General features: G+C 44.1%; 2 protein-coding genes across 2 annotated transcripts in view; both read right to left on the bottom strand.

The window, feature by feature from the left end:
* LOC139025831 (phosphatidylinositol transfer protein beta isoform-like) overlaps positions 1–6674 on the bottom strand; it is a 16584-nt gene extending 9910 nt beyond the window's left edge. Inside the window, exons 1-2 of the mRNA XM_070441042.1 lie at positions 6563–6674; positions 2088–2118 (exon numbers count right to left, since the gene is read on the bottom strand). Of these exons, the coding sequence (XP_070297143.1) occupies positions 2088–2118; positions 6563–6582 (51 nt within the window). The 5' untranslated portion in view covers positions 6583–6674. The remainder of the gene's footprint in view (positions 1–2087; positions 2119–6562) is intronic.
* A 725-nt stretch (positions 6675–7399) lies between these two features.
* On the bottom strand, positions 7400–58252 carry LOC139027614 (tetratricopeptide repeat protein 28-like). Its single transcript, XM_070443255.1, is given in 44 exon segments — positions 7400–9646; positions 9766–10375; positions 10515–10622; positions 10816–10945; positions 11064–11087; positions 11740–11816; positions 11944–12103; positions 12253–12330; positions 12428–12552; positions 12663–12910; positions 13022–13353; positions 13448–13642; positions 13825–14004; positions 14134–14287; positions 14462–14581; positions 15149–15302; positions 15392–15637; positions 15876–16005; positions 16237–16346; positions 16489–16615; positions 17108–17233; positions 17338–17418; positions 17942–18161; positions 20632–20719; positions 20722–20748; positions 20751–20843; positions 20846–20947; positions 20950–20979; positions 20982–21115; positions 21216–21289; positions 21291–21367; positions 21515–21693; positions 21836–22007; positions 22106–22259; positions 22566–22762; positions 45991–46087; positions 48399–48505; positions 48508–48586; positions 50422–50643; positions 51533–51663; positions 52089–52197; positions 52301–52464; positions 57332–57495; positions 58197–58252. Coding segments are annotated over 44 exon segments (7461 nt in total). The 3' UTR covers positions 7400–8376.
* Positions 58253–67990: the final 9738 nt, after the last annotated feature.

The raw sequence follows: 67990 nt of genomic DNA, 5'->3' as shown, positions 1-67990 counted from the left end.
CTGGTTCCTCTCTAGGTTTCTTCCTAGGTTTTGGCCTTTCTAGGGAGTTTTTCCTAGCCACACTTCTACACCTGCATTGCTTGCTGTTTGGGGTTTTAGGCTGGGTTTCTGTCAGCACTTTGATATATCAGCTGATGTAAGAAGGGCTATATAAATTTGATATGTTGGATTTTCCTTTATTTTGGCAGTTACCTTTGGGTCACTGACAAACACAGGGATGGAATTTGAGCTAGCTAAATATGTTGGGCACTGCACTGTAAACAGTGTGCACAATGGCACTTATTTATGATKGTTTTACAGCTTMCTGATGAAGTTGTAGACGTGTTCCCAGCAGTCAGTCCGTACTTCAGCATGTTTCCAAAGCACCAAACAGCTACGTTGTAACGTTGGGTCAGCTAAAAGCAAAGTGCAGCAGCAGACTCGAAGAGCAGGCTGTTCGCGGGCGTCGCTTGCCTTTCTCTGCCATGTTTCCAAATTTTTTTAACGACGATGTGCGAGAAGCTTTAATATACGTGTGGCAAAAAAATTAAAAAGATGCATATCTCCCTACTAACGTTACAAGCATTGTTGCGTCTAGGTTATTCATTTTTTGTTATTGCCTTTATGAAGAATCGGAGTTATGAGTGGTAGTTTTGGTGAAACAGCAACTGTGATAAAAAATTGTGTGAAGATGTTTTTCCCCTTTCTGTCAGGGATATTTCTTTAACGTTAACTCCCAATTTCGTTTAAACCCTAGTTTGGTTTTAATATTAATCCTGCTGCTCAGTCACTTTTAGCCCTGCCCAGGACCCTCCAGGCAAAAACCGCCAAGCCACCCCCTAACCACATTGGTAAAAGTTTCAGGAACGGAGACGGGGTCTCTACTCATGTGAGAGTTGAATAGAGAATGGACAAGGTGCAAGTTCTGAATTTGGATGTGCTCAGCAATTTTTAATCTGTTTTTGCGCGCACTGACAGTCAACTCATTATCCATGTCAGCTAACAATTTGCATTGTTATAATTAAGTTCAGCCCAGCTATTATGGCAGAAAACCGCAAAGGATCCGCAGGCATGTGCCCAGGGCCCTGACCTCCAGAGTGCCCCCATTGATTTGTTAGTCATTCTCACTCAAGATATCATGAACATAGGAAAATGTGTAGAAATGCCGACATTTAGGGTAAAACTCTTTTAACAATATTCTCTGCGCCGCAATGCAAAACTTTTTAGAATTGTAAGAAATTCACTTGTACATTTCTCTTCGGCGTCAAGGGTAGGCACTAATGTTTTGCTCGCTTAAYGCCCCCAAAAGGCTAGAGCCYGCCCTGCCCCTATGTGCATATCTACCCCTACTACCACTGTATCCCTGCACATTGATATGATACTGACCTTGTATAAAATAAAATAATCAGATGAGAAGTAAAACAAGAGAATGTACATCTGACCTAGTATAAATTCTGTGCTCTTTAAGATCCTATTCTGGATTTTGACCTTTAATATTAAACACTGCATTGTTGAGGAAGAGCTTGTAAGTCAGCATTTCACCGTACTGTTTCACACCCGATGCATCCTGTGCATGCAACAGATAAACCTATCGTCACAAACAAATCAAAGTTAATCAAGGCATTATCAATGCCAACACCAATTATGACCTGCTTTCATACATGTAGACTTGCATGCATGAAAGCAGGAAACTAGCACATGTAGACTTGCTTGCATGATAGCAGGAAACTAGCACATGTAGACTTGCATGCATGATAGCAGGAAACTAGCACATGTAGACTTGCATGCATTAAAGGCAGGAAACTAGCACATGTAGACTGCATGCATGAAAGCAGAAACTAGCACATGTAGACTTGCATGCATGAAAGCAGGAAACTAAGCACATGTAGAACTTGCATGCATGAAAGCAGGAAACAGCACATGTAGACGCATGCTGAAAGCAGGAAACTAGCACATGTAGACTTGCATAGCTATGAAAGCAGGAAACTAGCACATGTGACTGCATGCATGAAAAGCAGGAAACTAGCAATGCTAGACTTGTAATGCTGAAAGCAGGAAACTAGCATAACAAATTGTGTTTGTGTGGGCTATGACATGGTGGCACTCACCTCTTGCACAGAGATCGGTAGGATCACACGGCTGTTAGAGAGAAATAAATAAAGACAAACATAAGAAAACAAAGACTTCCTACCAGTGTTTTGATTTATTAGGACGCCCATTAGCCGARGACAGCTAGTCTTARTGGGGTCCAACACATAACGAACGAGGCATCACTGACAAAATACTTTACAATTTACATACATTTGAAACATTAACATGRAGTGTGTGTTACACATAGTGTCACACGAAGAGACAAAAAGGGGCCCTTGCAGTAAACCAAACCATATCCATGCCTCAGCCTGTCTTGGCAGAGTTCAACCAGAGCCAGGAGTAAACTCCAGTAACCCCACATCATTCAGACCGCTGAGCTGAACATTTTCTAATAGGAAAGAACTCCATTTATTTTTAAACGGACGATTTGAACATTTCATTTGGATACTCATTCAGCTTGTTCTGGGAGGATGAAGAGATGCGTCTGCCCTACACAGTACTTTCCAGTGAATGTCCACCAGKGCTGTTGSCAGAGAATTTCATGTTCATTTCTCTACCAAATGCCGCCTCCAACGTCGTTTGAGAGAATTTGGCAGTACGTCCAACCGGCCTCACAACCGTAGACCACACACGTGTATGGCATTGTGTGGGCGAGCAGTTTGCTGATGTCAACGTTGTGAACAGAGTGCCCCATGGTGGCGGTGGGGTTATGGCACGGCCAGGCATAAGCTACAGACAACGAACACAATTCCATTTTATTGATGGCAATTTGAATGCACAGAGATACCGTGATGAGATCCTGAGGCCCCCCTTTTGTGCCATTCATCACTGCCATCACCACATGTTTCAGCATGAAAATGCACGGCCCCATCTCGCAAGGATCTGTACACAATTCCTGGAAGCTGAACATGTCCCAGTTCTGGCCTGRATACTCACCAGACATGTCACCCATTGAGCAAGTTTGGGATGCTCTGGATCGACGTGTACGACAAAGTGTTCCAATTCCCACCAATATCCAGCAACTTTACACAGCCATTGAAGAGGAGTGGGACAACATTCCACAWTCAATAGCCTGATCAATTCTATGAGAAGGAGATGTGTCACCTTGCATGAGGCAAATGGTGGTCACACCAGATACTGACTGGTTCTGATCCACAACCCTACCTTTTTTTAAAGGTATCTGTGACCAAGAGATGCATATCTGTATTCCCAGTCATGTGAAATCCATAGGTTAGGGTCTAATGAATMTATTTCATTTGACAGATTTCCTTATGAACTGTAACTCAGTCAAATCTTTGAAATTGTTGCGTTTATATTTTTGTTCAGTATATGTAGGAATGATTTCTCARGAAACCTAGACCAATAAAMACCKGGATTTGGGGGATTTTAACTAAATGTAATCCATAGAACAGTCCTTTGGAGAAAGGATAGTTGACATACTGTATATTTGACATATTAAATGACATTTTGGCCTTTYCTCAGGCCTCCTTTAAGACTRCATAACMTCTCATCTGTAGATGCTACAAAGCTAAAATTGGTGTCATGAAGCTTTACCRYCTTTCTCTGTAATATGAGTATCATATCAAAATACATTAATTTATGAAWATTGGAAAGTATAAACACGAATATAGAAAACTATTTGGCAAATTTTTTCTACAGTCAAACGTCAACTTGAATGGGAATGTCTATGATCTATTTAAATACGTTTCCTATGGCAGATTGACAGTTTTAAATTAAAACAATGYACATTCTCAACCACTCAAGTCAACATTTTCTGATGTGTGGACCTTCAACCATCTTTGTAATACCATTTGAAAGTTGAAATTTCAATTGTATTCACATTTTAGTTAAATTTATCAGCCAAAACATGACACCCACCCTGTATTCAAGAGCATGCTGTGTCTCAACTGATGGTGGGCACAACAGACACCTCTGAAGATGTAGCTTAGACCCTATTTTACATCATACACAGTGTACAAAACATTAGGAACACCTGCTCTTTCCATGACAAGGTGAAAGCTATGATCTCTTATTTATGTCACTTGTTAAATCCACTTTAAAATCAGTGCAGATGAAGGAGAGGAGACAGGTTAAAAAAGGATTTAAGCCTTGAGACAATGTTGTCTGTTACCTAAAGAAATGCTATAAAAAAAAATGGACATGGATTGTGTATGTGTGCCATTCAGAGGGTGAATGGGCAAGACAAAATTATTTAAGTGCCTTTGAAAGGGGTATGGAAGTAAAGGTGGCAGGTGCACCGTTTGTGTCAAGAACTGCAATGCTGCTGGGTTAATGCTCAACAGTTTCCCGTATGTATCAAGAATGGTCCACCAAAGGACATAAAGCCAACTTGACACAACTGTGGGAAGCATTAGAGTCAACATGGAGCAGCATGCCTGTGGAATGCTTTCGACACCTTGTAGAGCCCATGCCCCCGACAAACAGGAGGCTGTTCTGAGGGCAAAAGGGTTGGGGTGCAACTCAATATTAGGAAGGTGTTTTAAATGTTTTGTACAGGAAGTGTATATGAACATATACTATTTTATATATAAAATAGTTTGACAACTCTGTAAGCTTTCAAATTATATCAAACTCAACCGTTTATCTTTTRCAGTGACAAAGACATGGATGTCTCATGGTAGGGTATGCAAAATGGGTTAACTTTGAGCAGCTTCATCTCCTGAATGTTTTGGCATTCATGTCCAAAAAGTCACTTTCTGACCACTTCTACCATAGGCAAACACGTATGGAAGGTTTAGTTCAAATCAAAAGGGGTGCAGTCAGAAAGTGATTGAAATCATATGGAAATAATTCAAATCACTATCATTTAATCTTTCCAAAACGAAACAGAATCCAAGGAGTGGCTCCAAAAAGCACAATTATGTCCTCAGTTCAGAAGGTTATTTGAAGTTAGTCGATTCAGCACATTTGCACTCTCCAGGATAAGAGGAGACATGTTTCGTTTACTCTGATAGTGTGCTGTACYCAAAACCTGCTGTGTCCACTGCATGGTCTGCAAATACAACATACAGGTTCTACATATTAGAGCAATTACAAGCCCTAGCTATGGTAACTGACTTCCCCCAGACAACATAAAACATGATACAGGAAAGCACAGAGCTGTCCGTGGGAAGACCTTTGGAAAAGGCAAACAGATTTATTGATCTTTCAGTCATGTCCCAAGTAGTGTCATTCCTGGATCACCTGAGGAATATCTGGTGAGCTGACTGTTCAGTCACCACCCATAGACCTTATAGGGAATAGGCACCGCTTTAGTTTTCTTGACAACTGATAGGGGATATGTCCTGACACCCTGAGCAAAACTACAGCACACACACAACTTGAGCCTGGGTCTGTTGGGGGAATTAATACATTTAAATCTAGACAGCCCTAAACCAAATCTGGATGAAACACTAGGACAGTCACTGCACACTTGGCCAGCATGTCAGGAATGACTTGGCCAACTAGAGATGCACATTTTACATTTTTTAAACAGCATTGAGCAATACTGTCAGTGCATTACTGCGCTTGCTTGGTGGTGATGTGACTCGCACTATATCAAGCAACCAAGACAACGGAGGAGGATAATTTATTGGCATTTGATTATAATGGCTTGATGATGCAGCCAAACACATAAGTGTGAGTGAACTGAAGGCTGGTAGCGAGCTATATTTGGTTGCCATGAAAACCGCTGCAGCTGAAGAGACAAGCAAACATTTAGCGCTTAACAAAATCGTCAAGGAAACCCGAGCGTGCACCCTGCAAGTAAAGTCAGGCTGAGGTAAAAGCATCTACACTGTCGGCCGGTTGCATGTTACGCCAGGAAAGAGTAGACGGATAGACTGAACACAACACCACAGATACTGTCTTTGACAACACGGTCTAAAAATAACGGGCTAGGTAGTTGCTGGCTAGGTAATTGTAATTAGCTTAAGTGTCATTTAGCCACCCAAGCTGATAGTTAGCTTGCATGCTAGCTAGTGAACGATTTACTTGGAAAAGTGAACTAACGTTAGACAGCAAACTAACTAGCATAGTAACGTTATTGTGTGCCGACTCGCACATTAACTGTCATTTGAGTTGTATGTTATTTTGCATTTCGTAGAAACATTTCACTGACGGTCTTATTTAACAGAGCCCCCCTGAGATGGAACATTGATAATCTGTCACTCGCGAGACCGAAGCTTATGGCACCATGTTGGCTAGTTAGCATATAACGTTAGGTTAGCTAGTTAACTTTACAGGTGTAGACACATAGATACCCCGTTAGTTACTTCGTTTCCTCCATWCAGATTCATTCAAAGGTAACGTTAGCTAGCTATCGATGTTGTCTAGGCCTAAGCACCGGTATCATGAAGACACATCCTGATCCACCCAAACGCTCACAATATCATCTCAACTGCCACAAATACACAAACACTTATTTCAAATTACAGCCACATTGACTCAACAAATTGCCGAACATAATTATATGTTAAATACTTCAACTCACTATTCCTTGATAAGCACCATCTTCTCCTCCCGGGCTGCGGCTGCGCAAGGTTCTCGACGTCACCAGAAATTATCAACAACAAATTGTTTCCGCCCACGGGAGTCGCCGATTGGTCAGAACTTGCATACCTTGTAAACGGGGATGGGGAATAGTCAGTGCTATCTAGATTCCTTGCGACTTCCTACCCCGAACTCGGTCAAGCTTTGATAATTTGAAGCATCTGTATATTGTTAGGGCAAAAAACTAAACGTGCTCCGAGTTTGGAAAAGGCTGCCCTAACCCTTACCATTTATTTTAAATGTCAACTGCAATGGTTGTARGGACGTCCCAAGGATCCCGATTAGCACAGACCGATGGAGAAGGAACGATTAATACATTTTGGTATTTGTGATCAATAATATGTCATATGTGTTGTGTGACATATATCTCTGATTCGAACCATAAAAATGTCAAGGTTTCCAGAGGTTTCTCTGGGCAAGAACTATCCCAAATAGCAGTACAGGTAGACAGTACGTTTCTAAACCAATGTCACTTATCTCAATATTATTGGTAATAAAATCATTACATTTCCATAACCAAAACATGTATATGGGTTTTGCTCTAAAGAACCTGGATATCACCAGCCYAGTCCTCACTTTCAACAAGCATCATCACAGGCACACCTAATTCCATCTCTTACCGCTATGGCAAGCTTGATCAAATTCTTATTTTATAGTCTATAAAGTTGATCACACTATAAATATCGTGGCTGAGGATTCAGTTTTGTTCACGAAGACAGGAGCAAAGTCCAGGCCGGAGCAAAGTCCAGCCCTGTTAATAACCATTAAAATGAGACGAGAGCAAAACATTTTTATTGAAAAGAATTTACTGAGAAAAAACTGAGATGCATCTGGAAAAAGTGTTTTCAAAAGACATTAAATGTTTCAATAGTAAGAGAGTTCATGCTTTCAGACTGACACTCCATTTACATAGGTCTTCTCACATGTATTTTCAGCAATTTAATAAAAATATGATATATTTTTATTTGTGTGCTGTTTTGCTTTTTAATATATAATACATGTAATACTGATGACAAAACACTGGATTTAATTTACAAAATAAAATAACAATATAACAGTTACAATCCTTTATAATAACAGTTAATAATTAGATTCAAATAAATCATAAATTTTATTGTTTTAGATAGAAAGTAAAAACACAATTTTTGTATTTTCAGTCATCGTAACAGTCTCCGAGCCTGAGACAGAGTCTGCCTGTATTAAGGTGTCTTTACAGTGTAGGAGGAGGCATGGGGACTACATGCTCTGCTGTCAGTGAGGAACCATAGGCACCATAACCCAGGGTTATTATTACAGGGTCCTATCTGACCCTCTGTCCTTCAGTGACTGCACTCTTCTCCTCTATGATCTAGCACTGATCTGTCCTCCCCACTAGGGGGCAGTCAGTCACTGCAAAGTGCAAATTCCAACTTCAGTTTTGATGGTTCCCAGTGGACCTTCTTGCTAATGTAATGTTCAGTCCCTTTCATAGCTCGCATCCCAGCTAGTAAAACCCACCAGAAGAGCCTTAGAGTCAGGAGCAGATATCTAACCATATCTAACCATGAAGAGTCTCTAACCCACGGCTCTCCAACCCTGTTCCTGGAGAGCTACCGTCCTGTAGGTTTTCGCTCCAACCCTAATCTAGCGCACCTGATTCTAATAATTAGCTGGTTGATGAGCTGAATTGGGTTAGTTACAACTGGGGTTGCATTAAAAGCCTACAGGAGGGTAGCTCTCCAGGAACAGGGTTGGTGAGCCCTGCTCTATCCCCTCTCAGCATTTAGAGGAGGGGAAGAACTTCCCAGGCGAGGGGAACTTGAAGCCATTCCCAGAGGGCAGTCTGACAGGGTGTGGCGGTGCTCCAGGACTACCTCCCCTGGAGGAGTCAGTAGCAGTCTGAGGAGGAGGCGCCACTGGTGGTTTTGAACCCAGCATTCGATGTCCGTTAAGCAGGTTGGTGGGGCTCTGTGGCCCTTCAGCGTCCTGGTTCTTGTTGGTGGACCCATGTCTTGGAGAGAGGTGGAGAAGCCCCAGGACATCTTTCTGGACCGTGCTCATCTTCTTCCCCCCATCTCGGAGCACTCTGCCTGGGCCGGGAACCTCCTGCCTCTGGGTGGCATTGGACCAGAAGGTTTTCAGGTTGTGGATGGCCTGGACCCTCTCGTCCACCAGGCCTGCCTGTTTCAACCGGCGCAGGCCAGGGGTTTCAGCCGGGCTGGAGCGGGACGCGGTAGAGCCTGTAGAGGAGTAGGAGAGGGCTGGGGAGGGGGCCAGGGAGAGGGCTGGGGAGGCGGCCAGGGAGAGGGCTGGGGAGGCGGCCAGGGACAGGAGGCTGCTGGCTGGAGAAGGGTGGCCTGAGCTGGGGGAGATGGAGATGCTATTGGGGGAGTGTGAGATGTGGGGGGTGTAAGGGGAGCTGGGATATTTAAGTCTGAGCTGCGCATGGATGTGGGGGTCTGGGGTTCTGGAGGGTGAGGGGTGGGGGTGAGAGAAAGAGAGGGAGGAAGACAGGGAGGATAGGGCCGGGCTGTTGTAGCCGGAGCTGATCTTCTGTAAGGACGAGCAACGAGAGGGGGGTTTGGGCCTGGTGGAGAGGAGAGGGGTGGAGATGGGTGAGAGAGTGGCAGGGAGGGGTAAGAGAGGGCTGGAGAGGGAGAGAGGTGAAGCCCGGGCCTGTAGGCTGGCTCTACTACTGGGTCTGCTGAAAGCGCTGGTCTCAGACGAACGGAAGCCCAAACCACCTCCAGTGGGGGTCAGGGGGGCTGAGGTGGAGGAGGGTGTATATTCTTGTCCTCTTAGCCCCTTCTCCCCTCCCCCATTGCCTGCCCTTCCTGTCCTCCCCCTCTGGAGGCTCTCCAAAGCCTGCATGTGGCTTTGGGTCTCTTCCAGGATCCTGGTGGCCAGCTCCTGGGGGTCCAGAGGGGTGAGGGGTGGCTTGTCTTCCTGGGACTTGACGGTGCTGTCTGTCTCTGTACTGGACTGGTCAGACTCAGAGAGGACCGCCTCTGTACTGACCACCTGACCTTCAGACAAGCTCTGAGAGCTGGGGAGGAGAGTAGGGGGAGAGATGATTAACTTGATGTGACAAGTTGGTGAAGTTGCGAACAGTTAAAGCAAACAAGTGTCTTTTTAGCCTAGTAAGAAAAAAAAGCAACAACTTACCCCTGGGACTTAACGTGTGTGTTAGGGCTGGAGGGTATGGCCAGGGGCGGCGGGGGGACTTTGAGCGGTGAGGTGGGAGTGCTGACACTCCCCTTGGGGGAGATCGAGACGGGATACCCCCTCCCTGCCGCGCCTCCCCCCCCTGCTCCTCTAACGTGTCTGTGTCCCCCAGGGAGGGGTAAGGTGTCACACTCCTTTCCCCCTCCTCCCAGAGGCTCACTGCTGATGATAGAGAATCCTTCATACTTTTCCTCCCCCTCTGTCCCACCGCCTACTCCTCTGTGATTTGTTAATCTGTTTCTCGACACACCTCCTGTGTGTCGGTGAGAGACTCCTCCGCGGTGCCGCTCCAGTTCCTGCTGCCGCGAACGCTGGCTGATGCCGTCACTTCCTGCGGGTTCGGGGCGGGACAGGAAGCTGAGAGAGGAGGCGAGGGAGCTGAGGCTGTAGAGGGAGATGGCGTCGCATGAGAGACTGTCTGGGCCTCCAAGTGGTGGCGAGAAGGGAGGCTGGGGGAGGTTAAGGGGGAGGGAGGCACACTGGGAGGAGGAGAGAGACTCTAGAGATGAAGAGCTGTCTAGGCTGAGGCGTCTGGGGAGCTCTGTGGAGTCTGCAAGGGAGAGAGGAGAAGATGGAGAGGTGAGACAGGGGTAAGATGAAATGGTGAAGCACACTGTAACTATAGGAAGTCTGGATGCCTAGATACTGTAACAATGTAGAATTTAGAGAGAGGACTCGGAGACTCTTACCAAACAGTGCCAGTAGAGATTGCAGAGCAAAGTGCATTGTTCGTCTGCAAGCCTGTTTACCAGTCTTCAATAGCACCTCCTCCTGTCCTGCCTCACACAGGTCAAAACCTGGAGGGAAACAGAGAAGGGAAAAGAATGACACACACAGCTAACGCTTTAGCTCAATGGGCTAACACAGTCTTGTGACATGCAGGAGACCTGGGTTCAAAGTTGACACACCCACACTGGCTCTCAAAAGATGAGATTGGCCGCCACTGCTATTATACAAGCATATCTACCGCTGAGTGCGGTGAATACTCACCCAGCGCAGCCAGGAACTCATGACAACCAGGAAGTCTCCACAGCTGGACACTAATGGACACCTGGATCGGAGCCAATGAGAACTCCTGCTCCTTGTCACATGTCTGTTGCTGAACCAATACCTGGTGGAGCTGGAGACAGGGAGAGGTAGTTTATTAGGTTATCGTAGTTTAGGTTACTTCTGGCTTGTCCTACTTTTTTGCCTCAGTATGCGTTTCTCATGCCAGAAAGATACAACACACAACTTACCATTCCCACCATATTTTTAACAGCCTTCAAGTGGTGGGTAAGAGGAAGAGCGAAAGAGATAGAGGACTTAAATTGTTAGGAGCAGACCATTAGAAAGTAACAGATCTTATCAACGAAGACCACGCAGGGACTACCACTATTAATAAGCCCTAAAATCCCAGAGGTTATGATGATATTGATATTGACCCCATGCAAACATTACCAGGCCCATCACATGCATATTCAAATCATATTTCTGGGGGAGCCACTTTTGTGAAACAACCAAACTGGGCAAGCTGCCAATCGCCATAGCCTACCCATGGGAGGACGGGGGTTGGGCGGGTCCCAAAGTCAAATTTATTCATACATGATATCAAGTTGATTCATTTACATGCTATTTAAAATGCTATTAACATGGATTATCAAGCTATTTGATTCTAGATTTTAGGACAATTGGGGTTATCATAAACTCACGTGTCAAAATAATTTGATGAATCTTTTTAATCTGGCCTTATCTTTGTAATAGCACAAAGATATGTCAAATCAGGTAATGACACATTTTTATGTTTTGGGGTGATTGAAACGCATCAGAAAGTTCAGGAAAACATCAGGGATGATCATCAAACAATCTTTGTGTATGACCTTCGGAAATAGAGAGTGTCAATTAATCAGTGTGTCTGTGTGCATTGAGGCCTACCTTGTTGATTAGCTGTTCTCCAGTCTCAGCAGCAATGACCAGTTTACAGAGGGCCTGGAATGCTGAATGAGGCAGACCTGGATGACAGAGAGGATTGATTGATTGATAGTTTTCCATGTAGGGGGACTGGAGTATAGTGCTGTGCTGGCAGTCTGATTGGTTTATTATTTGGTTGAATGATTGACTAATTCACTGATAGGTTACCTAGTAGTGACTGCAGAGTGGTGCTGCAGAGCTGAAGCCGGTCTCCAGGGTCGGCCATAGGGAAGAAGACAGCAGCGGGGAGACCACTGCCGGTACCGGGACAGTCTAACCGGAACCCCACGGCTGACAGCAGGGCCTGCCATCCCGGTACGCCACCAACCTGGTGGATTCATAGAAAACAGATATATTCATTACGATAACACAGAATAACTAAGTAATGAGAAACATCAAAGACCTTACACTGAAGTAAAGAGCACACACACACACACACACACACGCACGTATGCGAACACACACACACATACACACCTTGTTCTCCACACTCTGCTGCAAGGTGTACATAGCATTACTCTGACCACTCTGTATACGCTGGAGAGACTTCTCAACCTGAGGGATGGAGGGTAAATCACATTATTAGGCAAGGTTCTTTGAAGTCTCTTGAATGGACATAGGCGAGATGGCAAACATTGTGCATGTTTATTACCAGGTGCAAAAGTACTCTCAGGGAGTCTCTAGCCCTCTCAGGGTATTGGAGGATCTCTGCCAGAGCCTGGCCAATCAGAGACGAGGGGCTGTTCAGCTTCACATCACAGCCAATCAGCATGAAGCCTGTGAGAAAACAGGAAGAGGAGTGAGAAGAGGAGTGAATAATGTGTGATGTGTGTGTGTGTGTGTGTGTGTGTGCGTGCGTGCGTGCGTGCGTGCGTGTGTGCACTAACCCGCCCAGTTAGAAGGGTGTGAGAAGTGTGTGCTGCTCTGTAGAGTCTTCATGGCCTCAGTGAGAGCTGCACTGGCCTTGGTTCCATTCAGCAGCGCCGTGTAGAAGGTGTGTGTGAACACCTTGGAGGCTGCCATGGGAACGGGCCACAGTGACACACACACACACTGCACCCCCGCTGCAAGGAAGGCACGGGTCAGCCCCACCACCCCGTCAGCTGTCACCCTGCTAACACACTCCTGGTATGACCTGAGTGAGGAGAAGAGAGATAACAAGTTTATAAACGTAGAGACATACGGCATAAAAAATATAAAAACTGCTTGGTTGATAATTAGGTATTTGTGTGTGTGTGTGGCTCACCCCAGCACCACCAGTTTGATAGGCAGTCTCAGGTCCAGTATGTCTGCCGCAGTGAGCAGAAACTCCTGAAGTGGTGGACTGTCGCACACACTCTCTGCGTCACACACACTTCCTCCGTCTTCGCTCCCGTCCTCCCGTTGCTCAGTCCTTGCTCCCACATCCCCAGTCTCGCTTGAAAGCAATCCCCCACACGGTGCACTCTCCTTGGGCCGTGTTCCCGAGTCCATCCCTGGATCCTGGCTGGGGGAGAGAACCAGGGCCGCCAGCTTCCAGGAGACATGAGTAGCAAAGTGAACACACTCTGCCTGGCCCATGGCTGCTAGCACACGGTCCTAGAGAAGAGAAGAGAGAAGTGAGGAGAATGTTGCCTGTTTGTGCGTCTCAATAAATCACAGGAGTAGAACACACATGCTTTATTCTCAGTACCTTGGTGGCCTGTGTTCCAGTGAGGGGCTGGCAGCCCAGCAGTTCCCCCAGGCGGAGGGCCTCGTCGTGGGCAGATGGCAGCGGACCCCACAGCCAACGCTCCATCACCCTGGAGGGCAGGCGTGGAGCCCCTACTACTGCAGTCATGGAACCCCCACCGTTGTAGAGGAAGGGAGCCCCGCGACGAGGGTAGGACTGGAGGTGGGGAGGTGACGCAGATTTAAATGATTGATCGGTCAATGACACAATCAATGACACAGCTATTATTATGACAGCATGCTTATCAGTATATTGAATTGTACAGGTTGTGCTGTTGTCTTGTATAGTGTGTGTGTGCCCGTGAGGACATTTGAGTGTGCGCTGTACTATACACCCACCTTAGCTACAGGCCCCAGGCTCCCTAAAGATGGGACAGCTAGAAGGTTGAACCTCTCATACAGGTACTCATTAGACGAGCTACCTTTGAGCAGAGCGAAGGGAACCAGGTACAGCTCTCCCTCTAACACCAACACCAACTGTCTGTGTCTGCCCACTGCACCACTACTGGGCATCAGCACCTAGCGAGGGATGGAGGGCGAGAGAGAGCGAGGATGAAAGAATGAGTATAGACAGATAGAAGATGTAATTCGATCTACGTCAAATGATAAAGCGTGTGTTACGGTAAACACACACACACACACTCTTACCCCCTCCATAGGTGCAATGAGCAGGTGGTGAAGTGCTCGTAGGGGGGGTTTGGCGAGGGGGCTGGGTGGGGGTCTATAGGGTAGAGAGGGGGAGGAGGTCTCGTTCACTGYAGACACTGTAGAACTGACCAGACCGGAAGAACTCCTACTATTCCTGTAGAAATAAGCAAAAAGAGGCTTGTTTAACAACTGGCGCTGTCTACAACAAGTAGATATTGCATAGGAACATACGACATGACACTCTCTCCATATGAAACATCAGACTTTATTTGAATGGATTTGAAATATGGTGACGTTTTGAGTCTTCCGGCAGAAGACACCCACCCACCTGTTGAAGAGGTTGTTTCTGGAAACCATGCGTAGGTAGCCTGTAGGGTCGCTGGCTGAGCTCAGCCGTTCCTCAAACTGCTGTTCCAACAGATCACCCGCTTCGCTCTCTGTCTCACCGCTGTTACACGCACGCACGGACGAACGTGAGCGCGCACGCACACGCACACACACACACACACACACACACACAGTAAGGTGCTGTTGGCTAGGGCAGCAGTACTGCAGTGGTTGTCAGTGAGAACAATTTGTGAGGGGGAACATTTGCTGACACAACACAGAGGTCCATGACAAATTAGCCTGCAGTGCTGGCGCCGATGGAAGCTGCGTGTGGTATTCAACTTTATTACCCTCCGAGGTGTGATAGTCTCTATCTACTTTATTAAAGATTGTTTGGCGCTTCACTGACGGGTAGCCAGTGTGCAGTGTGTGTGTGTGCAGTGTGTGTGTGTGAGAAAGCGAGAGAGGCTGTGAACTCCCATTATCACTTGGAGGGGTGCAATACGTGTCACCTCTGAACAAGCCCATCCATTCTACAGAGGGAGGGAGGGAGGGAGGGAGGGAGGGAGGGAGGGAGGGAGGGAAGAACACCTCGCAAGCGATAAAGAGCGCTTGCAGTCTATCAGTGAAGCACTTCACAATATTTGAATAAAGCAAAGACCATCGCAAGGGCAAGACACACACATACCTGCTGTAGTAGTCGTCAACTCCCAGAGCCTCTCTAGCTGCAGTGATGTGCTGCTCCAGAGTCTGGCAGCCACTAACTCCTCCCCCCTGGATCTCTGAGGCCTGCAGCTCGGCTCCTCCCTCACCCAGGTACACCTCATGGAACTTCACTATACCTGCACACAACAGAGGGTGAGGGATTTAGAGGTGTGTGTATATGTGTGTGTGTGTGTGTCTTTCTGTGTGTAAGTGTGTATGTACCTACCTGTGCCTGGTGCCAGTAGCCAGCTGTAGAGGTACCCTGCGGCCAGAGAGAAGTACAGCACCAGTGACTTCTGACTGTTGACCGTATTCAGGATGTGTTCTACGGTTACCGGGGAGTAAGGGTCAGGGGTCGGGGTATAAGGGTCAGAGGTCAGGGGTTGGTGACCCTGCTGTCGCTCCACCAGGAGGTCGGCGAACGCCCGGGTCCGTCCCCGCTCTGCCACTGCTAGGGCCTCGTCATAATGACCTGGAGAGGAGAGAGGGATGAACAGAGAAGAGAGAGAGCGATAAGAGATGGGAAAGTGCAAGTAGAGAAAGAGAGAGAGAAAGAGAGAGCGAAATAGAGATAGGAAGAGAGAGAGAGAAAGAGAGAGAGAGAGCGAGATAGAAGTGGGACAATAAGCGAGAGAGAGTGAGAAAGTGAAGGAGATGGATAACAAGAGAGATGACATAAAAACTGAAAGAGAGTAGAGAGACAGTGTTACCCAGGCTGACGAGGATCCTCTGGAGAGCCTGGTATGATGATGTCTGCAGGTCAAACAGAGTCAGCCTGTAGTCTGAGCTGAGTTGGGCTTCATGCCGAATCGACTCAAACAAGGCAGACGCTCGGTACAGCTGGAGAGAGAGAAAGAGAATGCACACCTACATCACACATTCATTCACACCTGAATACACACCCACGTGGCACCCCCATCGTGATATACACGCAATTCGATTTAATTTTAAACATAGGGAATCTCAAAACCCCTAAGGTTAGAATCAGAGACTGCAGTTCCATAGTCAACCAGCAGGTGTCAGCAGGACTCAAGAGAAGCAACAGTAACTTTGAAACACACAAGTTGGTACCTGGTTCTGGGCCTCCTCCAGGTTGCTGCTGGCCCACAGTGACAGGCCCAGACGATGACGGATCCTAGCCTCCTCCTCTCTCCTCCCACARTGCTCTGCTAAACGCAGACCTGAAACAGAGAGAAAGAGAGAGAGGAAAGAGAGAGAGGGAGTCTCAAAACATCATCAAATCACCCCTCTCCTACCCTCCCTCTTTCTCCAAGAACCATGTATTCATTCATACTCTCTCTCGATGTCTCTCTCTCCTCTCACCTTCCTGCAGGTACATGACAGCCTGTGTGTAGTTCTGTAGCGCATGGTGTGTCCTCCCCAGGCTGCCGTACGCCAGTGTCTTGGCTGTGAGGTCATTATTCTGCGCTGCCACACTCAGGTGCTGCTCCTGATGACATCACCACAGACAGAAAGGTCAAGTCCCAAACCGTTTACCTGACAGAACCCGACCACAGCAGAGAGGAAGAGGCGAAGCAAGAGGGATAACTGGGCCCAAAATATGTCTTCTCCAGCAGGTGGTGTTTTTTCTTTTTTTCGCTCACCTAGTGAGAAGTTTTGTATGGAGGTCAATGAGAGTGACGAATTGGGTTGACTAAAAATGTAATGGCTTATGTGCTACGTGTGTCTTACTTGATCTAATTGAAGTTTTATAATGATTAGGTTGTTACAATTGACATCCCGGCAACTTTGAGAAAAAACACTTTATATCGGAGTTGTGCCTGTTGTTCCCACGAGTATCTGCCCTCTCATTGGCTAGAATGGTCCATCCTGATCTTGCCTCCTCCCGACTGCCTTCCATTTTTTAAGACATTTATTTTCATTGTTTCATTGAGTATCTGGTCAATATAATGGATAATCTGTGACCATAGTGTGTGTTTACCTGACAGGCCACGGCCTTTTCGTAGTTTCCCAGCGCCTCATAGGTCAATCCCAGGTTCCCGTAGGCCCTCCCCTGACTCCTCACACTTCCTGTTTCCTCCGCAATCTCTAATGCCCTCTGGTGCCACTGGAGAGAGAGAGAGAGAGATGGARGGATGGACAGACYGACACAGACAGACAAACAATGGACCATTGCATGGGGAATATAATAACATCATTATGAGAACCAACCTGTAGAGCTGTCTCYTTCTCTCCCATCAGCTGGTACACTCCACCCAACGCCCCGCTCGCTTCGCCCTCTAGTGCTCGGTCCTGGGAGGAACAGATTTAGAATATAATATATTGTATAATATATTATAGATTTATAACACATCTATAACAGATTTATAACACATATACATATATATATACATATATATACATACACATACATATATACACATATATATACATACATATACATATATATATACACATACATACATATATACATATTCACATACATACATATATACATATACATATATACACATACATACATATATACACATATATACATATATATATATACATGCATAGAGAGAGAGAGAGAGAGAGAGAGAGAGTGTGTGTGTGTGTGTGTACCAGTCAAATGTTTGGACGCAGCTACTCATTCAAGAGTTTTTCTTTATTTTGACTATTTTCTACATTGTATAATAATAGTGAAGACATCAAAACGATGAAATAACACATATGGAATCATGTAGTAACCAAAGAAGTGCCACCTCCACTACAGGTATTTATTCCTACCTCCCTCCCATCAGTCATTCACTCAATAGAGAGGTAGAAGTCTTACCCCTGCGGTGGAAGCGATGTTTAGATGATGCTCCAGGCAGGATAGGGCTTGTTCATAATTCCCCAGCTGGCTGTGTAGGTCTCCCAGCTCCCCATATGCCTGGGCCTGGGCCTTCCTTCCTCCACTTCCTCCCTCTCCACCTTCCGATCCGCCTAGCTCATGGGCCACCACCAGACGCTTCTCAAAACACACCAACGCCTGCTGGAGACTACCTAGAGATCTGTCAGGAGAGGAGGAAGGGAGGAGATAGGAGTTATTTTTGTTTAGTCCCATATCTCTCTTTAGAGTTGGCCTGCTGCTTGCTGCAGATGAGTCACTATTGCACTCAGAAGGAGCCCTACCAATTATTTACATAAATGTGACTTGTTTCAGGAAACTAGGCGTATGTCGAGTGTCACTACTTCACAGGAGAGCCATTTGAACATAAACTTTTGTTTTTTATCTTAATGCTGTTTTTTGGGCAGAAAAGCATTCTGGAACATGTGAACTTTCATGTGCCTTAATAACAAATGTGTATGCCATCTGTAAATACAAATAAAATAGTTAAATTACGAGCCTAGTTGGTTWAGCCACGGAAAAAGTCAGCAACCTTCCCGCTAGCCATGATTGGCTGAGATAATGAGTGGGCTGGACATGCCGAGAGATGAGTTCGGATTGGTCTGACATGTAGCASGCTTCTGTCTATAACATGAGCTGGTCAGTATGAGTAGGTAATCCTTTCTAAAGTGGATTTGTTTTTTAAGATATCGTAGTAGAATTCCATAAGTGTTGCTCTCCACTTTCTGGAGGACCGAATTTTGAAATCAGTGTATGATAGCTAAGGAGATGGAGAAAAATCTGGCATTTGATTGCAAATATGCAGACAAAGTCAAAAATAGAACACACAGAAGGCTGTTGTATAAAACACCTGTCTCTGGATTACATCTTCAAACTAAGGGCAACCATTTGTGACAGAGAGGGAGAAGCGTCCATCCATGTATACGAGTAAGACAGTCTAGATAGCGACATTTTCAGATATTACACATTTCTAATTTTGTCAGGAAGTAGTTTTAATTTCAAGTTAAAGTGTACTGTTAGCTAGCTAGCTAATGTTACATGTATGATCTGTGTAGTAATATTATTCGTATCGCAGAGCCATTTGCATTGCTAGTTATAGCCTAATGTTAGCTAGCTAACATTGAACCTTGTTGGTTAGCTACCTGCAGATTCATGCAGGGTATTAACGTTATGATTTGGGATTATGGTTCATTGTTTAGCTAACTAGCTACATGTAAAAAAATTTTTTTTAAAAAAAGACTCCACTATGCAAGTAGCTATTTCAATAGAATGTTTATGATGTCACTGCGACAACTGTCGATAGACGTAGCTMGTATATTCGCTCTGGCTATCTACTCCAATTTCGGAGCACTCTCGTCTGAGTGTGCCAGAGCGCAGAATAGCTGACGAATTTACGAACGGCTGGTGTCAGTAAACGTAGGCAAAAAAGCACAATTACATTTTTGCCAAAAGCACAGTTGCAGTTGGCAAACGCTCTGGATAACATAGAACAGCCTAACCATCTCTGCTAGGGCGAGTAAAAAGGTCAGAGTAAGCTGTTCTCTCATTTGTGTCTGGAAGTAGCTAGCATGCTAGCCAACGTTAGCCAGTTAGCTTGGGTGCTTGACTGCTGTTGTTAGGTCAGAATACTCAGATCAACCCTACTCCTTGCCCAGAGCGTCCAGTGTGCGTTCTGAACGCTCCGAGAGTGAAACGCTCTGAATTWACGAACGGACAATGTGACAACGCTATGAGTTTATAAATGCCCAGAGCACACTCTGGCACTTCAGATTAAATTTACGAACACACCCATAGTATAACCCAGCCTTTAGTCTTGAATCTTTGGTTGTTTAGTACATAGCCTCACATGTGAATCCTTAAAGAGATGGGTGTGGCTAAAGCTTAAGGGGGTGTGAAAGATGCTGAATGGGTGTAGACAAAGAAGAGCTCTCCACTAGGTACCAAAACATCCAAAGAGCCATTTTCTAAAGGTTACAAGTTTAACAACTTTCAAATCAGAATGACTTTCCCATTGTTCCTCAACTGTAGTGTATGATATACCAGTCTCTACCTTTAATCCAATGTAAAAAACAATTTCAAATTTTGCTACGTAAAACCGAATRGAGCCGGTCGGTCACAATTGCATTTCATATTAAGTACACATAAGTCACACCATAAAACACTCCACTCTCAAAACAGCAACAGCTTCTAGTTTCCCACAGAGCCATATGTGAAACTTAAGGAAGCTAACAAGAAAACCAATTAGGCAATAACTTCAGGTCATGTTGATTTTGCTAGTATGAGATGAAAATAAACATGCACAGCTTTGGGGGAGGGAATGTAAAAGAGGCTGTGTCTGAAAATGAACATCAAGCTGTGGCTTTTATCAGTATAATTACATTACTTATTCTTTCATTATTCTGTCCTTCCCTCACCAGGGATCAGCAGAGAGAGATAGAGAGAGACAGAGAGAAAGAGAGAAAGAAAGAAAGAAAGGAAAAGATTGAGAGAGAAAAGGAGAGGGGGGTTAAAAGAGGAAGAATAGAGAGAGATAAAGAGGAAGCAACAGCCAGACAGAGAGAGTGAGAACGTGTGTGTGTGTGTGTGTGTGTGTGTGTGTGTGTGTGTGTGTGTGGTGTGTATCTGTGTTTTACCTGTGTGCATTGCCCAGTCCCCTGTAGGCTCTCTCCTGGTCCTGAACATGGTTGAGACTCTGAGCCACAGTCAGAAACATCTCACAGTCTTTATAGCTTCCTCAAAGTCTCCCAGAGGTCATAACAGTCTGCTAGGTTCCCGTAGGCCCTGCCTCTGTCCAGCACACACTCAGCCCCACTCAGCTGCTCCAGCATGGCCAACTGCTGCTCAAATATCCAATGGCCTCCTCCAGGACGCCCATGTTCATCTTGGCGATGCCCATGTTGCCCTGGACCTGTGCCTCCACGCGGGCATCTCTGAGGCCCTGTGCCAGGGGAGCTGGGCCTGGTAGCACTGGAAGGCTTGGGGTAGTCTGTCAGGGCCATGTGGACGGCTGCCAGGCGGCCTAGAGCACCACACTGCCCCCGCTGGTCGTCTAGAGCGGTGCGGGCAGACAGCTCCTGCTGGTGGAAGGACAGGGCCAGGTCGTACTGACGGAGGAGTCTGGGGGAGGAAATGTCTATTACTTCCCAGTCAATATGAACTAAAAACATATGAGAAGTTAATAAATTACATTTTTAGATGCTATCTGGCTAGAGCCTACCTGTGGGCAGAGCCTAGCGCTGAGTAGGCGTCAGCCTCCATCTTGTGTCCTTTGACCTCCTGAGCCAGGGTGAGCTTGCTGCCTGTAGAACCTCACCGCCCCGGCCACGTCACCCCGACACACACACACATCCCCCAGGTTCCCAGGGCACGGGCAAACACTGCCTGGAACACACACACACACACACACACACACACACACACAGTTTTAATGTAGAATCTCCCACCCCTGTCAAGTCCCCCCAACACACATGCAGACCCACTTCTGACCCATTCCTCCAATTCCAGTTGTGTTAATGACTGTCTGTACCTGAGTGTTGTTCAGAGCCTGAGCCAGGGACAGCAGGTATCTCTGACAGTCCTCAGCCTTGCTATATTCCCCCAGTGCTTTGTAGGCCAGACCCAGGTTACAGTAGGCTTTAGCCTGGGACAATTTATCACCCAGGTCTTTAGCCAGGGCCAGGTCCTGCTCATAATACCTGTCAGTAAAAAAAAAGAAGAAAATTACTAAGGGTGTGGCTKATTTTCTTCACAAAGTTGAGACCTTTGTGTAATTTATTTGGAGAGGTATCTTTATGAGTTATTATTATACATACAAGGTGTATGAAGAGTGTGTCCTACCTGACGGCCTCCCTGTACTGTCCCAAGCAATAGTGTGTGTAGGCCAGGTTGTGGCAGACCTTGCCTTCTCCCTCCAGGTCCTGTAGCTGAGGTGACAGGGTCAGGTACTGRTGGTAGTATGGAACCGCCGGGGCATACTCCCCTCTACAGCAGTGGAAGTTACCCAGGTTACCTACACACACACAAACACACACACCCTTTACCTTTAGGAATAATTCAAGTATATTTAATATTGTTTTGTATTACTTTGTCTATCTGTCCGTCCGTTACCTAGTGCCCTGGCCGTGCTCTGCGTGTCTCGTAGCTCGCGTGCGATGGTCAGGTGCTGCAGGTAGTGCTGGAGAGCCTGGTCGTGAGCGCCCAGCGCCTGATAGGCTACAGCCAGGTTACCATGGGTAGAGGCCTGGGAGGGACGGTCATTCACCTGGGAGAGGAAAGAAAGGTCAATACCAGGGCCACATTCAGCAGGACACAACGTTGGCCAACGTTCAGATAGAAATGTATGATGCAGAACAAACATACCTCTTTGGTATATAAAATAAGGAATCACGTCAGCTCTAGTCATGGCATTTCTATCTGCAAKYTTCTACAATGGTTTCATACTGAACATGCCTCCAGTGATATCTGCTACCTACGATACCGTACAGCCTGGTCGTACGTCCACAAAGCGCTCTGTGTGTGTTTGTTCACGTGTGTGCGTTCACGTGTGTGTTCAAGTGTGCATCCTCACCTCGAGTGATATGTGCAGTTCCTGCCGGTGGTAGCGTACAGCTTGGTCGTACATCCTCAGAGCGTTGTAGGCATTTCCCATGTTCCCATAGGCCCTGCCCTGAGCAGCATAGTCCCCCAGCTCCTGGACCAAACACAGGTGGGCCTTGTGGAGCTTCAACGCTGCATCGTACTCCCCCTTCATCTGGTGGATTATACCTGAAAGAGAGAGAGAGGCACAGAGAGGCGTTTTCAGTCCAGCGAGTGAGAGTGAGTGACGGCCAAACAGAGATTAGACATGAGGATGACCAATTAGGATCGCAGTCGACCGTCTGACACTGGGCCTGTTCAGGGGGACGGAACATTACGGAACATTCAGATAGGGAATTGTCGGGAAAAAGCGAATRGTGTCAGATCCCTGAATACACCGATGTCTGTGAGTGTGTGTGTAGGTATGGGAGGSTATCAGTGCTCGAATATCGGCATCAAACACAAGACAAGAGAAGGGAGGAATGAAAGAGGGAGCAAATGTGGAGGTGTCGAGACAGGGAGGAGAGGTAGGGCGTGTCGAGACAGCAGAAGTAGATGGATCAGTAACACACGGCCCTGATGTCTGTCTGTCTGATCCAGTGTGTGTGTGCGTGTGTGTTTGTAGGCCAGGGGTCAGTCTTAAAATGGAGTGGAGCATGAAATGAGCTAAGGTAGTTTGGCATTCTGAGTGGAGAAACGCTGTTTCCATTTGCTACTTTCTTTCATCCTGAACATAGCCATGATTTAACAAGAGAGGAAGTGCCTATCAGGTTTAGGTTAAAAGGAAGGGTACCTTCACACTTTCAATGTCCTTCTAATGTACATAAACATGTTGGTTAACAGTATATGTCAATAATACATGCATTTTTTTGTTACGTATGCCAAACACTTTTTTTGAAATCATTTCTTGCCAGGAACATTTGAAATGTAAGGCTTGAATAATCTATCAATGTAGGTCTAAACAGTGGCAGTGCAGCAATTTTCGTTTAACAACAAAAAATGTTCTGTTCTGTAGCTCAAAAGCCTTGTGAAAAGAAAGAAACGTTCAGGCAAAATAAGGTTCAAAGTTAGCATTAGAAAAATAAACAAACAGTATTTACGTTGGTGTTTGACATTCCTTCTGTTGAGAATCACATTACAAAATGGAAGTACTCTTTTACTCATTCAGAGCAGAGCATGGTTTTACACACAGTGACCTCTGCTGTTACGATCTGCGGTGGTTCCGCCTTTTGATCTATAGAAGTATGGAACCGCCCTCTCTGTAAATGTGTGGTTAAAGGTGTGGAGGTGCTGTAATCGGACGTAAACAGCAGAACTAGCATAGAAGGACAACTTTCCTTTGTCCATGTCTAGCTGAATATAGATCCTSTGCAGCTTCTGCTTGATTGTCTCTGGTACACCATCAAGCACACCTACAGTTAACTGTTTAGCTTTTTTAAGAACCGTTTTTCTTGCTAATGGACTCTTTTGCCACCGCTAATAACCAGTCGTCATTGTCCCCCACCTCCACCTCCCAGCTGTGAATCCCTGAGGTGAATCCCTTTGAACCCAGAATGTCTAAGTACCCACTAAACCTCTCTGGGTTGTCTGGAAGACTCCTATCCTCAGTCTTCATTCTTAGGCTGGTCAGGTTCTCTGAGAGATGGAGAGAGCATGCAGCTGTGTTTGGGTCCAGAACTACAGGTGTGCAGTCCAAAATTGACTGCATCTTCTGCTAGACCTATAAGCCAAGGTTGCCCAGGTGCTTGGCCACGTTGACCAGAGCTCCAGAGACAAGCGGAGGGTCCAGAGGAGAATCTCTGCTTTCTATTTCGCGGTCTTGTAGCTTTGCAGGAATGCGGTGTCATCACCCGACAGCTTCTCCTSTACCTCCCTGATTCTTTTAGACAGAAATGACATCCTTTTAATATTCTCCTCCTCTTCCTCCCTCAGCTTGGCTATTGTCTCTGCCTCTCAAATTCCTCTTTTATCTCTGTTTTCTGGGCCTGCGCCCCGWMGTGAGATGCCATTTTCTCCCAGGAGGGTATGGTCTTGTCAARGACAGCCATTTTATTCTGTAGGGCCGCCAGTGGTGTTCTGAGCTCCTCCCTCTGGGTAGCAGCCTTCTTCACAGAGTAGAAACTGTGGCCTGCATGCTCAGAAATACTCCACACACTCACGCTCCAGGCAGAACAAGCCAAGCTTATGTTAGTGGAGGCCACACACTTTGTGTGGGCCTGTGAAGTGTGTTTGGCGCATTGGAGCCTGTGGGGGTTCTCCATGCGAGGTCTCCTCTTTGGCCATCTTTCTGGGCAGCTGGCAGTCTGTGCACTGCTTCTCCCTCTGCAGGGTCTCAGGGTTGCCGGGAAACGTCTGTCTGCAGACAGAGCAGACCTTGGTCCCTCCCTGCTTCCAGGTGGCCTCCAGGCAGGTCCTGCAGAAGCTGTGGCTGCAGTAGAGGATGATGGGTCTGTGAAGATCTCACAGCAGATGGGACATGACATGTCATCTTCCAGAGGGGAGGGACATGACATGTCATCCTCCAGAGGGGAGAGACAGGCTTCCATCCTCTCTGGACAACTGGAGAGCGAATGAGAGAGAGGTTTTTAGAATGATATTTTTAAGAAAGTGAGAAAGAGCCAGTGTCAATGAGAGTGTGAGTACGTGTGTTGTGTGTTAGTGTGTTCAAATACAACGTTGGTTAGATATAGAGAGACTGTCTAAGAGGATGCTACAGTAGTCATAATGGCAGTTTAACTTTGCACAACTACCCTAGCTACGGAACTGTAAAGTGATATGTGATGCTCCATATCACAGTTATGGCTTAGCTACTGTAAAGTATAGCAAACAATTWTTCAACTAACCTGTTCCTGCCGATAATTTCTTTGTTCTCGATACGGGGGAAAAGTGTATCTTATACATGTCCAGTTGCAGGTGGTTCTATCAAATTTCTAATGTTTCTATTTCAAATGTATTCATTTGTTTAACACATTGTTGGTTACTACATGATTCCATATGTGTTATTTCATAGTTTTGATGTCTTCACTATTATTCTACAATGTAGAAAATAGTACAAATAAAGAAAAACCCTGGAATGAGTAGGCGTGTCCAAAGTTTTGACTGGTACTGTATATGAAATGTGGAAAAAATATCTTATAAAACATTTAAAAAGAAGCAATAAAACAAGAGACGGTGCAAAACAAATGTCATTAACTCATGAAAGAGAAAAGAAACAGAGATACGGTTTTAAAGCCGTTCAAAAATAAAGTTAAGAAAGGGTCCAGATATCTGCCTTTTCTTTGGGCAACATCCTAAAAGAAATGTAAGTTAGTAGCACGCTCATTCCCCCTCGGAACTTCTGTCCCACTGAGCTGGAACTTCTGTCCCACTGAGCTGGAACTTCTGTCCCACTGAGCTGGAACTTCTGTCCCACTGAGCTGGAACTTCTGTCCCACTGAGCTGTGCACACTGCCCAGCTCCGGCTCAGTGGAAGACAGTAGTTCAGAGGGGGGATGGAAKCTGTCATTCTTTACAGGAGYCCAAGTGTAGCACTTATTTGGTCATGGTCAATTACAATCTTGAAAGAATCATGTAGTCCTAGTTAAATGTGATTGCTGAGAAACTCAGTGTCTTTTTACAGTAAACTTCATAGGTTATCCAGTAACACAGGACATTGTTCACTGTCTCGGTATGGCTCACTGTATATGTCCATGTCTGCTGTGACGGGGAGCTAGAGAAGCAAGGGAGAGTGAGGAGAGTGATGTCAGTGCAGGCAGGCGCAGCAGCAGTGTTGATCTGTGATTGAGATGACTTATCCTCTAAAGTGAAAATAAACAGTTGCAGAACTGTATGGGCCCTGTCAAGATGTATCTTTTACAGTGATGGGGGGAAAAAAATATTATTTTTGACAATATATATCGTATTGTATCGTTTTGACAATATCACAATATATATTTTTGCGCTAAATGMCTGTACCTGCACCAAAACTCCAGTATTTTTCCTTCATAGCTTGTTCTGCATCTTCTCTTTAAATAGGGAGACAATTTGTTATCAGCACTTTTATTTCCATGACTGATCAAAACTAGTTTGGCTCATGGCTCTCTCTTGTCTCTCTGCAGCAGACATATGGTGAACAATACGTTTGGAACATTGAATCGCAATAAAATCACAGTATCGAATCACAATACATATAGAATCGTGAGAATTGCAAATACATATCTTATCCGCACCAAAGTATGGTGATAATATCGTATTGTGAGGTCCCTGGCAATTCCAAGCCCAGTGGCATCAACTAAAACATTTGRCTTCCTTTGGAAACCAGKCAATTMTCATACTTGAGTAAAAGTAAAGATATCTTAATAGAAAATGACTGAAGTGAAAGTCACCCAGTAAAATAATTATTGAGTAAAAGTCTAAAAGTATTTGGTTTTAAATATACTTAAGTATCAAAAGTAAATGTAATTGCTAAAATATACTTAAGTATCAGAAGTAAAAGTATATTAAGCAACCAGACGGCACAATTGTCTTGTTTAATTTTTGGGGGGTAGACAGGGGCACACTCCAACACTCAGACATAATTTACAAATGAAGCATTTGTGTTTAGTGAGTCTGCCAGATCAGAGGCAGTAGGGATGACCAGGGATGTTCTCTTGATAAGTGCGTGAATTGGACAATTCTCCTGTCCTTTCAAGCATTCAAAATGTAAAGAGTACTTTTGGGTGMCAGGTAAATTGTATGGAGTAAAACATATATTATTTTATTTAGGAATGTAGTGGAGTGAAAGTAAAAGTTTTCAAAAAAGGTAAGTAGTAAAGTAGAGTACAGACACCCCAAAAAACGACTTAAGTAGTACTTTAAAGTATTTTRACTTTAGTACTTTGCATCACTGCATGTACAGACACATAACATCATACTGTGGGCTCTCTTCCTTCAGCGATCATCACATATTCTTATCTACTTTTTTTACCCAGGTTAAAATCAAGAAGATGGCACTAGGCCCTACATTTACAATTGCATAGCTTGAATGAATCATGTAGTCCTGGTCAAATGTGATTGTTGATAGACCAACTCACTGTAAATGTGAGCTTTTAAAGTAAACTTCATAGGTTATCCAGTAACACAGGACATTGTTCACTGTCTCTGTCTGGCTCACTACATAGGCCCATGTCAACTCAAATGATCACTTCCTTGGACCTGGTGCCTATTGAGGCCACATATCTGCCACCCTTCGAAACGTTTTCTCAGGCCCTGCTGAGACTCATGTCCATGATACTGCAGAATCATACTACAGAATGCATTACTTTCACATCTTAGATACTACAAGTGTACAATCCACAGACCGGTTTGACCGGGGGGGCTCCACACCCTCCAGAAGTTGGAAAAGGTGCTCATCTCTGGAGAAATGGATAGTGTGGTCAACAAGTAGACAGAGTTGGAGCCCAGGGCATTGCAGGTGCAGCTAGCAATGCTAGAGTCTAACTACACATGCAGCACCTGCTCGCAGAGGGTCAAAATCATCAAGGACATGGTAGCAAAGGTGAGAAGTCTCTTTAAAACAAGTAGAAACCTTYGTGAGACTTTTTTGTTGTTGTTCCTGCATCCTCTGCTGAGGCTGAGAGAAGCTTCGGTGCCCTGAGAAGACTGAAAAGATGTCTCAGAACATCAATGACACAGAAGAGAATGAACAGTGTGGCTGTTTGCCATGTTCACTAGGAAAGTCTGGACAAGTTAGACAGGACAGAAATCTGTGTGGTCTGAGAACTTTTTCCACTTTGAAAAGCATGTTCAGTCAGCACAGAAGAAGCATGCTACACCCAAGGGAAGCTCAACTAATCCAACCGGCATTTGACAGGGATCTTACAAGAAGATTTCTGGGAGAATGTAATGATCGATTACTCAGGAAGTTCCACAGAGCATCAAGGAAGCTGCAGCTCTTTTGAAAAGGTAAGATTGAAACAATCTAGCTGGTAGGTTTGTGTCAAAATCTTGCCTTAGTGTGTAGGGCGARGTCCACGGTGCTGATAAAGCGCAGTGAGATTTTGTGCCATTGAACCTGTCACTTCTTGGTCAAAAGCGTTTKTTTTACTTTMATGTTTATTGTGGTATAYCATGATATAAGCAGAATTCAATAAAATTACAATGCAATAACCCAAATGATTCCCCTGGGTATAGCTACACATCGAGATGTTTCATTACATAAATAAATAAATTGTACTTTTATTGGTTTTCGTTGCTGTAAATGGAACTGTGCATATTGTTTATAGTCCGGGTGTTTATAGTCCACAATGTAAATAGTCCGGGTGGCCATTTGATTAATTGTTCAGCAGTCTTATAGCTCGGGGGTAGAAGCTGTTAAGGAGTCTTTTGGACCTAGACTRGSCGCTCCGGTACCACTTGCCATGCAGTAGCAGAGAGAACAGTCTATAACTTGGCTGACTGGAGTCTGTGACAATTTTGTGGGCCTTCCTCCTGACACCGCCTAGTATATAGGTCCTGGATGGCAGGAAGCTTGGCCCCAGTGATGTYKTGGGCTGTACGCACTACCCTCTGTAGCGCCTTARGGTCGGATACCGAGCAGTTGCCATACCAGGCGGTGATGCAACCGGTCAGGATGCTCTCGATGGTTCAGCTGTAGAACTTTTTGAGGATCTGGGGACCCATGCCAAATCTCTTCAGTCTCCTGYGGGGAAAAGGTGTTGTCGTGCCCTCTTCATGATTGTCTTGGTGTGTTTGGACCATGATAGTTTGTTGGTGAAGTGGACACCAAGGAACTTGAAACTCTCAACCCGCTCCACTACAGCCCTGTCGATGTTAATGGGGGCCTGTTCGGCACACTGCCAGGTCTCTGACCTCCACCCTATAGGCTGTCTCATAGTTGTCGGTGATCAGGCCTACCACTATTGTGTCGTCAGCAAACTTAATGATGGTGTTGGAGTCGTGCTTGGCCACGCAGTCATGGATGAACAGGAGTACAGGAAGTGATTAAGCACGCACCCATGAGAGGCCCCAGTGTTAAGGATCAGCGTCGCAGATGGGTTGTTGCCTACCATTACCACCTGGGGGGGCGGTCCGTCAGGAAGTCCAGGATCCAGTTGCAGAGGGAGGTGTTTAGTCCCAGGGTCCTTAGCTTAGTGGGCACTATGGTGTTGAACACTGAGCTGTAGTCAATGAACAGCATTCTCACATAGGTGTTCCTTTTGTCCAGGTGGGAAAGGGCCGTGTGGAGTGCGATTGAGATTGCGTCATCTGTGGATCTGTTGGGGCGGTATGCGAATTGGAGTTGGTTTAGGTTTCTGGGATGATGGTGTTGATGTGAGCCATGATCAGCCTTTCAAAGCACTTCAAGGCTACCGGCGTGAGTGCTACGGGGCGGTAGTCATTTAGTTAGGTGACCTTTGCATTCTTGGGCACAAGGACTATGGTGGTCTGCTAGAAACATGTAGGTATTACAGATTCGGTCAGGGAGAGCTTGAAAATGTCAGTGAAGACACTTGCCAGTTGGTCRGTGCATGCTCTGAGTACATGCCCTGGTAATCCGTCTGTCCCTGCGGCCTTGTGAATGTTGACCTGTTTAAAGGTCTTGCTCACATTGGCTATGGAGAGCATGATCACACAGTCATCTGGAACAGCTGGTGCTCTCATGCATGCTTATGGCCTTATACAGCTCATTGAGTGCGGTCTTAATGGCAGCATCGGTTTGTGGTGATAAATAGACAGATACGTATAATATAGATGAGAACTCTCTTGGTAGATAGTGTGGTCTGTGAATGTTGACCTGTAGATAGTGTGGTCTTATACAGCTTATCATGAGGTACTCTACCTCAGGCGAGACWAAACCTCAAGACTTCTTTAATATTAAACATTGCGCACCAGCTGTTATTGACAAATACTGTAGACACACACCCCCGCCCCTTGTCTTAACAGACGTAGCTGCTCTGTCCTGCCGATGCATGGAAAACCCAGCCAGCTCTATATTATCCGTGTCGTCGTTCAGCCACGACTCGGTGAAACATAAGATATTACAGTTTTTAATGCCCATTTCGATCGTAGATCATGGAGTTTGTTTTCCAGTGATTGCACGTTGGCCAATAGAACCGATGGTAGTGGCGATTTACTCACTRGCTTACGAATCATCACAAGGCACCCCGATCTTCTCCCTCTGTATCTCCGCCTTTTCTTCACGTGAATGAAAGGGATTTGGGCCTGGTCTCTGGAAAGCAGTGTATCCTTCACGTCAGACTCATTAAAGGAAAAATCTTTGTCCAGTAATCGCTGTTCTGATGTCCTTAAGCTCTTTTCAGTCATAAGAAACGGCAGCAACTTTATGTACAAAATAAGTTACAAACAAAATAGCACAGTTGGTTAGGAGCCCGTAAAACGGCAGCCATCCCCTCCGGCGCCATTTACTGCATTTGTTTACTGTTAATATAACTAGCCTAAATATAGATTGTGTCATGCCTTTATCAATCTGATATTTTGTCTACTAAGTGGTACTGCTGTTTTGTTCCGTTCGCATCCATTCACATTCGCAGTTGTGTCGGTATTCTAAACCAAATTGGTTCATTATTTTTGTTTGCATGCATGAATAACTAGGCTACTACTTTCAGCATTTAGTTTGCATTATTTTGGTAAGACAGCTCGGTGTATGGCTGCATTCACATATGGCAATTCACCTATTACAAACAGCTTATTTATCTTGTAGCCTATATTCATGACKGAAATGGCCTAGCTGTAGGGCATTGTCCATTGTGCTGATACAGCGCAGCAGAGGTAGGCTACAGATTTCAAAAACACTCAATGAGTCTCGGCATTTGAACTTTATCTTTATTGATGTATAGCGTGGTTGTATAAGCAGAATTCAATATATTTCCAATACAAGAGCCCAAAAATGTTTGGCCCCTGGCCAATTTCAGTTCACAATGAAGCATGACAGAGAGCTCTGGGCCCGGTTTCCCGATAGTTATGGAAATTAGGCTTACAAGTGTTTTTTAATGATGCATTTTTTTTAAACAACGGCTGAAGATCTAACATGCATTTCCCCAAACACCACGCAGAGAGAACGTTCGCTAAGGAGAAGGGTGTAATTGCGGCCCGCAATTCMGGGCGTTCCTGCATGTTGGCATTCCTGCAACTGCAGGAGCCCCTCTTTATATGTCTATTGGTACATTTTTAAGATAGGACAGACAGGGGTGCTCCAGTCCAGAAGGTGGCGTTAATGCACRATAACGTTGGATGCCAGACACCGATAAACCTCACAGAAGAAGGGGTGGGGGCGACAATGGTAGCTAGCTAACCGTACACCYGTAGACAGTGTCCTTCGCTTTCGACTGTCGGCCATGGTTTTCTGCAGTTCTGTTCACGATGGCGAGGGCAGGTGTTTGGCAGGCGGGACCGAGGTGGGAATTGTGCTAGCTTAGCCAGCTAATCCTAGGAGGACTAAGGAAGGCGGGGGCGAGTAGAAAGTGTCACCCTAGCCTCCGCCCTTCGTCCCCGCCTGTCGGGCACGGTTTTCTCCTGTACACAGCATGTGGGAGGCGGGGGTAGCATCATGTGTTAGCTATCTAACTAGCAAGCTAGCACACTGTCGCTATTAGCAAGCTAGCTAGTTAGCTAGCTCTCCCCCTAGCAACCGGTAGACTGTGTCCTTAGTCCCCACCTGTCGGGCACGATTTCCCCGCAGTTCGGTTAACGACGGTGAGGGCAGGTGTTTGGCAGGCGGGAGCGATGGACACTGTCTACCGGTATTGTTCCCGCTAACTAGCAAGGAGGGGCCAGTGGTGTGAAATCCTTTAAAGTACTACTTAAGTCTGTTTTTTTTTGGACTCTACTATTTACATTTTTGACAACTTTTACTTCACTACATTCCTAAAGAAAATAATGTACTCTTTACTCTATTTCCCTGAGACCCAAAGGTTACATTTCAAATGCTTAGCAGAACAGGAAAATGTTCAAATTCACACACTTATCAAGAGAACATCCCTGGTCATCCATACTGCCTCTGATCTGGCGGACTCACTAAACACAAATTCTTTGTTTGTAAATTATGTCTGAGTATTGGAGTGTGCCCCTGGCTATCCATAAAAAAAAATTATAATAAATTGGTGCTGTCTGGTTTGCTTCATATAAGGAATGTGAAATGATTTATACTTRTACTTTTACTTTTGATACTTAGTATATTTCAAACCAAATACTTTTAGACTTTTACTCATGTAGTATTTTACTGGGTGACTTTCACTTTTACTTGAGTCATTGTCTATWWAGGCATCTTTACTTATACTCAAGTATGACAATTGGGTACTTTTTCCACCACTGGCGGGGGTGAAAAAAACAAATAATCTGCTCTCGGGTCACCTTTCTCCATTCAAATCTTACCTTAACGTTAGACTTTTTCCACAATACTGATGATGTATCAGCTTCTATAGAGATATTATCGACTATGGTTGCAAATATTGAGGCGGCTTATTCTAATACTTACCCTATAATAATGCACTAAATCAAGATTTGGCACATTATTGRGCACMTTAGGCTACACATCATTAAATATATTGAGGAAAAAATTGGACAGTAGCTAAATAGCCAAATAAAACTCAATTGAATGAACATAAATTGGATTTCAATATCATTGAAKTATATAGGCCTTTGGCCTATACTGTAGGTTCCGCAAACTCAATTCTGGACCTTGAAGCCAGTTCCACTGCATTTTTCATTGTTCCCGTCTAATCAGGGACTGATTTAGACCTGGGACACCAGGTTGTGTGCAATTAATGATCTTACCTRGTAGGGTAAGAGTTGAGTACCCCTGCTGTAGGTATTCATCTCYGTTTTAATTTGAAGCATCTTTTTATTCTTTGATTGTTTGCAATAATTGCAAAGACATTGGCAACTTTGTATTTGAAGTTGACTACAAATAAACACTATTTAGCGGAGGTGAACTTCTATGTTTAGCGGAGATCTTCTGTGTTGAAAGTGAGATGCGGAAGGGCAAAAAATGCATCGTAGCTTTRKATGAGTGGTCTGAGGCAGGCGTTAAAGGGAAATTCTGTCACTTTTCAACCCATATTCAACATCTCCAGCACCAAAGTWGTGTCTACATACACTGAGTGTTCAAGACATTAGGAACACCTGCTCTTTCCATGACATAGACTGACCAGGTGAATCCAGGTGAAAGCTATGATCCCTTATTAATGTCACCTGTTAAATCCACTTCAATCAGTGTAGATGAAGGGGAGGAGACAGGTTAAGGAAGGATTTTTAATCATTGAGACGAGGATTGTGTGTGTGCCATTCAGAGGGTGAATGGGCAAGACAAAATATTTAAGTGCTTTTGAACAGGGTATGGTAGTAGGTGCCAGGCGCACCAGTTTGTGTCAAGATCTGCAATGCTGCCAGGTTTTTCATGCTCAACAGTTTCCCATGTGTATTAGGAACGGTCCACCACCCAAAGGACATCCAGCCAACTTGACACAACTGTGGGAAGCATTGGAGTCAACATGGGCCAGCATCCTTGTGGAACACTTTTGACACCTTGTAGAGCCCATGCCCCGACGAATTGAAGCTGGTCTGAGGGCAAAAGGGGGTGCAACTCAATATTATGAAGGTATTCCTAATGTTTTGTACACTCAGTATATGTGAAAACAGCGCTTTTCTATGATCTGTGCTTTAAAAGGTAAAGTAAAAAAATAAATGCTTCTCTGACATCACAGGGTAGGATCAAAGTAAAAAAACTGTGATTTTCAAAACCTGCAACGAGTTTCTAGCCCAGGGGAGGGTATTTTCTTGCTCCCCACATCCCCGGGAATCTCATAGTGTTTGAAAATCACTTTTTAAGATGTTGTAACTTTTGATGGTAGAACTTTTAAACTTTATATTGTTTTCTACAAAACTTTTTCACATGATGTATTGTGCGGGAGATAATAAAATTGYGGTTGAAAAGTGGTGGAGTTGCCCTTTAAGCCTAGTTCACATTATCCCTAAGCACTCCATTACGTTGCGCCGGATGTCATGCATGTCAACAGGGACGTCAACAACGGAGTGGAATCGCATCGCCCCCTTGTGGTAGAAGGCTCCGGTGCAAGATGGATGCTGCATACTTTGACATTTTCCAAACTTTGCGTCGTCTTTAATCCAGCCAAAGTCTGTCAAAGAACAGGAAGTTACCAAACCACAGCAGAAGATTTTTGGTGATGGCTTCATGGGATAACTAGCAACAATTACCAATTCCTATGTGATTATTTTAATAGTAATATTAAATAATATACATTGGCTGTTAAGACAATTACTGTATATGACTTTAAAAAGAAAGGAGAACTAAGAAACTTCTCATATAATTAAGTAAAATGCCTTTATGGCATGTTCAATGGAACAAAGATTTTAAAACTCTTGACACGTTTAGGCCGAATGGCCTTCGTCAGGGAGTACAAAGATACAATGATACAATGTCTTTTTGAACAAAGCTGTAATGTGACAAAGCATGGTCACAGAACAGCCAATAGTTATAATTAATTGGACAACACCTAGTAAACAACACTATACATTCAAAAGTGAGAGGTATGCTATCCAAATGCACTTCAGGGTTGATTGGAAAATGCAAAAGACATCGTATCTTTGTACTCACTGACATGCAGCCGAAACGCATCAGTTTTTAAATCTTTGTTTCATTGAACATATACACAACAAATAAAGGCAATTTCATTTATGTGAAGATTGCCTTGGTTTTTCTTGCTTTTTGATGACAAATGTACCCCTTTTACAAAAGAGCATCTTCTGTCTACCAAAACCTACTATTGTGTACCTTAGCAGTGCTTCCCTTTTTTCCAAAATATATTATACGACTYTTGCCTCCCATTTAAGTTTAWTGTGATGYTAATGACATTWGTWTTTWATGATAATTATTAGGTGGCGGTTGCTAGCTACAGTGGTGTCTTCAYCCTAGTCTAGCTGCTAGCTATCTGCTCTGCAGTGCAAGCTAGCTTGACTTGCTATAAATTTAGAGAAACAACTTGTAGAAAAGTTACTAAACAAAACATATTTTATTATCATCTGAAACAATACATGTATCCTGTTTTGAATGAAAAGGTCATATTTTGCAATTTCCCAAAATAAATGCGATCTCTGACGAGACCTCCATCTGGTGTTACAAACACTACACTTATCCGCTCAGTAGCGGGGCAAGACTCAGTGAAGATGACATACGGCGTAATGAAACACGTCACAATGTGTCCGGAGCATTAGACTACAACCGTTTTCAAGTGGAACATTTCATAAGTATGTTTTTGGGAAACAGCTCTGAGATTTAACAATGCTCCTACCAAGGTTCTAATGGTGAATTTAGRCTTAAGATGCTTTTTGGAAACCGGGCCCTGGGCTGTTTCCATTCAATTGAACGTTAGCTCCTTTCTGCCAGCCTAAACACAGCCCTGATGTAACAGAAGTGAATAGTAGGTTATTTATATAAAGGTACTGTAGCACTTTCAAGGTCCTACTAAATGTACACAAARATGTTGGTTACTGGTAGTGCGCCGTGGTGTGCCGCTGCTAAATGCATATAGGGGAAACTTCGGAAGTACAGCATGGTTTTATCCTGATAGCTTTTTTGAGAGCTGTTTTTCCTGCTAATGGACTCTTTGACCACAGTCGTCATTGTCCTCCACCTCCTAGCTGTGAATCCCTGTGGTGAATCCCTCTGAGCCCAGGACYTCAGGGTAACTGACAAACCTCTGGGTTGTCTGGAAGACTCTTACCAACAGCCTTCATTCTTAGGCTGGTCAGATCCTCTGAGAGATGGAGAGAGCATGCAGCTGTGTTTGGGTCCAGAACTACAGGTAGGGCGGCAGGTAGCGTAGCAGTTAGAGCGTTGGGCCAGTAACTGAAAAGTCGCTGGTTCGAATACCTGAGTCGGCGAGGTGAAATGTGTACTTCACAATGTGCTTCATCTTGTGCCAGACCCTGATGCCAAGGTTCAACCAGAGCTCCAGAGAAAAGTAGAGGATCAGGAATAGGGATTAACATGGGTCCCGGGAACACTTCACATTTCCTCAAAAAAGACCCGGAAAATTACCACACTCCCCCAATGTCACACTAATGCAATTCCACAGAACACACAACATGCGCAGCAGCAGCTCACCAACAAATAAAATAGCACATTTTCCAATCAGGTTCTCGCATTGAAACCTTTAGCCTAGGGTATTTACTTCACACAAAGTCGCTATAAATCCAAACCACATGCGTAATTGACACTGCCGGACTGCACAGGCAACCCGAATGCAGTTAATAAACCCTACAGGAAACCCTTKCAGTATAGCCTATAAAATAATGTTTGCTTCTGAGCTGTCATTGCACTCTTCAGACAGTCACAAATTTGCTAAGCCTATGCACAATTCACTACATAGGCATCTCTGTCACAGACATGAAGTCTGTTAACAATTCAGTGAGGCATGAGGGAAAATTCTATCTTCTCCAGACCTGAGCCTAGCCTCCCACTATGACTTGGGAAAGCATGCAGTTTATTAGGCTACGGATTAAATAAGTTATGATGAATTTCACAGGGTGGTGAAAGTGCACGGTGATGAGCTTGATGCTCCTTTCCAATACATATTGAGGGTCTAATTCTGAGAACAAATAAAAAAGAATCCATACAAATTAGCTGTTTCCATCAGGCCTGTTGTGACATGTTTTTATCTGACATGTACTTTACTCACATAAAAAGGTTGGATGAAACCTGGTTAGTGGCACTGGCAGTCTATACATTTCGGGAACTGAACTTTGTGCGACGATGCGAGTATGTGCATGCGCGTGTGTATGATGATGATGTGTGCGTGTGAAAAAGAGAGGCGACTTATTCAGTAAGCTAAGTGTGAAATGGGATCCTTGGACGGGCAACTTTGATGGGGGTGGGGGCCACAAAAGAATCTGAACTCATCATGAGGGGCCGCAGTGGCTTGCGTGTCTGCGTGCCCACATCCATACCCATGCATGTAATCAGAGCCAGCCCTAGCCTTTTGGGGGCCCTAAGTGACAAAACCTTTTAGCCCCTCTTGACAGCAGAGATACATTTTTTAATTTTAGAGTTAATTTCCTGCAATTCTACACATTTTGCCATTGGGTGTAGAGAACATGTTGCAGTTAAAGAAAGTTTGCTGCAAATCTACACATTTTACCATGGGGCGGAGAGATTTTGCAATATAATAACWAATTTCATGCAAATCTACAAATGTTGCCATAGGGTGAAGAGAAATGTTTGCAGTTTTTAATATGATATCTGAGTGAGAGTGACTAACAKAATCAATGGTGGCCCGCGGTTGGTAATTCGACCATGATTACTACAAGTTTAGAAAGCTGTCCGCTAGACTAACTTATCAATGTAAAATGTTTTAGCTGACATGGGTTAATTGAGTGACTGTCAGTGACTGACATAACAGAGAAACTGCTGATGCACAGCAACATTTCAAAAATGCAGATTGTGTATTCTACTATTCTAACTCTCAACAGTATGTTGAAATGACGTCTGTGCCCAGTGGGATAATTCATTTCTATCTAAGTCTAAGTAATTCAGCCACTAGCTGAAAGAGTAAATATTGTTTATATGCAGAGTACTATTAATCTGTTATGTCATTTAAATGCCCACACTAGTAAAAATTCGAGCTGAAAGACAATTGCCACAGCATAACCATGATGTTGCACGAAGATGTAAGTCAATATGTCATTGTTTTAGTCAAAGTTGGCTTTGATATATTTGGGCTTGAAGTGCCAAATCCGAATGTGTGTTTTATGTGTCTTTTCCTATGAGATGATGTGCAAATTATTTTCAGCCTACATTTCTTATCAGAGCTGGGTTTTATTTTAATGGTACCACCCACCAGCATGGCATTATTTATTCATCAGAAACACCTGCAAAGTTTGTGAGTCATGACTGAGCTGAGCAATATATATATATATATATATATATTTTAAATGCCTTCCTCACCATCTTAAATAAACATGCCCCATTCAAGAAATGTAGAACCAGGAACAGATATAGCCCTTGGTTCTCTCCAGACCTGACTGCCCGTAACCAACACAAAAACATCCTATGGCATGCTGCATTAGCATCGAACAGCCCCCGTGATATGCYACMTTTCAGGGAAGCTAGAAACCAATATACACAGGCAGTTAGAAAAGCCAAGGCTAGCTTTTTCAAGCAGAAATTTGCTTCCTGCAACACAAACTCAAAAAAGTTCTGGGACACTAAAGTCCATGGAGAATAAGAACATCTCCTCCCAGCTGCCCACTGCACCGAAGATAGGAAACACTGTCACCACCGATAAATCCACTATAATTGAGAATTTCAATAAGCATTTTTCTACGGCTGGCCATGCTTTCCACCTGGCTACCCCTACCCCGGTCAACAGCACTGCACCCCCCACAGCTCCTCGCCCAAGCCTTCCCCATTTCTCCTTCTCCCAAATCCAGTCAGCTGATGTTCTGAAAGAGCTGCAAAATCTGGACCCCTACAAATCAGCCGGGCTAGATAATCTGGACCCTTTCTTTCTAAAACTATCTGCTGAAATTGTTGCCACCCCTATTACCAGCCTGTTCAACCTCTCTTTCGTGTCGTCTGAGATTCCCAAAGATTGGAAAGCAGCTGCGGTCATCCCCCTCTTCAAAGGGGGGGGACACCTCTTGACCAAACTGCTACAGACCTATATCTATCCAACCCTGCTTTCTAAAGGTCTTCGAAAGCCAAGTCAACAAACAGATTACCGACCATTTCGAATCCCACCATACCTTCTCCGCTATGCAATCTGGTTTCAGAGCTGGTCATGGGTGCACCTCAGCCACGCTCAAGGTCCTAAACGATATCTTAGGTCCTAAACGACCTGGCCAAGGCTTTCGACTCTGCCAATCACCACATCCTCATCGGCAGACTCGACAGCTTGGTTTTCTCAAATGATTGCCTCGCCTGGTTCACCAACTACTTCTCTGATAGAGTTCAGTGTGTCAAATCGGAGGGTCTGTTGTCCGGGCCTGGCAGTCTCTATGGGGTGCCACAGGGTTCAATTCTTGGACCGACCCTCTTCTCTGTATACATCAATGATGTCGCTCTTGCTGCTGGTGAGTCTCTGATCCACCTCTACCAGATGACACCATTCTATATACTTCTGGCCCTTCTTTGGACACTGTGTTAACAAACCTCCAGGCGAGCTTCAATGCCATACAACTCTCCTTCCGTGGCGTCCAATTGCTCCTTAAATACAAGTAAAACTAAATGTATGCTCTCTTCAACCGAGTCGCTGCTGCACCTGCCCGCCTGTCCAACATCACTACTCTGGACGGCTCTGACTTAGAATATGTGGACAACTACAAATACCTAGGTGTCTGGTTAGACTGTAAACTCTCCTTCCAGACTCACATCAAACATCTCCAATCCAAAAGTTAAATCTAGAATTGGCTTCCTATTCCCGCAACAAAGCATCTTTCACTCATGCTGCCAAACATACCCTTGTAAAACTGACCATCCTACCAATCCTCGACTTCGGTGATGTCATTTACAAAATAGCCTCCAATACCCTACTCAAATAATTGGATGCAGTCTATCACAGTGCCATCCATTTTTGTCACCAAAAGCCCCATATACTACCACACCACTGCCGACCTGTACGCTCTCGTTGGCTGGCCCTCGCTTCATACTCGTCGCCAAACCCACTGGCTCCAGGTCATCTAGCAAACCCTGCTAAGGTAAAGTCCCCCATATCTCAGCTCGCTGGTCACCATAAGCAGCACCACACTATAGCACGCGCTCCAGCAGGTAATACGCTGCTGGTCACCCCCCACAATAACAATCTTCCTTTGGCCGTCGCCTCCTTCCAGTTCTCTGCTGCCATGACTGGAACGAACTACAAAAATCTCTGCAACTGGAAACACTTATCTCCCTCACTAGCTTTAAGCACCAAGCTGTCAGAGCAGCTCACAGATTACTGCACCTGTACATAGCCCATCTATAATTTAGCCGCAAAACAACTACCTCTTTCCCTACTGTATTTATTTATTTTGCTCCTTTGACCCCATTATTTCTATCTCTACTTTGCACAATTTTCGCACTGCAAATCACACATTCAGTGTTTACTGCTATATTGTATTTACCCATGGGCCTTTTTTTGCCTTCACCTCCCTTATTCACCTCACTTGCTCACATTGTATATAGACTTATTTTTCTACTGTATTATTGACAGTATGTTTGTTTTACTCCATGTGTAACTCTGTGTTGTTGTATGTGTCGAACTGCTTTGCTTTATCTTGGCCAGGTCGCAATTGTAAATGAGAACTTGTTCTCAACTTGCCTACCTGGTTAAATAAAGGTGAAATAAAAATTAAAAATTAAAAAAATATATATAACAGATAATACACTATATATACAAAAGTATGTGAACARGCCTTCAACTTAGTGGATTCGGCTATTTCAGCCACACCCGTTACTTAAAATCGAGCACACTGCCATACAATCTCCATAGACAAACATTGGCAGTAAAATGGCCCATACTGAAGAGCTCAGTGACTTTCAACGTGGCACCATCATAAGATGGTCAGTTCGTCAAATTTCTGCCCTGCTAGAGCTGTCCTGGTCAACTGCAAGTGCTGTTAACYTGAAGTGGAAATGTCTAGGAGCAATAACGGCTCAGCCGCAAAGTGGTGGGCCACACAAGCTCACAGAATGGGACTGCCGAGTGCTGAAGTGCATAAAAAATGGTCTGTCCTCGGTTGTAACACTCACTACCGAGTTCCAAACTGCTTCTGGAAGTAATGTCAGCAAAATAACTGTTCGTTGGGAGCTTCATGAAATGGGTTTCCATGGTCCGAGCAGCCGCACACAAGCCTAAGATCAACATGCGTYATGCCAAGTGTCAGCTGGACTGGTGTAAAGCTCGCCGCCATTGGACTCTGGAGCAGTGGAAACGCTCTCTGGCGTGATGAATCACGCTTCACCATCTGGCAGTCCGATGGACAAATCTGGGTTTGGCAGATGCCAGGAGAGCGCTACCTGTCTAATGCATAGTGCTAAGTTTGGTGGAGGAGGAATAATGGTCTGGGTTGTTTTTTCATGGTTCGGGCTAGGTCAAGGGAGTTCCAGTAAAAGGTAACTCCAACTCCATATTAATGGCCATGATTTTGGAATGAGATGTTCGACGAGCAGGCGTCCACATATTTTTGGTCATGTAGTGTATTTGGCTACCTCAAAGATGGTTGATGAATGAAGATAGTTCACTCAGGCCGTTTACCATTGCAAAAATGTGTGAGTTCCGGTCTCCTTAACGCGGTGGGTCTCCCAAAGACACCAATGCAATATCAGCTGGGTCTYGTTTACTTAGTTCATTGACTTTCATTGAACCAGAAAAAAACTGTGGTGTGTCTCGCTTCCTCTTCCGTCTCTCACTATAGCCTACACTTGGCTGTCTGAGCCATGGAGCAAATTAAAATAGGGGGTGCAAATCTAATGTTTTTTCACCTCCACTTTCTTTTACCAGCAAATTTATCATAATCCATTGGATAATTTGTCKAATTTCACTTATTTTTTAGCTAGTCTGAATTAAAAAATATATGACCATTTTATAAATAGTAAAATTGTGTGATATGATTGCATTTTAGAACCCCCTCTCCACTCAAGATGAATGGTTTTGAGAGTCTGATAAACGTCAATCCTCAACATGTCAACAACTCGTAGGCATGGTTTACCTGTGACTCATCTCTCGACAATAATTATTTTCACCTAACTTACAATTTCTTAACTGAAATGGTGCTCACATAACATGCATTAGCTAGCTAAGGATAGCATGCTAGCTAGTTACATTGACAGCTGTCAGTTGGTGCCTTATTTGTTGTTATTTCTCTGCTACATGTGGAAATCACCACAACATTCCCACACCCAAATCCTGAATATGCATAAAGGCGTCAGCATGCTTCAGTTCGGCTGGTGTCTAGGTGACCCGAACGAGTGTGCTTGCACTCCCTTAAAGGTGCACTATGCAGAAATCGCTCCACCATTTCCTGGTTGCCAAAATTCTAATAGTTTGTGGCAAAACAAGCATGTATAGTGTACCATCTAAGCCGCTGTGAAATATATTTTCCATAACCAATAATATTGGTAGTAAAAGACGCAAAAACTAAACMTAAGAATGGGAAGCATAGAAATAGCGCATATAGGACAGATTTACCGCTTCTTAGACTTGTTTTCAAGGAGAATGACAGATCTATTTCTATGTGAATTTGGTCTGGTCGCCCAAAAAGTTACATATTGCAGCTTTAAAAGACAGCTTGAAAAACGAGAAAAAGTGGCAATTGTACTCCATTTTGAGATGCTGTAGCCAGTATACACTTCCTCAAAATAGTCCGAATTAATCTAAGATAACTCAAGAAATCTGTCATTAATTTTGACGTTTTTGCCGAGGAGATCTTAATCGCGCAATTTTACATCTAACAGTATTTCTTCATGAAAACGAGTAGTCTTTTGTTGAATGACAACAGACTGAAGAATCCCTACTGTTGACCAATCACCGATGAATGGGCGTAGACTTCGGCTACCGACTTTGGCTTTCCTCGAAATGTTTCTGTGTGCCTGAACAGCCCAAAAAGAACTTACTGAAGTCCAAAATGAACAAACATCACAAAATGTCGTCATATACACAAATTCTTCCAAACTGTTTCGGCTGGAAAGCATGCGGACGGACACCTTTAGTACCCTGCGTCAGCAGAGATTTGGATATATACAGTACCAGTCAAAAGTTTGGACACACCTACATGTACTCATTCAAGGTTTTTCTTAATTKTTTTTACTATTTTCTACATTGTAGAATTATAGTGAAGACATCAAAATTATGAAATAACACATATGGAATCATGTAGTAGCCCAAAAAGTGTTAAACAAATCAAAATATATTCTTCAAAGTAGCCACCCTTTGCCTTGATGACAGCTTTGCACATTCTTGGCATTCTCTCAACCAGCTTCATGAGGAATGCTTTCCCAATTGTCATGAAGGAGTTCCCACATGCTGAGCACTTGTTGGCTGCTTTTTCCTTACTCTGTGGTCCCCCAAAGGGGTAATCCTTGGGGAAATGGGAACACCCATCACTTTCGTGGTCAAATAGCCTTACAACAGCCTGGAGGTGTGTTTTGGGTCATTATCCTCTTGAAAAACAAATGAGTCCCACTAAGCGCAAACTAGATGGGATGGCGTATCGCTGCAAGAATGCTGTGGTAGCTATGCTGGTTAAGTGTGCTTGAATTCAAAATAAATCACAGACAGTGTCACCAGCAAAGCACCCCCACCACCATCACACCACCTCCTCCATGCTTCACGGTGGAAACACACATGCGGAAATCATCCGTTCACCTACTCTGCGTCTCACAAAGACACGGCAGTTGGTACCAAAAATCTCAAATTTGGACTTATCAGACCAAAGGAACAGATTTCCACCGGTCTAGTGGTCCATTGCTGATGTTTCTTGCAAAAGCAAGTCTCTTCTTATTGGTGTCATTTAGTAAGTGGTTCTTTGCAGAAATTCGACCGATGAAGGCCTGATTCCACGCAGTCTCCTCTGAACAGTTGATGTTGAGATGTGTCTGTTACTAGAAAATTGTAAAAATAAAGGAAAATCCTGGAATGAGAAGGTGTGTCCTAACTTTTGACTGCTATTGTATGTCTCCACCCTAACAATGGTCGTTGTCCACAGAGTAGAACGGAGGGCTCCCACCTATTCCTCTCTTTGGATTGGTGGATACATCTAATTATTTTAATACGTTTAAAAATATTCGATGAGGGGAGTTTTTGTCAACCGCCTGTATTCAATGGAGAGAGATGCTATGCTACTAGCCATATGTCATATATATGCATAGCCATCTCMAGACAACTTCAATATAAAGTGTTTTTTTCTCAAAGTTGCCGGGATGTCACGTGTCCTACTTATATCAGTACAAATTTGACACTCTCTCATTGACCTCCATTCAAAAACTCCTCGCTTGGTGAGCGAAATAAATAAAACACCACCACCCGCTGGAGAAGACACATTTTTGACTCAATTGTCTCTCGCTTCGCCTCTTCCTCTCTGGCGTCAGTCTTCGAGGTGTTTACCACAGACCTTATTTTTAGCATAAATAAAAATCCATGAATTTTCCCATAGGCTTTGTTCAACGAACCATGGCGGAGTTAGTGCCTACAACAATACAGCATTACTATTTCTCTCTAAAGGTGAGGCAACTTCCTCTGAGGTGGGCGTTTAACCGAGGTTACCACTCTAAACATGTTGACAGGTTATTAGCATTTTTGCTAGCTAGTTAGCATGCTAGCTCTGTTCTTTCAAGTGGTTTTTRAGTTAGCCACTTAGCTAACCTTTCTGACTGATATGTTTGTATCTTAGCCAACCTGTTAATGTTATCAATGCCAGTAAATGTATTACGTTTAACTAGTTAAGCCATTTCTGTTYCATTGCTATGTTTAATTTCTATGCGGCTGTAAAGTGATTCAGTCACTAGCCTCAAACCTGCTGTAAAGTAGTTTAGCTCATCTACCGTCTGTATTGTAATTCTGTATTTACCTCCTATTTACCTTATTTGGATCATACCTCCATGTTCTTCCATTGCAATTCTGTAACATGTTATATGCAGCTATCCTGTATATTGACCCTTTTCTATATGCCCTGTGTTTCCACTGTTTCACACTTCTCCACATTATTAAACCTCCCAATTGCAACACATGCCTGTTCCTGGGAGGAAGTAGTGTGGTTAAGAGTTTAGCTTGCTGTTTAGTTGAACAAGCGCTCAATCGTTAAAGCGAGAACAGAACAGCAAGAGAGACAGAAACAGTGAGAGAGAGACTAAGAAAAATAGATCTCTCCATGGTGCTCAAGTAAGTAAGCAGTCCTACACACACACACACACACACACACACACACGTAGGTAAGTTAATGTCCACTCAGCAGTGGGGTCAGATTCAGTAAGTCTCAAATATCATCATGGTCGCGGAACCCTAAACCTCGTTAATAAAACATGAGTGTTGATTGGCCAGAGAAGCACTAGTGCAGTCATGTGATAGGACACAGCTCTGGTGTCCTGCTGTCACACCTGGGCTGAAAGCAGGTGAGGTGTTTGTGGGATCTAGAGGGGAATTGGACAAACCCCTCTAACAAAACAATGCTGTATCTAGATAATAAACACAGAACATCTGTTTATACTGCCCAGGACTGTCTGTAAAAAGGTCTATACTGTTGTCCTTCATTCTATTGCCCTGGCCTCTCTGTCTCTCCTTAATGCTGCTGGTCGATGTGGCATTTACTGGTCAGGCTATTGGGGGACAGCTCTTGTATCTGTGATGGTATCCAATTCACAACCTTCTGATCCCAAGGGAGAAACACAAAACAGATAACTGTCTAATAGAGAGAGCCAGAGAGTGTAGGACGCCGTCATCATGTCTTACCCAGGTTGGATGAAGCTCGTCCCTGTGCAGCTCTGTCCTGCAGCTCCTCCGCTATGTCCAGCTGCTGCTGGTGGTACTGGCCTGCCCTCTCCAAGTCCTGGAGAACATACAGGGAGTTATGCTGTGTGTGTGTGTGTGTGTGTGTGTGTGTGTGTATGTGTATCAGTGCTTGACTTGTGATGAAAAAGGTGCAGTAGTCTTTTTTCAAGCCGCTCCCATTAGACTATGTTCGCAAAACATTTCCAAATGACATTATGCCATAGCGACCTCTGATTAGTCACTGTTAAYGGTTCGTACACATTTTTGACAGATGGATTTTTAACCAAATTTCCATGACCAATAATTGGTGGCGTCTCTATGTATCCTCCATAAAAATGCATGAATGTGGTATTGACGCTAGAAGGCTGCTGTAAATGTTAGTCAACAGAGAGATGTGCTGAAGGGTAGGCCTAATTCTGATCATGGCTGACATGTAGATTTTTAAGTGATTGATAATATATTTTAAAAGGAAAACACAATACACCAGATTCACAGAATAGCAGCAAATAAACGTCAACAAAGCGGAATCAGGATATGAATGCCCACTTTCATTTGCTACTCAATGGAGAGCCCGCCTTCATTACACTTTGATCAACGTTTTTTTTTATTTTTTAGAATCTGTCTGAATCCGGGCCGGTGATAATCCACTTTGTTTAAAACCTTTTCTCAATAGGGGCGCTATTTTCACTTTGTAAAAAATCGTTCCCAAATTAAACTGCCTCGTACTCAATTCTTGCTCGTACAATATGCATATTATTATTACTATTGGATAGAAAACACTCTCTAGTTTCTAAAACCGTTTGAATTATATCTGTGAGTAAAACAGAACTCATTTTGCAGCAAACTTCCTGCCAGGAAGTGAAAAATCTGAAATCGGGGGCTCTGTTCCAGGGGCCATCCTATTAATTTGCATGAAATCTATGGGTCTACATGCACTGCATACGCCTTCCACTAGATGTCCAATAGGCAGGTGAGTGGTGGAATGGGGTGTATAGCTCTATCTGAGGCCGAACAAGACCTGTTGGAATACGTGACCACTCTTTCCTTTATTCAGCATGGCGCGAAAGGGACCCTGGATTGCGTTCTGAAAAGCTTTCGTTATAGACGTTAGATATCTCCGGCTCTGATTTTATTTGATATACGTGTTAAAAACATCATAAACTAGTTATTTTAAACCGATTATATCAGTTTATATTGCGATTTTCTGGATTTTCTTTTTTTTGCGTTATGGTGAGTGGACACTGCTGCGCCACATGGCTAGCGTTGGCTGCTAATTCTACAGATGAAGAGGGCATTCCTACAACCAAACAACGATTATTCTGCAAAGGACCCCTTGTACAAGATTCTGATGGAAGATCATCAAAAGTAGGACCATTTATGATGTTATTTCGTATTTCTGTCGAAAATGTGTCGTCGTATTTTGGGCGTGATTTTGGGCGCTGTCTCGCTATACGTAAGCTGTATGTCGTACTAAAGTTATTTTAAATCTAACACAGCGGTTGCATTAAGAACTAGTGTATCTTTCATTTGCTGTCCAACCTGTTATTTTTTAGTAGTTTATGATTAGTTTATTATATCTTTTGCTGGTTTTTGCCTTGAATCAATGCTGTTGTGTGGTTGGATATTGTAGTAAGCTAATATAATGCTATATTGTGTTTTCGCTGTAAAACACTTAAAAAATCTGAAATATTGGCTGATTCACAAGATGTTGTCTTTCATTGCTGTACACCATGTATTTTTCATAAATGTTTTATGATGAGTATTAGGTATTTCACGTTGCTCTCTGTAGTTATTCTAGCTGCTTTGGTGAGATTTGTGATGGTGGCTGCAATGTAAAACTATGATTTATACTGAAATATCACATTTTTCGAACAAAACATATGCTATACAATAAATCTGTTATAAGACTGTCATCTGATGAAGTTGTTTCTTGGTTAGTGACTATTTATATCTTTATTTGGTCGAATTTTGTGATAGCTACCTATGCGGTAAAATTGTGAAAATATGCGGTTGGGTCTTTTGCTATCGTGGTTAGCTAATAGAAATACATATTGTGTTTTCGCTGTAAAACATTTTAAAAATCGGAAATGATGGCTTGATTCACAAGATGTGTATCTTTCATCTGGTGTCTTGGACTTGTGATTTCATGATATTTAGATGCTAGTATTTACTTGTGGCGCTATGCTAGGCTATACTAGTCAGCTTTTTTACTGATGAGGGTGCTCCCGGATCCGGGATGAGTACCAAAGTAGAAGTTAATATAGAGCCGCTACGCAGTTCCCCAAAAACTGGAGGTGCTTTTAGGCGCACTGTCAAGCACTGGTGTGTATATCTTTGTGTATACAGTTGGTGTGTGTGTGGTCTACTACCTGCATGCAGCGAGCAGCATGTCCCAGGCCGGCGTAAGCCCTCATCTGTATAGTCCTGTCCTCCAGCTCCTGAGCCAGCTGCAGCACCAGGGTGTGGTAGGACACTGCTTGTCAAAGTCCTCCTGGCTGTGGTGGGCACTGCCCAGGTTACTGTACGCCCGCGCCTCCTCAGGACCATTACCCAGGGTCTGCAGATCACATCAAAGAATATACAGTTGATCGGAAGTTTAAATAGAGAGTCATTAAAACTAGTTTTTCAACCACTCCACAAATTTCTTGTGAACAAACTATAGTTTTGGCAAGTCGGTTAGGAATCTACTTTGTGCATGACACAAGTAATTTTTCCAAACAATTGTTTACAGACAGATTATTACAGTTATAATTCACTGTGTCACATATTCCAGTGGGTCAGAAGTTTACATACACTAAGTTGACTGTGCCGTTAAACAACTTGGAAAATTCCAGAAAATGATGTCATGGCTTTAGAAGCTTCTGATAGGCTAATTGACATAATTTGAGTCAATTGGAGGTGTACCTGTAGATGTATTTCAAGGCCTACCTTCATATCAGTGCTCTTTGCTTGACATCATGGGAAAATCAATAGAAATCAGCCAAGACCTCAGAAAAAAAATTGTAGACCTCCACAAGTCTGGTTCATCCTTGGGAGCAATTTCCAAACGCCTGAAGGTACCACGTTCATCTGTACAAACAATAGTACGCAAGTAGAAACACCATGGGACCCCGTAGACGTCATACCGCTCAGAAGGAGATGTGTTCTGTCTCCTAGAGATGAACATACTTTGGTGCGAAAAGTGCAAATCAATCCCAGAACAACAGCAAAGGACCTTGTGAAGATGCTGGAGGAAATAGGTAACAAAGTATCTATATCCACAGTAAAACGAGTCCTATATCGACATAACCTGAAAGGCCGCTCAGCAAGGAAGAAGCCACTGCTCCAAAACGGCCAAAAAAGCAGACTACGGTTTGCAACTGCACATGGGACAAAGATTGTACTTTTTGGAACGAAATGTCCTCTGGTCTGAAGAACAAAAATAGAACTGTTTGGCCATAATGACCATTATGTTTGGAAGGAAAAAGGGGGCGGCTTCCGTGAAGCACAGGGTGGCAGCATCATGTTGTGGGGGTGCTTTGCTGCAGGAGGGACTGGTGCACTTCACAAAATAGATGGCATCATGAGGAAGGAAAATTAMGTGGATATATTGAAGCAACATCTCAAGACATCAGTCAGGAAGTTAAAGCTTGGTCGCAAATGGGTCTTCCAAATGGACAATGACCCCAAGCATGCTTCCAAAGTTGTGGCAAAATGGCTTAAAGACAACAAAGTCAAGGTATTGGAGTGGCCATCACAAAGCCCTGACCTCAATCCCATAGAACATTTGAGGGCAGAACTGAAAAAGCGTGTGCGAGCAAGGAGGCCTACAAACCTGACTCATTTACACCAGCTCTGTCAGGAGAAATGGGCCAAAATTCACCCAACCTATTGTGGGAAGCTTGTGGAAGGCTATCTGAAACATTTGTCCCAAGTTAAACAATTTAAAGGCAACGCTACCAAATACTAATTGAGTGTATGTAAACTTCTGACTCACTGGGAATGTGATATAAGAAATAAAAGCTTAAATAAATAATTCTCTCTACTATTATTCTGACATTTCACATTCTTAAAATAAAGTGGTGATCCTAACTGACCTAAGACGGAATTTTTACTAGGATTAAATGTCAGGAATTGTGAAAAACTGAGTTTAAATGTATTTGGCTAAGGTGTATGTAAACTTCCGACTTCAACTGTAAATGTTGATTTTATTCCATGCCTTTAACACAATACACGGAGAAAAGATTAGATGGATGAAAATATAAAGAAGTGAGTGAAATGAAAAACCGATCGAGAGAAAAATCATTGGAATTTCAGTTCACTTCCTGAATTGTAAAATAATTGACCTCAACCATGGTGCATGCAAACATGTGTTTGTATGTATGCGTGTGTGGTTCTTCATTAGTTAAATACCTTAGCTATATCCAGGTGTTGCTGGTGACACTGCATAGCGTTGGTGAAGTCTCCCAGTGCGGTGTAGACAGCGCCCATGTTGCCCAGCTGGCGAGCCTCTGACAGCGGGCACTGGGTCTGCCGTGCCAACAGCACACACTGTTTATGGCTGGCCAGGGCATTAGGATAGTCCGCTATCGCTGTGTACACATGGCCAAGGCTGCTCAGCGCAGCGGACGCAGCCTAGATACAAACACACACACACACTCATTAGATTTGTCCTCAGCCCTGGCATTCAAACCGGCAACCCTCTGGTGACTGCCCCGCCTCTCTAACCTTGAGGCTACCATCCCACCACATTAACACTGCCACAGGAGGCATCTTAGAAAGACACACACGCACACACACACACACACACACACACACACACGATCTAAAGAAAACGAAACACAGTAGGAAAGATGAGGTGTATAATGATGTGTGTGTTTGAAGAACCTCAGGCTGTGGACCTGCGGTGTCGACTGGAGAGGAGACTCAATAACCATGTCACAGTCACACCTCAATGTCCTCCGCAATAAACACACACACACACACACACTGCTTTCATTAGAATGGACTTGTTCAAGCACCAATTCGTCTTGGTGACAGGTGTCTTATCGATTTGACATCTAGGATGCCTTTTAATGACTCTGAGCTCGGACACAGCTGTCCTCTACACACGCTAAAACACACACACACACACATTGTATAGCATATTCAGAATGCGCATAAACGAGGTTAACATACTGAAAGGCATGTTTCGTACAATACTAAACAAACAAGAAACATTGAATAACATATACAACGACATGTGAACACACAGCATAACCATACAGCTGTACTGACATTCACACAGCCAGGTCTGCAAGGTGTACATTCAAGTTCACCATAATACAGAGACTTGCTTCTCATTCCTCCTCAATGTATTTCAGTCATGAACAGTGAGTGGTGCAGCTCCAGAGCAGACTTTGTTACATTGTCACATTGCTCTGACTGAGAGCAACTCCGCATGGCTCCTGAATAGAAGAAGGGGAAAGAGAAGGAGAAGTACACGATGGAGCGCTCTCACACACACACACACACACACACACACCTCTCTGTCCTTGAGTTTCATGGCGAGGACCAGCTGATGTCTGTGATTGGTCAAAGCCTCCCTGTAGTTGACCTTGGAGAAGTAGGCAGAGCCTAGGTTCCCGTGAGCTCGGCACTCGCCTGATTGGTCACCTGGGAAGACATGATAATGAGGTGGGTGTGGACATAAGGCTTCTTAGACGGTGTTAAATGTTCCAATTCATTTGGGTCTGAAGCCTGCAGATTTCTGCTAATACATGATGTAGTGGAGGTGGTTCAGTGAACTACACTCACATGATGAGTAACCTTGCTTGAGACCTGATGACCATTGTTAGCTCACATAGCAAATGCCTTGTCTTCCACACAGTGGGTTATCACAGTCTTAAGTCACACGCACAGCGACATCTGTCTCTCCACCCATACCTAGGTGTGTGTATGCGTGCAATTGTGTGAGTGAAAACAATTGTGAGTGTGTGTATGTGCGTTTCAAGTGGTATTGTCACATGCACAGGATACAGCAGGTGTAAAACAGTACAGTGAAATGCTTGCGAGCTCTGTGTGGGTGGGTGTGTGTGTACCTAGCGTCTTGGCCACCTCCAGGTCTTGCTGCATGTATCCTGTGCTCTTCTCTGCGTTGCCTAGCGACCAGTAGGCTGAGCTAAGAGCAGAGAACACTGAACCTCGGAGCTTCAGAAAGAACAGAGAAGAAAGAAGAAACTCAATGATCATCACGCACACATAGAAACACACACACACACACACACAAACACACACACACAAGCTGCCTTGCCTTCAGAGAGCATGTGCCAATCTTTAGCCCCGCCTCCAGGACCACCACTGAGGCGCCGTGGTAACCAGCGGTCAGCAGCTCCTGACCAATCACACACACCACCACGAACGGACTCTTGTCCAGCTTCATCCTCTGCAGCTGATGGTAGGTGGGTTCTAGAGAGTCTACGGGAGACACACACACACAGCTATAGAAATGCATTTATTAATGTATACATTTGTTTTTGCAATGTTTATTCTATTACCAACACCTTAATGCATACTTTGAATTGATATTATGTAAGCTAAACATAAAAAGAAAGTATATTTAAAAAAAGTTCTAATGTTACTGTCCCCACTACAACAACAAAATAGTTAAATACATGTCATTTTGTCCTTGAAACATTTAATTGAAATATAATTTCCTACGGAGGAATGCTTCTTCTGGGGAGTGCSAATATGGCCAACCGCCGGCTTCAAAGCCTCTCACTGGCCAATACATAGCATCAACAATTTATTTCATTGACTGTACCACAGAACGATCAACTATTGAGAGAACAAGGAATTTACAGAGGATAGACACTGTGGAGGATCGAATGATGAGCTTCAGGGTATACACTTTCTTTCATCTATTTCTCTCTCTCTCTATTCATCTGTCAATCCATTCTCTTCCTTCTTCTCTTGTTCTCCTGCCTTTCTTCTTTTACTTATTCCTCTTGAACTGTGTACCTCACAAATCCTATTTTCTTTCGACCAACTTAAGTGGCCTTTTCTATTCAAAACTTTGTAAGCATTCAACTTTCCAGCTGAAATATTACATTTCATAAAAATATGATGTAAATATCCTAAAACAAAAATATACACAAATAATACAGTATCTGATGAAATTGCTTTAGAAAAGGGCAGGAGACAGGGATGTCCTCTCTCCCCACTCCTGTTTGCACTGGCAATTGAACCGCTTGCAGAAACAATTTTACAGGACCCAAACGTAACAGGTATCAGTATTGGTAAACATGAATGTAAACTAAACTTATTTGCTGACAATCTCCTGATATACCTGACTAAAACTTAAAATTCAATGCTCCCCTTGTTAAAAATGTTTTTGTAATACTTAAACATTTCAGGATTTAACATTGTGGGAAAAATGGAAATAATGGCAATAGGGAAAATAACAACTATAGCAATCCTTTAAGTGGACCACAACAAATATTAAATACTTTGTTGCCACTTAAGATGCTTAAGTGGCAACAAWCAACAAATATCTAAAGATAACTTTATCCCATTACTCAACAACATGAAAGCAGATCTAATTAAATGGAACAATCTCCTCATAAATCTTACAGGTAGAATAAACCTTTTTAGAATGGCATGGCTCCCAAAGTTTTTAAATTTATTTTTGGTAATACCAATTACCCCACCGAAGACGTTATTTAAAAAAGTATACTCGGCCAAAACAGACTTCATATGGGCAAATAAAACTTGTAGAATAAATAGGAAAGTTTTACATCCCTAAAGCTGAGGGTGGTTTAAACCTACCAGATTTGGAATTGTTTCAACTCGCAACCCARGGCTTTTACTTGTGAAATATTGTTAAATGCACTAAAGAGGAACAATGGGTATATATTGAAGATGCGCATGCTCATCCCCAGAGTATTTTCACGTGTCTGTTTTTAAAGGATGGAGCTAAGAACATTAACAACTTCGTAGTTAAAATGTAAATAAATGTAATCGAAAATGTAATCTACGTAATCCACAAAAGTAATGAAGGCCATAAACAATAACTAGTAATGCTGCATACTCCAAGAAAGGTTAAAATCTCACCTMTCTGGTAAAAACTTGTTATAAATTGCTGTGGTGTAGTCACTTTTGAGGAAACAAGCTTAAGTACACAGTACAAATATGATAAAATATGAAAATAAGAAACATTTTCTTGTTCACTAAAACTGTATAAATAAGGCTTGAAATTACTTGTTTTTTTCTAAATATAGTATAATAAATGTATAAAATMACTAACTATAAGATTTCACCTTCCTTAACTGTAAAATACATATTTGTATATTTAGTGTTAGAGAAAATTTGCATATTTTCTAAAGGTCTTTCTTGATCAAAACGTCTGCCCCATAGCTGTGAACATCTCAGAGCTATAGCTTGGCTTCCTGAACTCGTTAGGAAATCACCTTTCAACTCATATTAATCTTGGCCGTCTATGACTAACAGTGTTTTTTGTTGAACATTTATTAATTATTTTACATTATTGGCTATAAATCGATCTCTGTGATGTAGTGACTGTGATGTAGGGTTCAGCCAGGAGTTGATGGACAGTCAGAAGAGCGAAGTAAATGGTACGAGGAACATCCCAGCCTCAAGTGGTGTCAGATTTCACATCCTGCTTCACACAGGCAGAAGAGACATACCCAGTGCTTAATTTGTAAATCAGGAGGTCCTGGAACACATAGTGAGCGTGAGAGGGGGGGTTATCTGGGGGGCTCATGAGAAAAAAAAATGACAAACACAATGTAGCAGCACAGCAGACGGAGTAAACAGCCAAGTATCCTACTATCTATGGTGGTGTAACGGACAGCGCTCTCCAAGGTGCTGATTACGTCACTGCAGAACACCCATCATAAGTAGGCTATAGCCTATAGCATGCCCACATACTCGAGTATAGCTGTGGGGCTTACAAGTCCGAATTTCTTATAAGCCTAATTTTCAAGACATCAATGTACAGCGACATTTTTAGACGTCACAACAGAACACCTGCCATATGCATATGCACACATACTCAGCTGTGGGCAGTGCTTAATTTGAGATGGATCCTGGCCCCTCTCAGATTTGACTTAGTTCGCTCTGGCACCTATTTGTGCGGTTCCAGTACCTCTCGCAGCATGATTTCTTAGTTGTTTCACTGTTTGCACTGTAAACATTCTAATAAAACCAATCAGAGTTAAATCAAGTTGCTTCCTCGTTATTTCTCCCGTCCCCCCAGAAAAAACATTACATAAAATTGCGGGGATCCTTCTGTGTAATCATCCTATCCTGCCACACTGTTTCCAGACCTGCTCTCTCATTTGTACATAGAGGTTATGGGGAAGGCCGGTGGGGTAAGTAACTGATCTTGGCACAGGTCTTGTCTTGGTAGTGGTGGTCAGCTAGTGAAGAGGTCCCATACTCCTGTGTCCGTGAGAATCAGGGCTACCACTCAATGCAAGCCAATTTAATCTATGGTGTCCACATATRGATTTATAAATATCGGTCGGGACCGGTACTAGAACCACACAGGTCCTCAAAACAGTGGACTTCACATCTAAGAGGTTTTAAGGACACTATAACAACATGGAAGWAAATGAAATGGATTCTACAAGAACCAATATCACTCCCTAAAAACACACCCCTATGGAACAATCCTTGGATAGCTTTTCAGAATTCACCGATAAATTGGCTTTCATGGAAAACTAAAGGCATAGAACCCTTAAATGACACGGTAATAGGAAATACAATTATTTCCATGACAGAATTAAAAAGCAATTTTGGACCGACCAATGTAGACATTTTCAAATATATGCAACTTAAAAGTTTTATATCATGAAATTTCGACCTGAAAGCTTTTGGACATCAGAGCAATGTTGAGGGAATCCTATTTGAGTCAGAAACAGATACTCATATAATAGGTAAGATATACAAAACCTTCCCGAGATCTCTCCGGYAAAAAAAGATGAACTATTGGAACCAAGCCTTAAAAAGAACTGTTATGCAGTAGGCACAAGACGGAGAGAGTGTTGGAACATAACAATGGCGCACTGTATATAGAGGGAGTAATCAGGGAAGTGATATGGTCCAGGTGTACCTGATGATGAGGCGCAGGTGTGCGTAATGAAGGGTTGTCAGGACCGGTGGTTAGTAAACCGGCCACGTCGAACGCCGGAGGGGAGGAGTGGGAGTAGACGTGACAACAGTTAACGAAAATCACCCGGATTACTCTCCCTTTATTCAGCCCTCAGTAGCCTCAGTCTTCAGGCAGTATTGGTTTTGTTGACGTTCAGTACACTACTCCTGTTTTGTTTATCTTCATGTTTGTTATTATCAAACTCACCTTCTGCACCTGCTTCCTGACTCCGTGCGTATACGTTATAGTACGCTCAATCCAGTATAAACTAAGGTATATCATTTATTATATAAGAGGCAAAATGCATAAATTCTACAGCACAATGGCAGAGTCATTTCTTAAGTGTAAAACTAATAAGACTCAATAATGCATGACTTCTGGGAGTGCTGTAAAGTCCAAGCGTTATGGGCAGAGTTAGAAAGCTGTCTATCAGAAGTTTTACTTATATTGAAGTAGTTATTACTTAAATACTGGAAGTAAAATGATACCCCAACGTTAAGAGAATGGAAGAATCAAATGCGTTATTGTTTAAATATTGAAAGAAATCTGGCTACAGACAGAAACAACGTAACACAATTTGAAGTCATACGAGGTAGAGTCTTACAAGCATTAGAAACAACATTGGATGTGGATATGGTGGGAACATGTGGGTCTGAGCAAGTGTGATGTCATTAATGTTRGTGGAAACGCATGATTTTGTCGATGTATTTTGTTTATTATTATTGATTTATTTTCTCTTCTTGTATCCTACTTTCTCTTCCTTCCTCATACGCCTATCTCTCTTTCTCTTTTCTTTCTGCCATCTCTCCTTTTGTCTTTTKTCTTGGGGGCTTTGACACCTCCACGTGTTAGCCCGGGGGGTACTGGGTATATAAAGAAATTATGGATTGTGGGTAAAAGAAGGGATGATGACCACTAAAGGAATGATAATTCAGTCTGATGGAAGCTCCTCCATCTTACTCAGTTTCTTAAACACCCATGCTGTGTGTGTCTGTGTTTCTCTCACTAATATAAGTGAAGCCGTCTGACTCAGTATGATGTCTCAAGAAGCAGCTTTAATTACACTATATCTTAGCTGAAAGCACATATTATGACCCTGAGTAAAACACACACACAAATCCACATACACACTCACGCCTAAACACAAACATGCAAAGACACACATCGCACCTCGTAGTGGGGACTTCATGGCAGCCTCAACCATGCCCACCAGTAGTTGGAGACTCTTGGGGTCCTGCGCCAGACCAGAGGCAAACGCTGCCAGGGCGTCGGCATGGCGACCAAGGTACTGCAGGGCCACACCCTGACGGAAGTATGCCTGATGGAGGGAGAAAGGGAGAAGGAGAGGGGAAAAGGGAGGAGAAGTTAGAGGGGAAGAGGGAGGAGAAGTTAGAGGGGAAGAGGGAGAAGAGGGAGGAGAAGTTAGAGGGGAAGAGGGAGGAGAAGTTAGAGGGGAAGAGAGGGAAATATTAGATATACTGGACATTCAACAGCTAGTCATCCTGTCATTTTGAGCTCTCATTTGGTAAAATAGATTGTACATGTATTAAACTATTTTTGTATGCATAAAAAGAAAGGAATTAAATAACTAATAAAATAATGTGTATTTTTAACAAGATTTTATAGTTATAATAATACTGTTGAGAGAAAGGAGATCAGAGGAAACAATTAGCACTGCAGGACTACTGCTACTGACTGTGTGTGTGTGTGTGTGTGTTGTGTGTGTGTGTGTGTGTGTGTGGTGTGTGTGTGTGTGTGTGTGTGTGTGTGTGTGTGTGTGTGTGTGTGTGTGTGTGTGTGTGTGTGTGTGTGTGTGAATGCATCAGTCTATACTTCGAAGCTCCCACCAATACTATAACGTACCAAATTCACAAAATCAGACAGACTCTTTTTGACAGCAGGTAGAGTCTGGATCCCTCCCCCCTCCCCCTCCGATCTGTCAGTAAGTCTATTAGCATGTCTGGCAGCTCCCCCAGACCCATGAACCCCTACTTCCCTATGTGAAATAGCTATATCCCTCTACCCAAAAGCCCACCTGCTGGAGGACAGTTCAGGTAGAAGCAGACTGTTGCCGGGGTCCATCAGATTCATACCAGACCCGGAGCAAGGAGATGAGTGTGTGTGTGTGTGTGTGTGTGTGTGTGGTGTGTGTGGTGTGTGTGTGGTGTGTGTGTGTGTGTGTTGTGTGTGTGTGTGTGTGTGTGTGTGTGTGTGTGCACAGAGGAGCGCGCTGGATGAACAAGATGCTTCAATTACCGCTCCCATTAATCAAGAACAGATGGCAACGCAATAGAGACAGAGAGAGAGAGAGGGAGAGAAGGACGTGAGCGAGGAGGGGAGAAGCCGGGAGAGAAGATGTGAGAGAGAGGTGTGAGAGAAAGGGGAAGAAAGAGAGAGAGGCAAGGGGGGAGAGAGGTAGGAGAGAGGCATGAGAGAAAATGAACACGAGAACGAGAGGAGATAAGAAAGAGCATGCAGCGCAGACAGACGACAGGTTAATGTGTGTGAGACAGGGACTGTGCGTCAGCTGAGAGACACAACACTGGTACATGGTGCATAGCTTAATATCTACCACAACTCACCGTCTTACTGCTTCACCACACCAATACATCTCCCCATTACCTTAGTGCAGTAAAACGACACAGTGTATTGAAACCAATTGCAGCTGAGACCAACACAGAGTTACTCACAGTCTGAGAATGAATGACTGTGTATACTGTGTWAGCATTAGAGAGAAATAACAACAACAAGCATTGGAATACACGGAGTGATTCATACGATTAAATGTGAATAAATCATAGGAGAAGGCCAATGAGTGGACTAACACAGTACAGATGGAGTCAAATATATTGGCACCCTTGCACAATTCACTATTTCTGTGTTCACAAATGTATTTGTTTGATTTACAACTGCACATCTAAAACATCTAAACTGAAATTCTGAAATTCAGATTTTTTACTTCAAAGTAAAAAATATCCTCTTGTTTGAGATCAAATGTTTCATATGAGGCGACAGTACAAAATGTCACCTTTTATTTTAGGATAGTTTCATACATATCTGTTTTTACGTTTAGAAGTGAAAGCACTTCATATACAGTGCATTKGGTAAGTATTGAGACCGCTTGATTTTTTCCACATTTTGTTACGGTACAGCCTTATTCTAAAATGTATTAAATAAAAAAATCTGCACACAATACCCCATAATGACTAAGCGAAAACAGGTTTAGATTATAWATATATTTTTTAAAGTATTCAGACCCTTTGCTATGAGACTATTGAGCTCAGGTGCATCCTGTTTCCATTGATCATCCTTGAGATGTTTCTACAACGATTGGAGTAATCCTGTAATAAATTCAATTGATTGGACAAGATTTGGAAAGGCACACACCTGTCTATATAAGGTCCCACAGTTGGTTGACAGTGCATGTCAGAGCAAAAACCAAGCCATGAGGTTGAAGGAATTGTCCGTAGAGCTCCSAGACAGGATTGTGTSYAGGCACAGTTCTGAGGAAGGGTACAAAAACATTTCTGCAGCATTGAAGGCCCCCAAGAACACAGTGGCCTCCATCATTCTTAAATGGAAGAAGTTTGGAAACACCAAGACTCTTCCTAGAGCTGGCCACATAGCTCAACTGAGCAATCGGGGGAGATGGGCCTTGGTCAGGGAGGTAACGAAGAACTCAATGGTCACGCTGACAGAGCTCTAGAGTTCCTCTGTGGAGAGGAAGGACGATCATCTCTGCAGCACTCCACCAATCAGCCCTTTATGGTAGAATGACCAGACGGAAGCCACTCCTCAGTAAAAGGCACATGACAGCCCGCTTAGAGTTTGCCAAAAGGCACATAAAGGACTCTCAGACCATGAGAAACAAGATTCTCTGGTCTGAAGAAACCAAGATTGAACTCTTTGGCCTGAATGCCAAGCGTTAAGTCTGGAMGAAACCTGGCACCATKCCTACGGTGAAGCATGGTGGTGGCAGCATTATGCTGTGGAAATGTTTTTCAGCGGCAGGGACTGGGAGACTAGTCAGGATTGAGAGAAAGGTGAACGGAGCAAAGTCCCGAGAGATCCTTGATGAAAACCTGCTCCAGAGCGCTCAAGACCTCAGAATGGGGCGAAGGTTCACCTTCAACAGMACAACAACCCTAAGCACACAGCCAATACAACGCAGGTGTGGCTTCGGGAAAAGTCTCTGAATGTCTTTGAGTGGCCCAGCCAGAGCCCGGACTTGAACCCGATTAAACATCTCTGGAGCTTGAGAGGATCTGCAGAGAAGAATGGGAGAAACTCTCCAAATACAGTCGTGGCCAAAAGTTTTGAGAATGACACAAATATACATTTTCACAGTCTGCTGCCTCAGGTTGTATGATGTCAAAATGCATATACTCCAGAATGTTATGAAAAGTGATCAGATGAAATGCAATTAATTGCAAAGTCCCTCATTGCCATGCAAATTAACTGAATCTCAAAAAAACATTTCCAATGCATTTCAGCCCTGCCACAAAAGGACCAGCTGACATCATGTCAGTGATTCTCTCGTTAACACAGGTGTGATTGTTGACGAGGACAAGGCTGGAGATCACTCTGTCATGCTGATTGAGTTCGAATAACAGACTGGAAGCTTCAAAAGGAGGGTGGTGCTTGGAATCATTGTTCTTCCTCTGTCAACCATGGTTGCCTGCAAGGAAACACGTGCCGTCATCATTGCTTTGCACAAAAAGGGCTTCACAGGCAAGGATATTGCTGCCAGTAAGATTGCACCTAAATCAACCATTTACGATCAATCAAGAACTTCAAGGAGAGTGGTTCAATTGTTGTGAAGAAGGCTTCAGGGTGCACAAAAAGTCCAGCAAGCGCCAGGACCGTCTCCTAAAGTTGATCCAGCTGCGGGATCGGGGCACCACCAGTACAGAGCTTGCTCAGGAATGGCAGCAGGCAGGTGTGAGTGCATCTGCACGCACAGTGAGGCAAAGACTTTGGAGGATGGCCTGGTGGCAAGAAGAGGCAAAGAAGCCACTTCTCTCCAGGAAAAACATCAGGGACAACTGATATTCTGTAAAAGGTACAGGGATTGGACTCTGAGGACTGGATAAAGTCATTTTCTCTGATGAATCCCCCTTCCGATTGTTTGGGCATCCGGAAAAAAGCTTGTCCGGAGAAGACAAGGTGAGCTCTACATCAGTCCTGTGTCATGCCAACAGTAAAGCATCCTGAGACCATTCATGTGTGGGGTTGCTTGTCAGCAAGGGAGTGGGCTCACTCACAATTTTAGCTAAGAACACAGCCATGAATAAAGAATGGTACCAACACATCCTCCGAGAGCAACTCTCCCAACCATCCAGGAACAGTTAGGTGACGAACAATGCCTTTTCCAGCATGATGGAGCACCTTCCATAAGGCAAAAGTCGGGGAACAAAACATAGATATTTTGATAACATAGATATCCTGGTCAGGAAACTCCACAGACCTTAGTCCCATTGAGAACTTGTGGTCAATCCTCCAAGAGCGGTGGACAAACAAAACCCCACAAATTCTGACAAACTCCAAGCATTGATTATGTAAGAATGGGCTGCCATCAGTCAGGATGTGGCCCAGAAGTTAATTGACAGCATGCCAGGGCCGATTGCTGAGACTTGAAAAAGAAGGGTCAACACTGCAAATATTGACTCTTTGCATCAACTCATGTAATTGTCAAAAAAGCCTTTGACACTTATGAAATGCTTGTAATTATACTTCAGTATTCCATAGTAACATTGACAAAAATATCTAAAGACACTGAAGCAGCAAACTTTGTGGAAAATAATATTTGTGTCATTCTCAAAACTTTTGGCCACGACTTACAGCTGTGCCAAGCTTGCAGCATCATACCCAAGAAGACCCGAGGCTGTAATCAATGCCAAAGGTGATTTGATAAAGTACTGAGTAAAGAGTCTGAATACTTATGTAAATGTGTTTTTTGCTAAAATTTTGAAAAACCTGTTTTTGCTTTGTCATTATGGGGTATTGTGTGTACTGTGGTATCCCAGGAGCTCTACAATCCCGCTACGCACGGCGGCAGRAAAAGGTATCGCATGGGAGCTCTTCCATTTATTTAGCCGGGTGGGTATTCCACGGGAAATCCTGACGGACCAGGGCACCACGTTCATGTTTCGTGTGATGAAGGATGTCTGCAATCTGTTACGAATCAAACATGTGAGGACCAGTGTGTACCATCCACAAACCGACGGGCTGGTGGAACGCTTCAATAAGACCCTGAAACAGATGCTGAAGAAGGTCATCGAGAGAGACGGGAGGAACMGGGACCAGCTGCTACCCCAACTGATGTTTTCAGTGCGCGAGGTACAKCAAGCATCCATGGGGTTCTCCCCCTTTGAGCTCCTGTATGGCCATCGGCCCCGCGGGCTGCTGGACCTAGCCAAGGAGGTCTGGGAAGAGCAGCCAATCCCCCTTCGCAGCGTAGTAGAACATGTGGAGGAGATGAGGGAGAGGATGACGGCGATTTGGCCAGTGGTGAGAGAGCACATGGCCCAGACGCAACGTGCCCAGGAGCGTGTCTACAACTGGGGGGCCCAACCACAAGAGTTCCAACCCGGTGAGAAGGTCTTGTTGCTGATCCCTACCATGGAGAGTAAATTCCTGGCTACGTGGCATGGGCCCTACGACATTGTTGAGCGGGTAGGCGACGTCAACTATAAGGTCCGCCAACCGGGGCGGAGAAAACCCCTCCAGCTTTACCATGTGAATTTACTGAAGAAATGGCACGCACGCGAGGCGCTGTGCGTAACGTGGACCCGGCCACAGCAGGGCCCGCCCTTGGTCGAAGTGGCAWTGGGGGAAGATCTCAGCCCGACCCAGCGACAGGAGCTCAGAGAGTTGGTCCAGCTGAATACGGCCGTGTTCTCCGAGGTGCCGGGGCGCACGGACCTCYTGGAACATCAGATCCACACCCTTCCGGGAGAAAAAGTGCGTAAACGGCCATACCGGATACAAGAAGCCCGGAGGGTGGCGGTCCAGCGGGAAGTGACAAAAAATTGAAATGGGGGTACTGGAGGAGTCACACAGTGAGTGGTCTAGCCCCATAGTGCTGGTTCCGAAACCGGACGGAACTGTTCGCTTCTGTAATGACTTCTGGGGCCTGAACGAGGTCAATAAGTTTGATGCCTACCCCATGCCCCGGGTGGACGAACTGATCGACCATWTGGGGATGGCGAGATACGTCAGCACCTTGGACCTGACGAAGGGGTACTGGCAGGTGCCACTGACAGCGGCCTCCCGGGAGAAGACTGCCTTCTCCACCCCAGGGGGGCTATACCACTACCGGGTTCTGCCTTTCAGGCTCCACGGGGCACCAGCGACATTTCAGCGACTCATGGACCGAGTCCTGTGGCTGCACAGTGAGTACGCAGTGGCTTATCTGGATGACATAATTGTGCACAGTGACAATTGGGAGTCACACCTGTAAGTTACAGGCCGTGGTTGATGCGCTAAGGGATGCAGGTCTGACCGCGAACCGCCACAAGTGCAAGCTGGGCTACGCCGAAGTGGAGTACCTGGGATATCAGATCGGGAGGGKAAATGTYAAACCCCAAGAAAAYAAAATCGCTGCCATTAGGGGATGGCCGGTCCCCCGAACCAAAAGGCAGGTAAAGTCATTCCCGGGGTTAGCAGGCTACTACAGTAGATTTGTACCTAACTTTGCCGCAATAGCTTCTCTTCTCACAGATTTAACAAAGGCACGACTACCCCAGACGGTGCGATGGACGGAGGACACAGAGGCGGCGTTCCAGGCCCTGAAGGATGCGCTATGTTCACACCCGATACTCGTCACCCTGGACTTCTCAAAAAACCTCCTGGTTCAGACAGACGCGTCTGACACCGTGGTAGCGGCCGTTTTGTCTCATGAGCAGGAAGGTGAGGAGCACCCCATCATGTATGTCAGCAGGAAGCTCCTCCCGAGGGAGAAGAAATACTCAATTGTCGAGAAGGAGTGCCTCGCCGTGAAGTGGGCCGTCGACACCCTCAAGTATTACCTCCTCGGGAGGAAGTTCACCCTGATTACTGACCATACCCCCCTCGTGTAAGGACACGCAAATGACGTGTCACCCGCTGCGTTCCTGTCCTTACAGCGATTCTCTGTCATCCACAGGTCGGGGCCAGCACGACAATGCGGACGCCTATCCAGGAGGGATGCAAACCTACCTGAGCATGCCTCCTCCCAGTTCAGGGCTAAGGGGGGGGGTATCCCAGTCTACCCGGGGGGATGGTATAGAGTGGAGGTGCGTGACGCGACGTTGGTTCTGCTGGGAATACGGGAGCTGGGCACCCCGACACGGACAGCTAAGTGGAGGTAATTAGAGGAAAGTGCCAACCAGCCGTGGAGGCTAAATAAAAGGAGCACGATGGCACACCGCGGGAGAGAAGGGAGAGAGACGGACACCAGTTAAGAGAGAGAAGGAAGACCGAGCAAAACCTAAGTTATTTCTTTGATATATTTATTTTCTGTCTAAGTAAAGTTGTTTTTGAGGACTAAAGCCTCCCTGTCTCTGTGTCAATCTCTGCACGCTCAACCCAACACCCCACGGTTTAACACAGTACATACAAAAACTATTTAATACATTTTAAAATAAGGCTTTAACGTCACCAAATGTGGAAAAAGTCAAGGGGTCTGAATACTTTCCGAATGCACTGTATCTAACCCCCCCCATTTTAAGAAGTCATGAGTATTTGGACAAAATGTACTTATAGTGTATTAATGTTTAGTATTTGGTCCCATATTCCCAGCACACAATGCCTACATCAAGCTTGTGATCAGTTGTTGGATGCATGTGCAGATTGTTTTGGTTGTGTTTTGGATTATTAGATGCAAAGTTTGGTAGGATGATGGCACAAACCATCTTTCTGTTACCAATCTCTGCATCTGCATTGTTGTTCAAGTAAATGTGTTTCTGTGGAAATGGAGAAATGTAGTCCTTGTGCATCGAGTTATGTAATTGATCTCACTTGTGGTAAGTTGCAGGTGCCTACAAGATAAAAAAAWAAAWAAAWAGCCATTCAACCAGTTGTGTAAAGAGAGAAAAAAGAAACATTCTGCTCCATTTTAAAGTGCAAGGGTGCCAATATATTTGACCGCATCTGTAACTGCTCTGAGTGTGAGTGTGTTCTCCCTTCAAACTACATATACAGGTCACACACACACACATTTGTTTTACTATCCTTCCGGGGATCCAAAAATGTATTCCCACTCAAAATCCTATTTTCCCTAACATTAACCTTAACCCCAAACCCTAAAACGAAACCTACCCTAACCCTAAAATAGCCTTTTTCCTTGTGGGGACCGGTGAAATGTCCCCACTTGTGCAAAGTTTTCTTGTTTTTACTATCCTTGTGAGGACTTCTGGTACAACAGAGAAACAAAGACACACACATATAAACTTTCATGCTTTGATTGACAGTCTAATTACCAGTGTAACAGAGCCAGCCCACATGCTCACAGGATCAGAAGGCTGTGTGTGTCTGTGTGTGTCMGTGTGTGTCTGTGTGTGTGTGTTTGAGGGGAGCAGGGAATGCCAATAGTGTATTATGCGTCTGAGAGAAGCAGGAGGAATGAGTCCGGCTATCTGAGGCCAGATAAAAGGACAGAGAAAAGAAGGGAATTGCTTTGGGTCACATGGGGAATAAACGAGTGTGTGTGTCAAAGAAGTGGCATTGACCCTGGCTAGTGGCGTGAAGTAGGACGCCAGTGTGTGTGTGTGTAATTCAATAGGTGATGACCCGACCGTGGGGAAGGATAGATAGTATGTACACTCCCCTTTGTACTATATTAATTTAACGATATGTTTTTTATTGCCTTCGATTGAATTAGAACATAATCATGATGTAAATAAGTTTGGAGACTGAACTGCTTTTWAAAATATTTTTTTTGGGGGGTGGGACTGCAATTTGCACCACTTCTGTAGAATCACCCGTATACACTCCCCTACATATGTATTTGGACAGAGAAGCTAACATTTTAAATGTGMCTCTATACTCTAGCATTTTGGATTTGATATCAACTGTTTCATATGAGGTGACAGTACACAATGTCACCTTTTATTTGAGGGTATTTTCCTACATATCTGTTTAACCGTTTAGAAATGAAAGCACTTTATATACTGTATCTAGCCCCCCCATTTGAAGAAGTTATGAGTATTTGGACAAGATTAACTTATAGTGTATTAAAGTAGTCAAAAGTTTAGTATTTGGTCCCATATTCCCAGCGCACAATGATTACATCAAGCTTGTGACTTTACACACTTGTGTTTTGGATTATTAGATGCAAAGTTTGATAGAATGATGGCACCAACAGCACAAACCATCATTCTGTTACCAATCTTTGCATCTGCATAGAGTTATGTAATTGATCTCACCTGTGGTAAGTTGCAGGTGCGTACAAGAAGAAAAAAAATAGCCATTCAACCAGTTTTGTCCGACGCGAATGATATACTGCTTTTTCGGGAACAGGCCCAAATCGCCATCATTTGCATGATGAAAAGACAGAGAAAAAGGTGGTGGAGGTCAGGCTGCCTTCTGAGAATTTGTAGGCGAGCGAGTAAACCTCCACTGCCATCCGTTCTATTGGCCAACGTGCAATCATTGGAAAATAAAATCGATGACCTACGATCAAGATTATCCTACCAACGGGACATTAAAAACTGTAATATCTTATGTTTCACCGAGTCATGGCTGAACGACGACACGGATAATATAGAGCTGGAGGGATTTTCTATGCACCGGCAAAACAGAGAAGTTACGTCTGGTAAGATGAGGGGTGGGGGTGTGTGTCTATTTGTCAATAAGAACTGGTGCGTGATGTCTAATATCAAAGAGTACCTTATAACAAGCTGTAGACCACACTATCTACCAAAAGAGATCTCATCTATATTATTCYTATTTATCTATTTACCACCACAAACCGATGCTGGCACTAAGACCGCACTCAACCAACTGTATAAGGCCATAAGCAAACAACAAAATGCTCATCCAGAAGCGGCGCTCCTAGTCACCGGGGACTTTAATGCAGGCAAACTTCCATCTGTTTTACCTAATTTCTACCAGCATGTCACATGTGCAACCAGAGGGGAAAAAAKTCGAGACCACCTTTACTCCACACACAGAGATGCATACAAAGCTCTCCCCCACCCTCCATTTAGCAAATCTGACCATAATTCTATCCTCCTGATTCCTGCTTACAAGCAAATCTAAAGCAGGATGTACCAGTGACTCGCTCAATATGAAAGTGGTTAGATGATGCGGATGCTACGCTACAGGACTGTTTTGCAAGCACAGACTGGAATATGTTCAAGAGATTCAATGGCATTGAGGAGTATACCACCTCAGTCATCGGCTTCATCAATAAGTGCATCGACGACGTCGTCCCCACAGTGACCGTACGTACATATCCCAACCAGAAGCCATGGATTACAGGCAACATCCGCATCAAGCTAAAGGCTAGAGCTGCCACTTTCAAGGAGCGGGACACTAATCTCGACGCTTATAAGAAATCTCGCTATGCCCTCAGACGAACAATCAAACTAGCAAAGCGTCAACACAGGATTAAGATTGAATCCTACTACACCGGGTCTGATGCTCATCGGATGTGGCAGGGCTTGAAAACTATTACGGACTACAAAGGGAAACCCAGACGCGAGCTGCCCAGTGACGCGAGCCTATCAGACAAGTTAAATGCCTTTTATGCTCTCTTTGAGGCAAGCAACACTGAAGCATGCATGAGAGCACCAGCTGTGTGATAACGCTCACGGTAGGCGATGTGAGCAAGACTAAACAGGCCAA

This window comes from Salvelinus sp. IW2-2015, linkage group LG4q.1:29, assembly GCF_002910315.2.
Source record: "Salvelinus sp. IW2-2015 linkage group LG4q.1:29, ASM291031v2, whole genome shotgun sequence".
Taxonomy (NCBI): domain Eukaryota; kingdom Metazoa; phylum Chordata; class Actinopteri; order Salmoniformes; family Salmonidae; genus Salvelinus; species Salvelinus sp. IW2-2015.
Note: the sequence above shows the minus strand (reverse complement) of the source record. Positions and strands in the feature narration are given on the sequence as shown.